The following is a 60,948-nucleotide window of genomic DNA, read 5'->3' as shown; positions in this document are numbered from 1 at the left end:
AAACTGAAGATCTCCGCAATTTAACATTGCACAGGCCTTTAGATTAGACTGACCACAAAAAAATACATTAATGTCAAAAGATTTCTAGGAGTAGTTTGTCGCAGCGTAAAACATGTCACTTCCTATTGCCAGCAGGTGGCACTATGACTATAACTGAATATGGGCATGTAGATCTGTTAAGGGCAGAAGTCTTATCTAACATGTGAAGTTTGGGGCAGATTGGACATTGTATGTCTGAGTTACAGCAACTTCCTTTTTCATGGCGAAACATCGAAATTTGCCAGGCCGCCATGGACACGCCCTTTAACGAAACCTCAAGATCTTTGCAATTTAACATCGCAAAGGCCTTTAGATTTAACTGACCAAGTTTGGTGTTGATCTGAATAAATCTCTAGGAGGAGTTTGTTAAAGTACAACCCCTGAAAATGGCAAAAACAACGCCAATTTTGCAGAGAAAATTCTAAATAACCGACTTCCTGTTGGGATTCGGATTTCATACCAAGAGACTTTTTTGTAGGTATTGGTGTCTTACATGTGTGTACCGATTTTTGTACATGTACGTGATACATAGCTTGAGGCGCACTCCGTTGAAAGTGTATATGCAATCAGTTGAAAGTGTATAGGTGGCGCTATCGAGCCATTTTGCCACACCCAATGGAATATTGGCCTTCAGATCTGTTCAGGCCAGGACCCTTATCACACATGTGAAGTTTGGGCAAGATCGGACATTTTATGCCTGAGTTATAACATCTTTTATTGCCATGGCGACACATCGAACTTCGTCACGGCGCCATGGACACGCCTTTTAACGAAAACTCAAGATCTTCACAACTAAACATCACACAGGTCTTTAGATTAGACTGACCACAAAAATAACATTGATGTCATAAAATTTCAAGGAGTAGTTTGTCGCAGCGTAAAACATGTCACTTCCTGTTGCCAGCAGGTGGCGCTATGACTATAACTGAATATGGGCATGTAGATCTGTTAAGGGCAGAAGTCTTATCTAACATATGAAGTTTGGGGCAAATTGGACATTATATGTCTGAGTTACAGCAACTTCCTTTTTCATGGCGAAACGTCAAAATTTGTCAGGCCGCCATGGACACACCCTTTAACGAAAACTCAAAATCTTCGCAATTTAACATCGCAAAGGCCTTTAGATTAGGCATACCAACTTTGGTGTTGATCTGAATGAATCTCTAGGAGGAGTTCGTTAAAATACAACGCATGGAAATGATAAAAATGACACAAAATTTGCTCATAAAATTAAAAATAACCGACTTCCTGTTGGGTTTCGGATTTTGCTCAAAGAGACTTTTTTGTAGGTATTGGAGAGATACATGTGTATACTGATTTTCATACATGTACATGAAACGTAGCTCGAGGCGCACGCCGTTGAACGTGTAAAGGTGGTGCTATCGAGCCATTTTGCCACACCCGATGGAATATTGGCCTACAGATGTGTTCAGGCCAGGACTCTTATCACACATATGAAGTTTGGGGAAGATCGGACATTATATGCCTGAGTTATAACATCTTTTATTCCCATGGCGAGACTTTGAATTTTGTCACGGCGCCATGGACACGCCCCTTAACGAAAACTCAAGATCTTCACAATTTAACATTGCACAGGCCTTTAGATTAGACTGACCATAAAAAATACATTGATGTCAAAAAATTTCTAGGAGTAGTGTGTCGAAGTTTAAAATATGTCACTTCCTGTTGCCTATAGGTGGCGCTATGACTATAACTGAATATGGGCATGTAAATATGTTCAGGTCAGGAGTCTTATTAAACATGTGAAGTTTTGGGCACATTGGACATTGTATGTCTGAGTTATAGCAACTTCATTTTTCATGGCGAATCATCGAAATTCGCCAGGCCGCCACGGACACACCCTTTAACGAAAACTCAAAATCTTCGCAATTTAACATCGCAAAGGCCTTTAGATTAGGCATACCAACTTTGGTGTTGATCTGAATGAATCTCTAGGAGGAGTTCGTTAAAATACAACGCATGGAAATGACAAAAAAGACACAAAATTTGCTCATAAAATTAAAAATAACCGACTTCCTGTTGGGTTTCGGATTTTGCTCCAAGAGACTTTTATTTAGGTATTGGAAAGATACATGTGTATACCGATTTTCATAAATGTACGTGAAACTTAGCTCGAGGCGCACACCGTTGAACGTGTATAGGTGGCGCTGTTGAGCCATTTTGGCACTCCCACTTCTGAAACCCATATCAGACGTAAATTTTCGCCAGTTCAGAGGTGTGTGCAAAGTTTCATGACTTTTTGAGCATATTTAGGCTCTCAAATATGCGATTCATCTTGGAGAAGAAGAATAATAATAATTAAAGCTGCAAGCAGCGATGAACGGGCCCTTGCACCCGGGCTCACCGCCAGCGAGAGGCTTTAGTAAATTGGCGAACGGCGAGATATATGCATTTAAAGTCGTAAATATAAGTGGAATATATAAAAATCATTTATATGTGCCAGTCTTCCTGTTGCCAGCAGGTGGCGATATCATTATAACGGAATATTGGCCTTCAGATGTGTTCAGGCCAGGACTCTTATCACAAATGGGAAGTTTGGGGAAGATCGGACATTTTATGCCTGAGTTACAACAACTTCTCTTCCTGTGGCGAGACATCAAATTTTGTCATGGTGCCATGGACACACCCTTTAACAAAAACTCAAGATCTCCATAATTTAACATTGCACAGGCCTTAAGATTAGACTGACCACAAAAAATACATTAATGTCAAAAGATTTCTAGGAGTACTTTATCACAGCGTAAAATATGCCACTTCCTGTTGCCAGCAGGTGGCGCTATGACTATAAGTGAATATGGGCATGTGGATCTGTTAAGGGCAGAAGTCTTATCTAACATGCGAAGTTTGGGGCAGACTGGACATTGTATGTTGAGTTACAGCAACTTCCTTTATCATGGCGAAACATCGAAATTTCTCAGGCTGCCATGGACACGCCCTTTAACGAAATCTCAAGATCTTCCCAATTTAACTTCACAAAGGCCTTTAGATTTAACTGACCAAGTTTGATGTTGATCTGAATAAATCTCTAGGAGGAGTTCGTTAAAGTACAACCCCTGAAAATGCCAAAAGCAACACCAATTTTGCAGAGAACATTCTAAATAACTGACTTCCTGTTTGGATTCGAATTTCGTACCAAGAGACTTTTTCGTAGATATTGGTATGTTACATGTGTGTACCGATTTTTGTACATGTACGTGAAACATAGCTTGAGGCGCACTCCGTTGAAATTGTATATGCACTCAGTTGATAATGTATAGGTGGCGCTTTTAGGACACGCCTTTTAACGAAAACTCAAGATCTTCACAACTAAACATCACACAGGTCTTTAGATTAGACTGACCACAAAAATAACATTGATGTCATAAAATTTCTAGGACAAGTTTGTCGCAGTGTAAAATATTTCACTTCCTGTTGCCTATAGGTGGCGCTATGACTATAACTGAATATGGGGATGTAAATCTGTTGAGGTCAGGAGTCTTATTAAACATGTGAAGTTTTGGGCACATAGTTATAGTTATAGCAACTTCATTTTTCATGGCGAATCATCGAAATTCGCCAGGCCGCCACGGACACGCCCTTTAACGAAAACTCAAAATCTTCCTGCAGTTATTATGACTTCCTGTTGGGTTTCGGATTTTGCTCCAAGAGACTTTTTTGTAGGTATTGGAGAGATACATGTGTATACCAATTTTCATACATGTACGTGAAACGTAGCTCGAGGCGCACACCGTTGAACGTGTATAGGTGGCACTGTCGAGCCATTTTGCCACACCCACTTCTGAAACCCATATCAGACGTAAATTTTCGCCAGTTCTGAGGTGTGTGCAAAGTTTCATGACTTTTCGAGCATGTTTAGGCTCTCAAAAATGCGATTCATCTTAGAGAATAATAATAATAATAATAATAATAATAATAATAATAATAATAATAATAATAATAATAATAATAATAATAAACGGAGCAATTCCAAGAGGGTCCTCACACCATCGGTGCTCGGGCCCTAATAATAATAATAATAATAATAAATGGAGCAATTCCAAGAGGGTCCTCACACCATCGGTGCTCGGGCCCTAATAATAATAATAATAATAATAATAATAATAATAATAATAATAATAATAAACAGAGCAATTCCAAGAGGGTCCTCACACCATCGGTGCTCGGGCCCTAATAATAATAATAATAAACGGAGCAATTCCAAGAGGGTCCTCACACCATCGGTGCTCGGGCCCTAAATATAGCTGCAAGCAGCGATGGCGGGCTCAAGCCATCAATGCGAACGCCACCTCGGTGGCATCAGGTAAACTGTGCACATGCACAGTTAATGCACATGCATTAACAATGTCCCTCTGGCAGTGAGGTTTTAAAGGATACGGCAGTTAAAGGGTTAATCCGAATCATCTAGACTTTAAAATCACATTCACAGAACAATATATATAACTTTAGTAACACTTTACAATAAGATTTCATTTATAAACATTGTAAAATGTTGGCGCTGGAGACTAAATGCTCCCTGATAGTTTCACACCTAATTCTTCACTTTAATTCTTAATTCTTTTCCAGTTAATGTGTTATGTAAATTAATTAAATTAACTGGTTTAGGATTACAAATTAACTTGTATTAGTTTTTTTTTGTCCCTAAAACTGACAGAAAATGATGAGGCCTAAGATATTTCTTAAGCTGTAATGATGAAAACAACAACAATAAAAACAACAACAACAACAACAACACAAAATTACAGATTTTTTTCCTGCTGGTGATTAAAGAGATGTTAACTCTGAGATGTTTCTCTCTGTCTCTCTCACTCTCTCTCTCTCACACACACACACATTACCCACAGTGACAGAGGGACAGAGTGACATCAGATGTATGATAGTTTTTTTAATTTTCTATCATCCATATAGTGTTGTATAGTCATGAAACTATGCATATTTCCTCAGAATGACTTGTCTTTTCTATGTGTACATTTTCTTGAAGTGTTTAGAAGCTGCACTTAAAAAAAATTAAAGACATTTACTGGTTCCTTTTTTACTGTTATTTCAAAAAATCACCACGACAAAACCATTCAAGCTATCCAAAATTCATTTGCACCTGTTCTGTAAGATAAATTCTTTAAACAGAGGCAAAAGAGGATGTGGTGCTGATCCTTCAAGAGTCACTCAAAACTTATCTGTCCATAAAGCCTATAAAGGACTATTCTTAATATACAGTATTTCACAATACTTCAGCATGTTATTCTAATTAAGTGAGGGTCATTTCATCAGTAAATACATATTATTTTTCTTTGAAAGATTTCTATAAATGATTTAAATCATACTAGTTTCTACAATAATTATTTAAAAGTAATCCTATAGCTCCATCTGGTGGCCATTATTGGTACTAAGAATTGCAAGCTTGATTTAAAAAAAAAAAAAGTGACGTGACATTCAGCCAAGTATGGTGACCCATACTCAGAATTTGTGCTCTGCATTTAACCCATCCGAAATGCACACACACAGAGCAGTGAACACACACACACACACTGTGAGCACACACCCAGAGCAGTGGGCAGCCATTTATGCTGCGGCGCCCAGGGAGCAGTTGGGGGTTCGATGCCTTGCTCAAGGGCACCTAAGTCATGGTATTGAGGGAGGAGAGAGAACTGTACATGCACTCCCCCCACCCACAATTCCTGCCGGCCCGGGACTCGAACTCACAACCTTTCGATTGGGAGTCCGACTCTCTAACCATTAGGCCACGACTTCCCTTTATAAGTTATGATAGTTTTAATTTTATGATTGCTCCTGTACATGATAAAGCTATGAAACTTACTGTGCTTCCTTCAAATGATGACTTCTACGGATATATAAAAAATATGAAGAGTTAGAATGAAAAATTTTAAAGATATAGTAAAATAACTATTGTATTGTTTTATGTTACTTTAATAAATCGCTAAGACCACACCATTTAAGGTATCCTAAACCCATTCGCAATTTAACATCTTCAGTATATTGGCATCATGTTGAAAAAGTTTGGTGTGAACTACTTGTGTCTTCTTGGAGGAGTATGAATTCATTTACAGGCTGATTTTATCATAAATCCACCATAAAATTTCCGAGTTCTGTATCAATCTGTGTTGTTGTTTGTTTATTTTTATTTTTTTATTTTTCATAGGAAGATAACAGACCCTTTACTCTCCCTTTTAATAAATGTGCTTATAAACCAAGAACAAGCTATTTATAGCTGTATTTATAAACTGCTTACTACTCACTATTAATATTGGGACAAGGCTTTATAAAGCATGAACTGACTATTTACTAATGAGTGCAGTTATTATGAAGTGTTATCAATGCATTTGCTAATGTTAACAAATTAGACATTATTTTACAGTGTTATAAAATCCTTTAATGACTTATAAGCATTTGTGAAAGTTCTGCTTGCATTACAGCTTAGTCTTGATCTGTGAGCTGAACAGATTTACTGTTACATCCATGAGATTATGAAAATTCAGATACATGTCATGTCACAGGGTGTCAGAGGTCAGTATCAAATGAGTTTGAAATTATTATTTGCATAAATTATAATGCATAAACTATGAAATTATACAAAATGTATAAAAAAGTACAACAGTTATTGTTTTCCAATGTTTTTTAATTATTTATTTATTTAATTAATTTTTTTGGATTTACATTTCAAAAAATTAGCCTACTTCAATCATTCTTAACAGCTTGAATAAAACCCGTTAATATTTATTATAGACCTCTGTAACTGTCTATAATCTAACAAACAAGTTTATTATGAAAATAAAAGTGTGTACACCAGATAAATTGGACGATAAAGAAATTGCTAACAATAGTATATACTAGATCCGGGTGACTGCAGTGACCCTCTGACCTGGATACAGACTGGATCTGGTGGCTACGGTGACCTCGAAATAAGAGAGAAAAAGACAAATATTAGCGTAGATGCCATTCTTCTAATGATGTAGCAAGTACATAGGGTGTTGTGTGAAGTGTTCCCGGTTCCGGTTTACCTAATTAATGCAGCCTACAAATCCTTTAACGGATTTGGATATTAAAAGCATATTAGTATGTTGGTAAGCCAGGTTAAAGAGAAGGGCCTTTGATCTAGATTTAAACTGCAAGAGTGTGTCTGCCTCCCGAACAATGTTAGGTAGGTTATTCCAGAGTTTAGGCGCCAAATAGGAAAAGGATCTGCCGCCCGCAGTTGATTTTGATATTCTAGGTATTATCAAATTGCCTGAGTTTTGAGAAGGTAGCGGACGTAGAGGATTATAATGTAAAAGGAGCTCATTCAAATACTGAGGTGCTAAACCATTCAGGGCTTTATAAGTAATAAGCAATATTTTAAAATCTATGCGATGCTTGATAGGGAGCCAGTGCAGTGTTGACAGGACCGGGCTAATATGGTCATACTTCCTGGTTCTAGTAAGAACTCTTGCTGCTGCATTTTGGACTAGCTGTAGTTTGTTTACTAAGCGTGCAGAACAACCACCCAATAAAGCATTACAATAATCTAACCTTGAGGTCATAAATGCATGGATTAACATTTTTGCATTTGACATTGAGAGCATAGTCCGTAATTTAGATATATTTTGGAGATACAAATGCTAGAAATGTGGCTTTCTAAGGAAAGATTGCAATCAAATAGCACACCTAGGTTCCTAACTGATGACGAAGAATTGACAGAGCAAACATCAAGTCTTAGACAGTGTTTTAGGTTATTACAAGCTGAGTTTTTAGGTCCTATAATTAACACCTCTGTTTTTTCTGAATTTAGCAGTAAGAAATTACTCATCATCCAGTTTTTTTTTATCGACTATGCATTCCATTAGTTTTTCAAATTGGTGCGTTTCAACGGGCAGTGAAGAAATATAGAGCTGAGTATCAACAGCATAACAGTGAAAGCTAACAACATGTTTCCTGATGATATCTCCCAAGGGTAACATATAAAGCGTGAAGAGTAGCGGCCCTAGTACTGAGCCTTGAGGGACTCCATACTGCACTTGTGATCGATATGATACATCTTCATTCACTGCTACGAACTGATGGCGGTCATATAAGTACGATTTAAACCATGCTAATGCACTTCCATTAATGCCAACAAAGTGTTCAAGTCTATGCAAAAGAATGTTGTGGTCATGCTGTGGTACCATGGTTAAATGATGCTGCACGTGCACTTAGACAGACTTGCAGAAGAGCTGAAAGATGGTGGAAGAAAGATAAGCTCCTTTATCTCAGTATCAGAAAGCTGTAAGATCGGCTAAGTCTATGTATTTATCTGAGCTCATTGATAAGAATGTTCATAAGCCAAGAATACTCTTCTACAAATGCTGTTGTAAATCCACCTGTAATTACCTTTTTGAAACAGTTGATATGTGTAAGTGTTTATTTTTTTATTTTATTTTTTTTGTAGAGAAGATAAGGAATAGTAGGCAGGATATCAGGCCTGCTACTTTTGAGCCTGTTGCTCATTCAAGTCCCAGTGCTACTTTTACCCAATTCATGGGTTTGAATTTTTGAAGATTCATGGGTTTGAAGATTTACATGTAGATTCTGGTGTTTTATCTTCTTCAGTTAAATCAGGTGTAAAAAATTTTTTTGATAGTGTACTTAAATTTGATAAATTTGATAAATCAACTTATTATCAATTAAGAACGTTGGCTAAAGTGAAGGCCTTCCTTTCTTTACTCCTGTGTTAATATCTTTACATTGGCTTCCAGTATGCTTTAGAATATATTTTAAAGTGCTTTTGCTTGTTTTTAAATGTTTAAATGGCCTGGATCCTCCTTACTTCTCAGACTGTTGTGTGATCATCCTGAAAGAACTCTCAGGTCTGCCAACCAGAGTTTGTTAACTGTTTCAAAGTCAAAATTAAAATCTAGGGGTGATCAAGCTTTTGCCATAGCCACACCTAAACTTTGAAACACGTTACCGACATATTTTTAAATCAAAGTTAAAAAAGTATCTCTTCACTGCAGCCTATGACTTGTGATGTTGTTTGTTGGTGATTATTTCTTCTAATAAGTGCAATATTTCTCTAATAAATTTAAAGGCCTGGAGTCTCAATCACACATCAATTGTTCATAGGATTTTTTAAGACATTTGACATGTTTCCATCCAGAAATCTCATGGGTTTTGAACTAACTAATTTTCATGCACCTCATCCCAAACCTTCCTTTGCAAATTCCAAAACGTAATTTTAGCGCTAATAACAGAGGCTTGAGCCATTGATAGCAAGGCAAACGCAGTTTACTCATCTGGTCAGATGAGTAAATGAACAGAATTATTTTTATTTTATTTGTTTCTGCATGCTAAAGACTGTCTATCTGCAGTGAGCTACTTTTTTCAGGCTTCGACACTGAGATTTATACATCACATGAAAGCTGAGTAAATATTTCGAAACTGAGATTTATATGTCACATGAAAGCTGAGTAAATAATATTTCCATTGATGTATGGTTTGTTAGGATTGGACAATATTTGGCCGAGATTGAAGAAAAATGGAAATACTGAGAAAATCGCCTTTGAAGTTGTCCAAATTAATTTTTCGCATATTACTAATCAAAAAATAAGTTTTAAAAATATTCACAGCAGGGAATTTACAAAATATCTTAATGGAACTTGATCTTTACTTAATATCCTAATGATTTTGGGCATTAAAGAAAAATCTATAATTTTGACGCATACAATGTTTTTTTGGCTACTGCTAACAATATACCCCAGTGACTTAAGACTGGTTTTGTGGTCCAGGATCACACATATTTTTTAACTTTATGCTGAGAAACTAACTTATATCACTTATATATGACAATATGCATTGAATGTTAAAATGAAAGTCAGCCACCATGTAGAAACTGTAGCTTGAATAGGAACTGATCTGTGTAACCATTTCTCTTATTTTAGTTTTAATAAAAATGATTTGAATTATGAAATTATTATTATTATTATTTTTTTTGTGAATTGTGTGATATTTCTTTTGTGTTCTGGTGTAGCACGATCTTGACATATGATCCTATGGATTTCAGAATATTGGTGTATTTATTTTTAGCTTTCAAACAAGTGTATTGGAAATGTGATGATGTAGTACATTCTAATTCTAATTCATTTTTATTGATAAGTGACATCTACTATAAGCTCCCTTTTACGAGTAGCATCTGCCTGCAAAACTGGAGGCTGCATTTTCAGGACCGCAATTCTAGGAACGCCTTTCTAGGACCCTAGGTTTTTAGTGACAACATCACCTACAGAGTTTGAGGACCAGCGAAGATGGATGACAATCAGAGTGTGAGTATCAAATGTGTATCAATTCTTATTTTTTCAACATTAAAAATAATTGTGATGCATTTCATTGGAAAGTAAAGTTAAGTGTTTGTGATTTACTAAATAGTCTTGAATGCATATAGCCATCACATATTAGCCTCTGATTTGTCTTACGAATCTGTTGCATGACTGGTAAGCTTGTGTTGACTTAGTGACAGCACAATACATTTTTTTTTTTTTTTTAAGTTTATTTGAATAGGGACAATTATGTTACATAAACTCATGTTACATACTACAACATTTTAGCCGAAGCTAATTCTCAATGTTCGTCCCTAATGGGCCTTTACATTAAATCAAACAATACATTAGTAAAATAAACATAATAATAATACTACAGTGTAACACACTAATGCAATGAACAGTCAGTGGTCACAATTCTGAACACCAATTAAAGAGTCTTTAAGTTTATATTTGAAGAGAACCCAGTTTGACTCTCCTTTCAGTTCAGTGGTTAAACAATTCCAGGCTCTAGTGCCTTGTACAGAGAAAGCTGATTGTCCAAATGAAGTTTTACATTTCGGGATCTGACAGTTCCCGTTCTGAGCTCCTCTAGTCCTTGAACCCACAGCGCTAAGAGAAACTATGCACTCACTCAAGACCTGTGGGGCTTGCTGATTTAAACATTTATGCATCAGCTTCAACAGAGAAAATTTAATGAAATTTGCAAAAGATAAAATATTTAAATTCCTCAGACTAACACAATGATGTGACCTAATGGGTTTCCTATCTAAGACTTTAACCGCTCTGTTATAAATCATTTGAAGTGGCTTAACTGTAGTTACAGTAGCCTGTGACCATGAGCAGATGCAGTAACTCATATGCGAGAAGATCATGGTGTGCATGAAAGTGTGAGCAGCATGGAACGGTAGGTAATCCCTGATCAATCTGAATGTATAAAGATTTACTTTGACTACTCGACAGATTTTTTTAATGTGACTGTCAAATTGAAGTTGAGAGTCTAGTACAAGGCCCAGGTATTTGACCTCTGATACCTGTTGGATCTTTTGCCCCATTATTCGTAAATTTAGTTCTTCCGATATGGACTTGAATCTTGAGGCAAAGCAAACAGACAAAGTCTTTTTAAAATTCAATGTTAGACCTGCATTTTGAAACCACACCGCCACAGTTTGCAGGTGTTTTGCCAGTTCATCAGAAACTGCATGCACATTTTTCCCACGCACATAAACCACTGCATCGTCTGCGTACATCTGAAATCCTGCTGTAGGACATGAGTCTGGCAGATCATTAATATACAGTGTAAAGAGTACTCCTGTATTAATTTTTAAGAATGTAGACATTTCATTATTGACCACCACACACTGATCTCTCTGTTCAAGATATGATTTAAACCACTGTAAAGTTAATGTTGTGAAGTTAAAGTTTGACAGTTTATTAATAAGGATGTCATGATTTAGTGTATCAAACGCCTTTTTGAGATCCAAAAAGATGGCGCCAACAATTTCTCCTCTATCTATTGCAAATTTGAGTTGTTCCATAAAAAAGCAGTTTGCGGTTTCGGTGGAGTATTGAGGACGGAAGCCAAATTGTAATGGGTGTAAAATGTTATTTGATTGTATAAACGCCATAAGCTGACCGTACACAATTTTTTCTAACACCTTTGAAAATACAGGTAAGATGCTTACAGGCCGATAATTGCATGCCTGGTCAGGTGTTCCTGACTTAAATAATGGCATAACTTTTGCCTGTTTCCAAGGTGTAGGAAATTGTCCGCTCTGAATAGACAAATTGATCAGGTGTGTCAGCGGCTTTACAAAAGTGTTTTTATTTCGTTTCAAAAAGACATTGTAGCACGTTCGGTGTGAAAGCTTGTAAATTACTCATTGTTTTACCATTTTATTTAAATTAAAATAATCTTAATGTTTGAAATTCCTAAATTATTAAAAATAATCTTAACTGTCACATGCTTACAGCCAGCCTGTTTAACATTAACCCACAATACATGTTATTAGTACGTCTCTTAATTTTGACATGGTTTTATAATGTCGATTGAGAGATATTTCTTTTTAATAGTCAAACATTACAGAGAGGCCATCATAATAATTGACTGTTAAAATACCACGTGTTAGATTGTGTCATGGTTTGGCTACATTCTTATAGCCTGTACAGCCAAATGTCTCACTGGTTGTCTATCTGTTTTAAATTATTTGTATTTTTTTATTATTATTATTATTGTGTACTGTAGAGATCTTGCTCAGAAAATTTATAGCTGGACTGAGAAGACTGGGCATGATATTGTGGTGAATAGTATATTGCATAATTAAATATTTCAATGAAATATAATTGCCCATAATCTGCATTTCATATACAAGACATGTGATAAAAACACTATTAAAAACATTATTTCTGTTAACCCAGCAGTGATTATGTTCTCTATTTACTATTTCAGTGAAGTTGAAGAATTTAATAGGGTGATAGAGAAAAAAATTGAGAAAAGAGGGCAGAATCTAGGTAGCAGGTAGTGCTGCTGCTTACATCACAATGTGTGCTTTAAAGACCAGCAGTTTTCCAAAAGAATGGCAACATTTGCTATCTGACCTAAAACATTAAACACTTTAAACCATATACATTAAATCACCTCAAAATAAAACAAAACACATTGTAGATTTCTAAAAATTAAAACTAGAACACTGACATGAACAAAACAAGTGAAAGTTATGCTGCACTTTGAATATTAACAAATGAAGACACCTCCAAGGCTGTCTCCGGTGAATCAGAAGTCAGCTGCAGTTTTTGGAGACTCTGAAATCAGATGAGCAGAATGTGTTAATGGGGAAGATATTACCAACTTAAGCACGCTAGCTAAACTAACATTAATTAATAAACATGTTAGATTTTAGCTAACTTTAAAAAAATAATGTTACGTAGTACGCAGTTGCCAACTAAGTTAGCAGTTAGCAGTTTATCAAGATATCTAGATCCATTACAACACTTAACATTAAGCTTTGGTAAATAGCTTATTTAAAATGTTTCTGTAAATTCTTCCTTACTTTTTTCTAATATAAATCTCTCTGGACACTGTGACCGCGCGCTGACTGAAGGCCGCAGGAGCGGGAACAAGCGGCTCGGGCTATAAATACAGTTAGAGAGAAATAATACAACATTGAACCAATTTTAATGTTATGTTCTGAAAAAAAAAGTAATCTAGTAGTGCCATTTTGGCAAATCTGAGCTGTATGCAGATAGTGTATGCGGTGCACTGCGCCGATGCATTATTTGCTTTCAAACCAAACTGAAATACACATACAAATGTTTCCTTGTAGCATAGCTGATACAGAAGAGTGTACGCCATTTGCGTACAGCTCAGATTTGCCAAAATGGCACTATGCTGATTTGGAGAGGCACAGTTGAATAATGGTGTTATTTTGTTTTCTTTGTGTACAAAAAGTATTGTCATCGCTTCATAACATTACGGTTGAACCACTGATGGCAGATGGACTATTCTGATTATGCTTTTCATCAGAGGTGGGTAGTAACGAGTTACATTTACTTCGTTACATTTACTTGAGTAATTTTTTGGGGTAACGAATACTTTTCGGAGTATATTTAAAGATGGGTACTTTATACTCTTACTTGAGTAAATTTTTGGGGAAAAATCTGTACTTTTACTTCGTTAATGTGGGCGACGCTCCTCTCGTTACTTTATCTTAATGCAATAAATGTTATAAATGCTTCAGTTTATTCCAAACGCGCCGTCTACTTTTCTCTGGACAATGAGCGATGCCCATTCGCGAATTATTCATTCTTTTGAGTCAATTCTGTTCAAAGGCTTGATCAAACCAATTGGCAAACGAGTGAATTGGTTCATGAATCCGTTTGAATGAGTCGTTCAGTTCCCTGCCGCACGCGCTGAGCGTCTGAAGTGGTTCACTCAGAGTTGTAACGTTTAAGAACAGCAGCGTTGAAAACGTGGCTGGAACTGCACTGAATTGAAAGCAAATCTGCAAAGGCTATTATTTGCTTGCGATGGAGATCCTTATTAGATGAACACCGCGTGTGCTGTCTACTGTTTAACAGGTTATAACTTGGGCTACATTCGATTACAGTACACGATACCACTGTGACATTAGTTTGTTGTACGTGTGTGGCTTATAACAGAGGGGAGTCAAGTTGAATGCAGCTTCTAAAAGACAAAAAATAGCCGATTAAGATTTTATTAATTTTAATACAATTACACCAGTGCGAGTACATTCAGCAAGTCATATCATCAGCTGCTAAATTCAGATCTGTGATTGCTTGCTGGCGCTGAGCCAGAGATAGATGCGTTTTTACAGCGTTGCGCATTATAACCAATCACACATGATTCTTTTGAGCTTATTAAAGCATTGGCCAATCAGAGGTGTTCCGATGAGTCATCGCTGAAATGCCGGTGCTTCCTTCACTCGCTCACTGACTGAATACCTCTTTCTGGCGAATTCTCTCGTCAGATACAACAAAGTGCAGATGTGTGTGTACGAATCTTTAATTAAGATATTGATTTCACAGTGGTAACAGTTTCAGTGATTTTAATGGGAGTTTCTGAGAGTGATTGAAATCTAAACTCTCAGTGAAAATGATCTTTAATAATGTAAATGTTATTTGCTCTCTTTCTGAACAATGAAAGATTAGTAGCAATATTTATATCACATTAACTTTCAATGTTAAATTCACATTTAATATAAAGTCAGTCGTATTAAAAATATGTTATGGCATGACACCTATATCTGTTACTTAAGTAAACAGACAGGGTTTTATAATAAATTACATAAATTGGAGTAAAGGCTGATGAAATATATACATTTATACACGCACACATACATTACATACATTTTATCTATATATCTAAATAAAAATAGGCTCAGTATATATGACCCAAAGTAACTAGTAACTAACTACTTGAATAGATTTTTTATCCGATACTCTTTTACTCTTACTCAAGTAACTATTCAAGACTAGTACTTTTACTTTTACTTGAGTAAATATTTCTAGAAGTACTTTTACTTTTACTTGAGTACAGTTTTTGGGTACTCTACCCACCTCTGCTTTTCATACTTTCCTGGACCTTGACTGCTTCACAATAACATAAAGCTGTATAAATATTGATCAACTTCAATATTTGTCAGATCTAGCATGTGACTGTAAGGCATACAGATAATACTAAACAAACAAAACACCTGAGCTGTAAATATAGTCCCTATAACTGTACTAAATGTTAGATACCAATCTGAGCTTTTAAAAATCGTTAAGAAAATTGTTTGTTTCAGTAAATGTATTGATATTACACAGGTGGTACAATAGAACGTAACATGATCATTATGTTTTTGGTCTGTCCATGTGTCCACAGAGTTACAAAACCACCATCAGAGTAAAACACGTGACAATAAATTAATTCTGTATATGTGACATAAACAACATGACATTTATAGAAAATATTCCAATATAGATATAGAAAAGAAAAAGAAAAAACGATGCTAATTGAAATATAGACAAATGTGGCAGTTCTCATCGGGAATCCTGGTGATACTAATAAAGGGAATAAATTAATGCTTTATAAATTATTATAGATTAATACTTAATAAGTGATCAGGATTTTAGTGTAGTGTATGTCATGTATTTACTAGCGAAACAAATACAATGACGTATAGTCTTGGATTGAAGTGTTTATTTGCTGAATAAAACAAATAAAAAATTGATCAGATAGGAACTAGTACAATTTAACTTTTACTTCTCTGGTATACTGCTCGCACACTGCGAGGCGCGCTGCTTTTTCCTGTTGCTCTCACAACCAATCACAAACACTGTTGCTCTCACAGCCAATTACAAAAAAGAACAAAAGACAACTCAAATTAAAAGTTAACAGTATGCAAATACAATTATTAAAGGTGCTCTAAGCAATGCCGGGAGTCGTAACTTCTTGTTGACGTTCAAATTGTTGTCAAACAAAACGGAGGCTAGCTAGACCCTCCCTCCTCCTCATCCGTGCACTAACCCCCCAAATCTTTTCTTGTCGGTTATTGGCTGGAACAGTTTGTTTTGTGGTGCTGGTGAGCCCAGTTTGTTTTTCTTGTTGTTTGTGGAGCCTGTGGTGTCTAGAGAGACCCTGCTTTTTTTACAGTGTGTTCAGGGGACAAGCAGCTAGCGGATAGTGAGGAGATGTTTGCTGGATGTGACAAAAAATGTTTTGGCCTAAAAAATGTGTGACATCACTTAGAACACCTTTAATACACAACAGTGTACATTAACTTTACATTTTCAAAATACAATAACTACATGTTCAGTATATGTATCATTAGTTTAATATTAACAATGCAATTTTCTGTAAATATTGTTAATATTTTCTACATAATTAGCCTAAACTAGACTATACTTACTTTTTTAATTTGAATGTGAAAATATTTGCACTAACTTAAGAAATTTTCCAGGCAGTTCTTATAAAAATAAGAAGTGTTTGCTCAGCATCACATTGTTAACAAGGATGTCTTTACTTTTAAATTATGTTTATGGAAACATTTGCATGCCGACTCTTATCTGATTAAATTATCAGAAAAAAGGCCGTATAAATATGGATCAGCTAGTCAAAAGCTACATGTACACTTTTGACAGCAGCAACAGAACCATGATCTCTCTCAGTGTCCTCCTGCTTACCTGTAAGTTTCTTTCATCTAATTAAATTGAAAAATCAGATGCACGTGAACACTAATGAATAGTTGCACTTTTAGACACTTTTTAGACACTTTTAGATTTGAACAGCTCTGTTAGTATATAGTTGAGAGTAGAGTGAATGGCTTTACGATAAGCATTGCACAGGGATTTTAATAATTTCTCTTCTGTTGTTTTCTTACAGTGATTCTTCTGAACTCCAGATTGCTGATATCTGCAGGTATTGATCAACAATCAGCAGTTAAACAAAGCTTACTTGACTAAAAAGTCCAGATTTAATGTGTGAGTCGGTTGTTTGTTAAATTTTTATTATTAGCATTATTAGGTTAGTTCAGGTTTTAAAATGTCATGTGGCACGATTCCCCAAAAACATAATATTTATAAATGAATATGTGAGAAAATACATGATGTTTGTAATATGAAATACACAAAACCAACATGAAAATACAAACATTTCTAAGAACTTTGCGTATGAGTTGTGAACTATAGTTTTTTTTTCTTCAATATTGGAGAGTCTTATATGAAATTGACTCATTTACTTTCATATGAGTTCAATGAAGCATTTGGAGAAAAACAATGGTGCTTTATAAAGCCTGTTTTACAGTATCCTAATTATCTAATTGAAAGATCAGACAACAGACTGTCGTCTGCGTGGGTACTGTACTGGAGCGAGGAGATGTACTAGATTAATCAACAGAACTTTATTAAACTGAACACCAGAAAAGCACACATAGCACTGGGGTTAGACAAATATTTAATACCAGACAGAGAAACTCAGAACAAGACTCACCATAAATACACAAGAACTTGATGAGGGGATGACGAGACACACCTGGAACTAATGAAACACAATAATCAACAGGAATGGAAAGAATCAAATAAGGACAAGGATGGCACATGGGAAGCAAAACACACAAAAAACAGGGAACATAGTCTGACAACTGTATATGTAAATATTGATTAACTTACACCAAAATCTGTTAGATCATGGAAAAACACATACATTGCAATAAAGAAATAAATAAATACAGGAAAAAAAAAATCCCGGAATCCAGTGGTTGCCAGAATGTTGTTATTATTATTATTATTTAGTATTTTTCTAATGTAGTATCTGGAGTTTATTGTTCTCTCCCCTATAGTTTATGAATCTTACCTTGTTAAAAATAACTCTTTAATTTTTCAGAGACTGTAGTTACATGTGATGGATTTGACCAGCGTCTCAGTTGTGGTAGGATGTGTCACAATAATCTAAAGTTATTTATTATGTATTCTATTGTTATTATTGTTGTTGTTGTTTTAACAGTAATTCATAATGTTATGATGTTTTTCTCCTGTTCAGATACTGGGGTGATCAGTGTACAATCAGCAACCTATGGCCGCACAAGCAGCCAAATTTGCAGTGTTGGACGACCACCATCTGAAACATCTAATACTCATTGTTCAATAGATGTCCCTGCTGTCTTCAAACGGTAAGATATTTTTCATTGTCTTTTTTGCTTGAAACACAGACTACAGACAAAAAAAATAATAGGTAGAATAAAAATAATAGGTAGAAGGTATGATTCTGTTGCTTACTCAGAGGCTAGCTTACTTAGTATATATGTCATCAGGGCTTGACATTAACACCCGCCAACCCACCAAATGGAGGTGGATTTTGCTCATGGTGGGTAACACAAACTCCAACTAGCCACTTTGGTGGGTTGAATAATTGTAGTGTTTTTAAAAGGCATCTGAAATAAGCCATATTGCAGTGTGACACTACGACACTACAACTCTAATGAGTATTACATGCATACTAGTGATGTGCGGGTCAGGGTTTTTTCCAACCCGCGGGTCCCACTTTTAAGAAATTATTTGGTCCGCCCCAGCCCACCCCAGTTATGAGACAACCCGCACATCACTAATGCACACAATGTTGCCTTGCGCTTGCACGCTAGTGACAGAAACGAAGAGACAGCTAGCTATCCTGCTGGAGTTATGTCGTTGGACGCCCGTGGAGCTATGTGGCGACATATACAGTAAAAGGTGTAACAAACCCCGGTGAGCAGACAACACACAAGACAAAACCTGACGATGAAACCAAAAAGGAAGAAGAGACAAAGAAAAACAAAAGACTTTTCAACGAAAAGTGGAAGTCAGGTCGAGAATGGCTGGTATATGATATGAGAGTGTATTCACAAGAACAAAAAGGTGGCTAGTAAAAATGCTGTGTGGCTAGTAACTTTGGAAAACCATTAGCCACATTGGCTAGTGAGCCAAAAAAGTCAATGTCAAGCCCTGTATGTCATTATATTATTCATGTCTTTATCCTTAAACAGGTGTAATGGACTGAGAGAGTGTGAGTTAAACACTGTTGGACTGGCACCAAAAGATCCATGTTTTGGCACCTACAAGTACTACACTACCAACTACATTTGCATCCCAGCAGGTTTGGACTTTTTCTCTCTCTTCCTCCAATTGCTGTTCTTTATAATTTCCTTTTCTGTGTAAATGTTTTCTGTCCTTGTTCCAGAAATAAGTGTGACTTGTCACAGCGGATACAGTTACTTGAAATGTGGTGAGCTATTTTTCCACATCTCTCACTTTGTTTCAAGAAATGGAATCACGTGGATTACTTTAAGGACTGCTATTTTTTATTTATTTTTCTATCTCCATATAGACAATGGTAAGATTCAGGTAAATACTGCAAACTATGGACGTACAGATAAAACCACCTGCTCTGAAGGACGTCCATCCGAACAGCTCCAAAACACCAACTGCTATTCTCCCAATGCACTGGCTCCTGTGTCCAAAAGGTAGGTATAAATAGATAGATAGATAGAGAGATAGATAGATAGATAGATGTTTTAAGAATATATTTTTGTTATCCAGGATAAAGATGCAATAAATAATGTAAGGCTTACTTTTTTGACATGTAAAGCTGCAATGGTCTGAAAAGCTGTGAGGTGTTTGTGACACATACAGTCTTTACTGATCCCTGTGTTGGCACATACAAGTACCTCACAATCTCTTATTATTGCCTCCCACCTGAAGTTCGTGAGTATTTATTATGCCCTTTGCAACTCAATTAATTAATTGTTTTTCCAGATCATGTGTTTAGAATATTGTGATTTAAGATACTTTTATAACAAGATCCTTATTTGGTACAGCATATTAATCCAAGTTTAAGTGAGGCGTTATTTCTTTCCTGCATGCCACAGTTCAGAATATTTTTTTAAAGAGTATTTCTTATGAATATAATATACTTATAATATAATAATAAGACTTGGAATTATTAATTAAGATTGGAATCAAATTCTGGAATCAGAATTTCTCAATTAATAGTATTTAAAACAATTCTTATCTGCTTTATTAAGCTGCTGTTTGTTGCAGAAGTAGAGGCTTTACACTATTTAAAGTTTGGAACATTGGGTCTTTATTTCTGTCATGCTTTAAGTTTTTGTAAAAAAAAAATTAAAATAAAAAAACATAAGAAAGAAAGAAAGATCCATTATTTTGGTATGGGGTATGCTTGTGTAAAAAGAAAATATTAGCATTTTTGTAAATGTGTTAACTGACTGAATATTGTGTGAAGACAACATAAATTGTATTAATGGTATGGTCACAACAGACCCATGTTGTGCTTATTGTGTTTAGAGTTTTGAAAATGTAACTACAGACTGGACAAAGGGTTAGCAATAGAAAAAAACTGTAAAGGAAAACAGTCTATTAATTTGACATTACAAAGTGCATTATTTAAAAGAGCTTGTTGTAGAGTGTTAAGTGGCCTTTTATTTCATTAATATTAAATTATCTGCAAATACATACACAAATACACTACAAGCGCACATTCATTACTAAGTGCACTTCTTTGTCTGAAGGCAAAGCACATAATTAAACCAGCCCCATCTTAATATTTAAAAGATATTCAAGATCACGGTACACACTGCACACACCATTACATGCTTAGCCTATTTTACATTTATATTTACATTTTTTATTTGCTTTACAACATCTCTCTGTTTACTGTAGGTTCAAGTTTGGTCTGTGAACATGAGACGAGTGCCATGACCTGTGGTGGGTATTCTGTTCTTACTTGAATGTTTCAATTAATTAGGCATTATAGAGTTAATGACAGAATGGTAAAATGTTTTCAGATGATGGGACTGTCATACGCATTCACAGCGCCAACTATGGCCGAACTGACAGCACCACGTGCTCTACTGGACGACCTGCTTCTCAGCTTGCCAAAACCGACTGCTACGCCCTGAATTCACAGACAGTGGTCACTAGTGGGTCAGTTTATGTACAAATTTTCACATGTAATTCAGTCTTTGCCCTACTGAAAAAACAATAACACAAACCAGCTAGGACCAGCTAAGATTTGTGTATTCTAAGTGTTTTCTTCCAGCAGGGTAAAAAATGACTTTAATAATTATAATAAAATAACTGTTTTCATTAATTAGTATTTTATCATTGTTCAGATGTGAAGGGAAAAACAGCTGCTCCATATTGGCCTCCAACAGTGTCTTCTCGGATCCATGTTTTGGCACATTCAAGTACCTGTACATCTCATACTTCTGCGAGCCTAAGTGTAAGTGTGACTGTACTGAGCAATGATACTGCATTTGTGTGCTAGTTTTTTATGTGTTGATTAGTTTTGGTTTGGTTTTACTCATGAACTCACTCATCAGGTTCGATTGATAATATCTCATTACTGCTGATTTTTGTGTTTGCAGAGAAAAACCGCTGATCTTATGGATTTGGCCTCCTAAATTCTCTATCAGCCTTTAATCTATTTTCTGTTTCCTAATTGTTATTGCATCTAATAGTTTATGATATTTGCCATATTTCCTCTTGTAAAGATATGGCAGAAGTAGTAATGGTAGAATAATAGTATGCTGATCTGAAAGTCTTTGTGTGCAGATGAAATCAGTGGCTGAGACTTTTGTGTGACGTTTTGGTTCTCATACGATTAATATTTTTATGGACCTTGCTTATGTTGTGGGATTTTATCTTTAAATAAATGCTTTGCAAATGAGAATGAGGCGTCTGCGTCTTCTTTTTAAAACATGTTGATTGTAAACACCAGCTTTACCTTATTATTTACTAAGTGGTAGGATCTAGAATATAGAAAGACTACACAAGCTGGTTATCCTTATCTTTTAACATTTGAAGTGCAAATCATTGCCCAAACCAACCTATTGACTAAGAAAAATGAAATGCTTATGTAGGGGGAATACAGTTAAACCCCATAGAGAGACCAACATGCTCAATCATTAGACAGAGAGTTTGCTGAAGACAGAGTTTTCCACACTTTCAAATGCCATAGAAAATGAATAAGAGAAGACTCTAACTAACTTACAGAATACAGAATGATAATGTTTTAATTTAATTGGTAACAGCCTATTGTCATAATTATTCCGATTGAAATTGTTGATTAAATGTAAGAACTTAACATAAAAGATAACAGATATTTAAAAAGGTTAGAAAAATTGTGTAACAATGTTCAAACTTCATAATCATCGGGAAGAAGGAGGCGGGAACCGGCAGAAAATCAAATGACATTTTAATGACAAAATAAACACAAAACAGCGCATCAGCCCCTCACGGACGACTGACGCGCACAAATAAAAACCAAACACAACTAAAAATCCAGGCCTGGTCCTCTCTCGTCCTTCACTGTCGTTGCTCCTCTTTTATATCCAGTGTTGGGCAAGTTACTTTTAAAAAGTAATTTGTTACAGTTACTAGTTACTTCTTCCAAAAAGTAACTAAATCAGTTACTCAGTTACAAATTTTAAAAGTAACTAGTTACTTAAGAAAGTAACTATTGCGTTACTTTCAAGTAAAATTAAATTTTAAATGCTCAAATGTGACCCCACCTCTACCCCTCTTTAACGGAACTTAAAATACATGTGCATGTTCAATTATTTATGATAAATCTGAATATTATAATGAAATGGAAACTTAATACAATACATTATTAACAGAAACATGAAACGTACACACATCTAAAAAAAAAATGTTGCTGTTGGACAAAGTGAGACTAGTCTCCAATCAAATGCCATGTATGTAGATATTATGTTTATATAGTGGATCAATGCAAATAACACAATAGATGTTTTGGAACTTTTGAAATGTATTGCCCCTCAGCAAGGCCACAACTGGCCAAAATTAAATTAAGCTTGTTAAGCAATATAACAAAAAGAAATAACAAATATATACACTCTTTGTAGTGCAAATAAAACAAAAAACATTTACTGAAAAAATACTGTACTTAAAGTAGAACAGTGTAACAATATTAGGTGCTTTCAATGTAACTAGAAAGTGCAATGTATAGCAAAAGGAAGGATATAAACAGGTAGGTAATACATAAAAAATAAAAAATACATCTCCATAAAAATAAATCTCGTACTCTGGCCATTGACAATCTTACTTCAAGAGGCTGCAGCCAGCCAACAAATAAATCTAAATTAAATTATGCTCTTTAAGCAATGTACCAAAAATGTATAAAACAAAAAAATACACTCTTTTTAGTGCAAAACTGCAAATGTAAAAAGATGCAACACAACTTTTGACATACTGTATCCAACTTTAGCTCCTGAACATTCATTCATTCATCTATACATTCATTCATTCATCTATACATCCATGCATTCATTATTCTATCCATTCATCTATCCATCCATCATTCTATTCTCTCCATCCATCCATCCATCCATGCATCCATCCATGCATCATTCTATTCTCCCCATTCATACAAGCTACGCTATCTACGTAGCTATCCATCCACCCATTCTTTATGGAAGCGTATGGGTAGCAATATTCAATTTGGGATGTAATATGCAAAATGACAATGCAATATGTAAAATGACAATGCATTTCTGTATTTACATTTACATTTTCCAATACATTTGTGCAACGTTTGGTGCAAAATGAAAATGAAAATTAAATTACATTATTTTCATTTGCCATTTCATATACCAGTTTTAATATGTAAAATGAAAACTAGTTTTAACGCTTTATAAGTTGCAAAATTAAAAGGAAAATGTATTACAGAAATGATTAGATATGTATAACATGTTCAAGCAAAAACTGTGGCAAAATTATCATTTAAATGCTATTTTTCGTAAATGCATTAACACTCACAGTCAAGACACTTAAGATTGCACTTTCATTGAGTGTCCCGCAATGAATGTAGCAAAATTCAATGTGCACATTGAAAATCCATTCCGAGCCGATCACGTGTCCGCCCCCTCCCGCTTGCAGAAGGTCAGAGACTCAAATCTCAAGAAGAAGATTCAAGTGAGAGAACATGGACAAGACAGTTGGTCTGTGTACGTTTTGATCATTTCAGTTTATGGCTTTAATATTTCATTCACACTGGTGGGCGGAGCTGAAACGCTGTTTTCATCTGATTGGTCGAATCGCCCCACCTTCAGCTCGGTCTTTTCATTCTTTCAGGCAGAATAAGAGTCAGTCGAGTGAAGCACTGTAATGTCTAAAACCACCGCTCACTGTTAATTAGCATAATATTTGAATCAGATGTAGCTGGGCACATAATTCGTGCTGCTGAGACCTGCAAATTATTTCCAAATTGAATATCGCTACCCATATGCTTCCATAATTCTTGTCATTGAACCAGTGGTTGTATCTCATAACCAAAAGCTTCTCAAACTTCTGGTCAGAGAGCCTGTTCCTCAGTGGAGTCAAGACTAGCTTCCCCAGGCTAAAAAGTCTCTCTACTGGGGCACTGGATGGAGTGGCTGCATTATAACGGAGTGCAATTTTCTTTATCAGTGCAAAACCATTAAGAGAGTCTTTCCCTTGTTGTCCTGATTTTAAATAGTCTGCAACTTGACTTTCAGCAGTAGCAGAGGTGTCATCCTCATCCTCAAAGGAAAAGAACTCATCCTCTATGGCAGAGTCTGTGCTGAGGTGGCGTGTTGGTGGGTTTTTACCTGCTTGCTGGTCTTCTTGGACAATTTTCCGACACTCTTCCAGCATCCTTCCTGTCCTGTGTCCGTAGCCAACGCAGTTTGAAGTCACATCACAGCAGCCAAGACAGCACACTCGCTCTCCAGCACCTCTGCAAATTTTGTCTTGATTGCCTGAAATGATACATAAAAATGCAATTATATTATATTATTATAATTATTATAATAATATTATATTATCTGAGAGAGAGAGAGAGAGAGAGAGAGAGAGAGCATTATAGACCATTATGAACATATTTATAGATGTTTAATTTTACATTAGCCTATATTTATTTCCCTATATGCCTATACATTCATTACTTTACAACAAGGCTTTAAAGGTCCATCATCTGTAGTCATAATGTATCATAACTGTAAAGGCTAGGCTAGAATAGAATAGAGTTTCTTTTCCAATTCATATAATAAAATTAATTTATTGGGTAATGTGTTGAATATCTAAAATAAATTAAAGTTCTTACTGTGACAATTGCCTCTGAAAGGTCAATTAGGATGTGCAGGCCACTCTTCAGTTGCAGGGTCTTGAATATCAATGTCTCCAGCGTGGGTAGGAGTGTGCCATGGAAACAATGATCTTCTCCCTGAAGAATGTCTAAAGCAACTGTAAGTGGCTTCATGACCGTACAGTATTCCCTAATGAACTGGTGTTCTCCTTCTGTGATGGCTGTCAATCCAAACTTGGATGAGATGGTGTTCAGCTCAACTATAGGAATCCCAGATATACGAGCCAGGGCATCATAAAATGAGTTCCATCTTGTGGTGCATGGGACTAACAGCTTCTTACAAATGACATCATGCACAGTCTCTGCAGCCAATGTTGACCTACTAGGCTTATTCCACAACCCTGTGCATTTTGTGGTGGCACTTCTGTAAACAGGTTTTGTTCCGGGTGTTGACAGTAACGAATGTCCTGATTTTGCTGAGTTAGATGTGTTCCAGGGTCACATATTTTGTTGACCCTGGAACAACATTTTACTCCAACAATATATTCTTGAACATATCCCTACACCTAAACCTAACCTTAACCATGAGTAATCCCTAAAATCAGAGGAAATGATAGATTAATGACACTGATGTACAAACACCAAACAGTGATTTTAAGCATAAACTTCACAAAATCTATAAACTGGTTCTTCAAATCTGATTGGTTAATCACAATGTTGTTCCAGGGTCAACAAAGATGTTGTCCCAGGAACATGTCTCACTTGGTAAAATCAGGTTCTGCGACAGTAACCACTTGTCAATATCAGTGCATGATACCAGGTTTAGGGTGTGTGACGCACATCTCTGATGTGGCGGCAATGTGATCACAGTATCATCTTCATCACCACCATCATCATCATCAAAAACAACACGGGTCTGCAAGGCCTCACTGATGTCAGTAAATGTCACCTCATCATCCACATCATCCCGCTCCATCTGATACATTTTGAAGGCCTTTACAAAATTTGAGCCATTATCTGTGACTGTTGTGGTGATTTTGAATGATATCCCATATGAGGAGTAGATATGATCAAGCTCCGTTGCAATTTTGTCGTATGTATGGCGTCCCTTGAACCTCCTGCATGCCAGGGCTGCCTTACCTCGCTCCATGCTTTGCAGATTTATCCAATGCGCCGTAACGGCTAGATAGCTCTTGTTACATGCAGTCCATATGTCTGCTGTGGTAGACACATATTCTAACTTCTCAAACGTTTGTTTGAGCTCCGCATTCATTTGAGAATATTGGGCGTCTATATAGTTTGAAAATGTCTTTCTACACGGTAGGGATACCCCTCCTCTGACCGGTATTTTGGCAACTAGTGCCCTGAATGAGTCCGACTCAACCGTAGATAATGGCAGCATATCCTCCACTACATACCTGGCTACCAGTTTGTTCAGTTCAATTTAAAAGTTTAAAATCAAGCTTCAGTTGCTTAGGTTTTGTGGCACTGTCTCCTTCTCCTTCAGTGGTCATGGCCACTAATTTCGTGGAAGCATGCAACGTTGAAAGATGTTGGAGTAAGTTTGAATTACTTGACACTGACGTGGATAGGCACTTTTGCCCAGGGCATAATGTGCATTTCACGATTCACGATTTCTCGCTCAGAGATCTAGTTGGTCTGATGAAAAAAAACAGCTTCAGTAACGGTAACGGGGTTATTAAGATGAGAAGAGTAATCAATTAGATTACTTGTTACTGGAAAAAGTAATGCCGTTAGTTCCCATCACCTTAATGCCTTCAGTGTGACTCTACAATTTTCATAGTCATGAAAATAAAGAAAACTCTTTGAATGAGAAGGTGTGTCCAAACTTTTGGTCTGTACTGTATATATATATATATATATATATATATATATATATATATATATATCATATTTCAACTTTATCCCTTGTCCAAAATAAAAAAAATAAAAAATGACTGATGTGTATTTTGGCTACTCAAACCGATATGGTCTGCGCTTTACTACAATGTAAATGCATCTCCCTGCTGTCCAGTGGCTCACGGTGCTTTGCCACGGAGAGTTTGCTAAATGTAACCAGCGATGTGGCATAGTAGACTGATGGCTAATGTGGTTGCAAATGCGAGGTACATTAATAGTTCTGAAATAATCAACTAATATTTCTCTGGTGGTTGCTGAATATTGCCTATACACAAGAAAGCCCTTTCAAGGCCCTGCCCAGTGCAGTGTGTGTCAAAGCAGTCCTTGGTCCAGTTGTGTGATGAAAGAGAAATTATTCATAATAAACACTTTAGGAATTCATCCAACTTGCAGAGGACTATTATTCTGTGGTTGCAAAGAACTGTGGAAGAACTGAGAGTGGGATTGGGTGTTCTTATGCTGATGTTGTGGCTGATGAAAAAAATGTTTGTGCTTGTTCTTGTATGATATTATTCATATCTCTATCAAAATAATTATATTCTGGTCTATAACTACTCCCTGAACTTCCCTATCCCCTGTATCTTGGTCTGTCATTGGCTGCAGGTCATTGCCGATGTAGTTTTCAGTCAGAAATCATTGCACACAGCGTGATTGTGAATCGTGTAGTGTTGTCTGTTGCTGATCTGAAGAATCACATTCAGTCTGGGGTTTCGTTTCCAGAAGAAAATACTTTATTTCAAGACGGAAAAAGCTGAGAGTTCCTTGCAAGGTACATTTCCTTATATACAGTTTTTCTTGTTTATACAGGGTAAAGCGTGTTCCATATATTTCAAATAGTTTTCCTTATTCTTACAATTTGTTTCCTCCCTAGAGAGAAGGGGTCCAGTAGACTTGTTATGGTAAAGAAAAAGGCCCGTTTGTATGTTTCTCATCTGAGGGTCTGTATATTTCTGCTAGGCAGGCACATTCTTTTTACATACAGGCTATATGATTATAATGGAATAATAACTGTGTATATTAATGGCTAGATTCACCTTGACTATACTTGATAAATAAAAATCTTATAAATAAAAATTTAAAAAAATTTCTTATAAATAAAACTTTCTACATTCCCCCCTTTGAGACTTAGTAAGTCTCATATTTGCTTATTTTTATTCAGAGTCCTACCACATAAATCAGTCTTATTAGTTAACCTAGTGACTAAGTCACACTGTATAATCACCAATGACTAGATTATGTAATTTCACCCTGGAGGAAGCAACAGGACCAAACAACTTCCTTGATACTTGACTAGGAGGGAGTAAAAGATCCAGCCTCCCTAAACCATTATTTAATAGAAAACAATGTTATAAGCATGAGTGTGCAATTGGTGCAGCACTTGCCTGTGGTTGTTACAGTTATGTATAAAAGACACAAAAATACATACAAAACATAACATTGAATATCACAAGATTATAACAGTTGATCTTCAGCTAAGATACCTTACATATCAAAGAGAGCCACCCAGGGGCAGAAGTTAGGCTAACACTTACACCCAGGGTGTGGTTCATCTTTAGACTTCTTCATCATCCTTGTTAGAATCACTAGAACTATCATCAACAATTTGCTCATTTAAGTTTAGTTTGTTTAGCCATCCTTCATAATGTTCCTTCAGGTTCCTTTCTGTGATCATTTGTTGATTATTTGGGACTTTTATCATTTCCATTTGCTTAACATTCAATCAATGTTTCTACGATATTTGATCATCATTGGTTCTGCTGAGTTGATTTCATTATCTCTTTTGTTAAAGGTTGAAAAGTCAATTGAAGGAAAGTCAGGTTGCTTTTTCTTGGTTGAGTTTGGGTTTGCATTATTAGATGCATTAGGCATAGGATGGTCTTCAGATATATTGTCAGACTTATTCTCTGTCCTCTCCTGTTCATCTGACAGGAGGAAAGGAGCTCCTTGTGGATCTTTTTTTGTGCTCTTGTCAGTTTGCACTTCATCATGTGTCTCTGGTTTTTCCTTGTTACGTTCTCCTGCATTGTCTGGTTGTCTGTTTTCTTTTCTTTTTGCCTTTCCTGTGGGAACTCTAGTACAGTGGTTTAGATGATATCAGGTTGTGCTTCCCTCTACTTGGACTGCTGTTGGTGTAGCTCTCACTACTTTGTAGGGTCCCTCTCTCCTGGGCTCATTCTATTTTCTCCAGAATACCCTCAGATATACTTGGTCACAGGGAACAACTGGACATGCAGTCTCCGATTCCTCTATGGGCTCATTTCTTTTTCCTGTAAATAGATAGCTTTATGTATGGCAGTTAATTTATTTAAATACGAGGGAAGTTCCATTTGCAATTGCTCTATAGGCGGTACTTTGTAGGGACCTCTACAATATGGCACAGGCATGGGACGACCCATAAGCATTTCATGTGGTGTTAAGTGCATATTTATTCCTGTTAGTTAGTGTGATAGCTCATTAGTGCAAGAGGTAATGCATCAATCCAATTAAGTTTAGTACTTTCACATATTTTGGCCTAGATAATTCCACTAATTTTTTCAACGCACCCTTGTGCCTGGGCATGATAGAGGCACTCTAGTCTCCTTTTTATTTCTAATTATTGCAATACCTGTTTCACAGTTTTTTTGTATGAATGCCAACCCATTGTCTGAACTTATTTCTGATGGAATTCCAAATCTAGGAATTACTTCACTTAGAAATGTAATTACCGTTCCTGCTCCCATATCTGCTGATGGTACTGCCTCTACCCATCTGCTAAATCTGTCTATGATAACAAGCATGTATCTTTTGCCTTGTACTTGCTTTATCATATCCACATAATCCATTAGCAAATGCTTAAAGGACCCTTCGGGTACTGGTATATGCAGGGTGAGATTTGTTAAAAAAACAGAGGGGGGATGTTTTGAAAAATTTTAATTCATAAAAATAAATCATGAGAACATGAACTTCATCACTGCATTTGCAGGAATTGTAAAATCTTTTTCCACTCGGCTAGACATGTCAAAACACTTTTATGAATGGTAAAACTAAATTGCACTAAAACTAAAGTAGTGTCAACTTAAATATAAATAGGCTATAGTGTAGGCCTATGCATCATACTAGGAAAACATCGTCTTTTTCTGCTTTCCTGTGGGAGCGTCATCTGTGGCATGCCGTCCCTCTTTTACCCACATTCTGCGAATCTCTGGGCAGGGAAGTAGGCAAACCCTGGCCCATTTATGTAAATGAACAGTAGGTTGTTCAGTGTGGAGACGTTTAGTCAGTTTCTTTCGTATGTGAGAATACGGTTCATGTCACTGAATCCCCTTTCACACTCAGCTGTTGACACTGGGAGTGTGGAGACAGTGATGAGGACTTTGCGCAGATTGTCTCCTGTGATGCCATGACACTTGAATTGGACACTTTTTTTGAATTGGACAAATTTTTCAATTCCTTGAGGAGTATGGTACTGTTTTCAGCCTCAACAGCGAGAGTCTTCTGAATGGTGAGAAGTTTGTTGTCTCCATATAGGATGCGCTCGTCTTCATCAAATGGCCAATTTGATGGATTTAGAGTGGCTGCATCAGAAATAATTCCATTGTCATCCAGCCTGCTCTCAATGTTGTCAGCCAGGGAAACGAACAGTCTTTCACGAAAGACCTCTGCCTTCCGATGATCACTGTCACTTGGCTGAGACACATTCACTCCCTTGAAAGAGTGGAAACTTTCAAATTCCTCATTCAGGTCTCTTGCGTTCACACCATCTGCTTGCCACATAGATCTCAGCAGGGCCGGCCCGCGGCATAGGCGGTATAGGCAAATGCTAAGGGCGCCACTCATCTATAGGGGCGCCAGAATGAGTGAACGAGTGAATTTCTTTTACATATTTTTTTTTATAATAGGCTACTATTTAAAAACCATTAATTCGAAATACTACCAAATAAAGCAAAAAAAAAAAAAGTCCGGCTCTTCAATCTTCCCCCGCCCATCGAGTGCTTGAAGTGCGTCAGAAACACAGCCCGCGCACGATCAGTTGTTGGTAATTTGTTGTGTAGCGTGCCCGACGCCGCATCCAATGTAGACAGCACTGCTTTTGTTAACACACAGCTTGTAGAAACGGGCCTGTCAGCTCGCGCCAGTTCTAGACATGGTGAAAGTTTCCTGATTGTGACGGAAGGCCGAATATACATGACACATTATAAATGAGCATTATAGTCTGTGATAGATACAGTGCCAAAAAGAAGAGAAGAGGATAAGGACAGAGGTAAAGAGATGTAGTGAAAGAACAATTTATTGCATAGGAGTAAGATACTATAATTTCATGGCAGTTATTTTTACCTTAAACTTAATGTTAGCAGTTGTTCTGAGTTCTGAGTCCCCAGACTGTGATTTTGTACAATCATGTCAGTTTTAAGACGCATTTTTTATTATCACTTTTTTATTAATGTTTTACTCTACAGTTGTGCAGTTCTGGGGGGATACAGTAGCCTACAGACCAAAAGTTTGGAAACATTACTATTTTTAATGTTTTTGAAAGAAGTTTCTTCTGCTCATAATATTAATTATTGTGTATCGTAATATTGTGATATATTATTACAATTTAAAATAATTTGTTTTCAATTTATTATACTTTAAATTATAATTTATTTCTGTGATGCAATGCTGAATTTTCAGCATCATTACTCCATTCTTCAGTGTCACATGTGACATCCGGTCTATCACATGATCCTTTAGAAATAATTCTAATATGATGATTTATTATGAGTGTTGGAAACAGTTCTGCTGTAATGTGTGTGTGTGTGTGTGTGTGTATATATATATATATATATATATATATATATATATATGCTAAATCATGAACACAATGACAGGGTGAAATGGGCTGTGATGCATGGGGCGCCAGGTAAAATCTTGCCTAGGGCAGCAAATTGGTCAGGGCCGGCCCTGGATCTCAGTGTTCTCAGTGCAACATCCACCTCAGCACTGGCACTGACAGCTGTGGCATCTCTCCTCTGCAGAAACAGGGACAAGGCATGCAGGGTTTCCAGTGCATCTTTTCCCAACACCATCTCCACCAAAAAAGGCCACAGAAGATCTGGATTTGTCTTCCATCAACACTCCAAAGAGTTTGACCAAAGCTGGATAGCTTTGCCAAAGAGCCGTCACAGACGTGCAGGATGAGGACAGCCAGCGCACATTAAATACTCTTCCTATTCTGCGAGTGTGCAAGACCAGATCGGAAGCTGCAGACTCAAACTCTCTCATATGTTTTGGGCTTTGAGAGAAAAATAAATATACAGAGTCAATGAACATCTGAAAATGGCTCGCCTCTGTAATGTGTTTCACAGCATCATGGACCTCAAGTTCTAACTTGTGGTTCATACAGTAAATGACAGTTAGGTTAGGGTTGATCTTCTCACGTAGGAGTTTGGCTATTCCCCTGTATCGGCCCATCATAGCAGCGGCCCCATCTGTTGCAAAGCCAATAACCCGGGTGTGCAACATGTCTTCAGAGATGCCCAGTGTATAAAGGCTTTGGAGAAGGATGTCACAGATGGCCGATCCAGTGCACAACTGCAGCTCAACAAGTTGAAGGAAGATGTTGCAGACCTCACCTTCATAGGGAATCCTAATGTAGATGCTTAGGCATGTTTTGTTTGACACCGTTTTAATCTCAATGAGAATACTGAATTTATCAGATGAGTTTTTGATCAAGTCCACTAGCTGAGTTCTCATTTTTTCTCCAATAAACATGAGCATATTACGACAAGCCTTGTCAGAATGCAGCATACATCCCAGGTTTACACCATTCAGTTGTTGCAGTTCCACCAGCTGTAGTTGGATTTTGAATGAGAGGTTGTTTTGGCAGATGATATAGGCTGTACGTATGCAATTCTCAGTTACTTTTAAAGTCTTCTCATTGTGTTTTCTCCACAAAGCTGCACTGTTATCTACTGCCTTTTCAATTGCTGTCTTGCGTCTTCTCTGTAAAAATTCTATGCATTTGATGTGGGACTGACACTTTCCATGTCTGCTTATTTTGTCATTTAATTTTTTTGCAGACATTTTTATTTATAAGTCAATGTAAAGCCTCTTGAGTATATGGGACTAAATCTCTAATATCTGAGCAAGCTGTACACTGAACTGATCCATCTGTGTGACAGCAAGCCACAACCCAATGTTGTTTCAAACATTATGCCTTTATTGCGTTTGAGGAAGATAATTTGGAGAATGATGATAACCAAACTGTTTTAGTCTGTAAATATATGACGATTCAGATGCAGCTTCTGAAAAAAAAAGTAGAGCATATGCAATTCTAAATTAAATATAAATTTTTAAACTACATTATTTTTTCTTTTATATTATTTATATATATATATATATATATATATATATATATATATATATATATATATATATATATATATATATATATATATATATATATATATATATAAAAACATACATATATTTATTTATTTGTAAATATGAACTGAAATGATAATCATAGCTGAATTAAGCAGAACTGCGAAGCCCCCCCCCCCCCCCCCTAAAATAGACTTATGGGAGTCCCCCCTGATATTTTGTATTAGCATCAACAACAAAGGCAAATCTGAAAAAAAAAATAATGCAGTTAGCATAGTAAATAAGATTAAAGAGATGGAGTATGGGGATTGAATGAAGGCAGTAAATGTTTATTGGTTCACCTCAGATCGTGAAAGCAGACTGCAGTATTGTCATTCATCATAACAAACAGTGTAGAGAGGGCTCCCTCGGAAGAAATCCTGCAGGCGCCCCTGAACATATGAGCTTAAATTTCAGGAACACTTAATTTGCTCTATTTCTTAAAAACTAATTCAAACAAAGTCACAGCTGATCGCGGTGCATCTCCAAACAAACACACAGCTGTTTCTGAACAACTTTTTTAAATGAATCTGTATTTTTGAACAAATCTAGCGAGTCAATGATTTATCCATCACCAATTTATAAAGAGAGTCATTTGCTTTGTTCTTAAATGAATGAACGAATCGATTACAGTTTTTCTGAATTGCTAAAACACTAAATCCCATTGTAAAAACTAAACTGGCAACTGCCAAAACTCTTTTATCAAATCAATCACACTGTTGTCAAAATCTTAAACACTATTCATCTGTTTAGGCACAATTTGCGAATCTGAATCGCCCATTTACTCTAAACACATTCTCAAACACAGAACACAACTTTGCAGTGTCATACACTTGTACCCAGAATTGTGCACAAAGGCTACAGAAGTTAAACACAACTAACACACTGTTCTCATCCTTTACACACTACCCGTCAAAATTGAAAACACATGTGTCCAATCAGTGCACACAATTAGAAAACAGTATTTAAGCCTAGTCAAATGCAAATGGCATGAGTTTTAACGGTTTTCATAGGAGAAAGCGTGTGGAGACGCTACGCTGGAGAGCGTTAGCATTTTGAACACGAGCAGAGACATTGCTGAAGAGGAAAGTTTTTGTTTTGTTTTCTCTTAATTGCTTCAAAGTTTATTTTGGTTGTTTGTTTGTGGGTTCATGGCATAATCTGATTTGTGACTGGATCAGAATGGCAAATTATAGTGGATTTTCAGAGGATGAAGATATGCAGATGGGTTGGGAAAAGAGTACGAGTAGGAAAGGAGGAGGGAAAAAAAGAGTATAGAAATAGTCAGATGACAAATAAGAGAACATTAGAAGAGGATGAAGAAATTCAAGAAGTAAGGAAAAAGGTAATGATGGAAGAGTTTAAGATCATTATTAAATTTAAAGAGGGGAATGAAATTACATCAGTTGGCCTGATCACTCTTACAAATGGATTGAAGAAAGCGATTGGGGAAATAGAAATGGCGAAAGTGTTGCGTGATGGAAGTCTATTGGTGAAATGCAAAAATGCTGAGCAGAAAAATAAAACTATGAAACTGCAATCAGTATGTAAAAAAGAAATAGTGGAGAAAAAAATAATTGGTGAGAAGAGAGGAACTAAGGGAGTGATAACAGGAATTCCCATTGAAGAGAATCTGGAAGAACTAAGGAAAGTGATTAAAGGAGGAGTGATCACAGAAATCACTCGAATGCAGGCTTTCAGGAATGGAGGAAAAACTGATAGCGAGTCCGTACTGCTACAGTTTAAAGATGAGGTGCTTCCTATGAAAGTGATGGTAGGATACATGAGCTTTAACGTCAGAGAATATGTACCTCCTCCGTTAAGATGTTACAAATGTCAGCGGTATGGGCATACTGCAAATGTATGTAAAGGGAAACAGAGATGTGGTAGATGTGGAGGAGAACATGCATATGGAGAATGTGGGAGTAATGTTACAATAAAGTGTTGTAACTGTGGAGGGAACCACACAGCAGCATATGGGGGCTGTGAAGTCCGGAAAAAGGCAGTAGAGGTTCAAAAAGTGAAATCAAATCAGAAAGTAACATATGCAGAGGATGTGAAAATATGTAATAATGGAAGAGGAAAAGAAGACATTGGTACGAATAAGGAAGGAATGGGGTCAGAACAGGAAAATACAGGAATGTCAATGGATAGGATAGTGCTTTTTGTAGCATATGTCATAAATTGTTCAGAACAAGCAAAAACAAAAACAGAGAAGATTAAAATCATAGTTAAGGCAGCAGCTAAGTTCTTAAACATGAAAGATTTGTCATGGGAAAAGAGACATGCTGACCTTAATCATGGAGAAGGGAATGCAGATACAGCTTCTCAAAACATTACTTAATGTTGGTAATTCAATGGAATGCTAGAAGTTTGTTAGCAAATGGATATGAGTTTAAGGGATTTATTGATAAACTAGGAAAGAAACCAGATATCATTTGCATTAAGGAAACATGGCTCAAACCTAATCTGGATTTCATTATTAAAGGATATAATATCATACGTGAAGATAGAAGAAATGGAATTGGAGGGGGGTGTGCCATATTTATTAAAGAGGGTATAGTATATAGGAGGTTAAAAACAATACAAGAATTAGAGATAATAGTTATTGAAATATGGAACAAGAAAGAAAAGATTAAAGTGATTAACTTCTATAACCCATGTAAAAAGCTAGAGAGAGTACAACTAGATTCAATACTGGAGGAGTGGAGAGGGAAAATTATTTGGTGCGGGGATTTTAATGCACATAGTAAGGTGTGGGGTGAAAGAGAAGATTTAAATGGAGAAATTTTAGAAGAAATATTGGATGAAAAGGAATTAGTATGTCTAAATGATGGGTCTGGTACAAGGATAAATTTAAGTAAGGGTACAGAAACCGCAATAGATCTTACGTTGGTGTCCCATTCTTTGGTAGGGATAAGTAGTTGGGAAGTAAATAAGGAAAGTACTATAGGGAGTGATCATTATCCTGTATATACAGAAATTGGAATAGAAAGGGATATGCAAAAGAAAGAGAGAGTAAGTAGGTGGAAATTTGAGGAAGCAGATTGGAAAATTAAAGGAGGTTTGTTTATATCAGGGAGTTGAAGATCTGAATGAGGAAATAAGTAGTATTATTTTAGATGCAGCAAAAGAGTCAATACCAAGAAGAGGAGGCAGTAGTAGAAAGAACCATGGTGGACGCAAGAGTGCACAAAGGTAATAAAAGAGAGAAATAAAGCATTTAAAGTTTTGAAAAGAACACATAACTTTCAGGATTTAATTGAATATAAAAGGAAGCAGGCTGTGGTAAGGAAGACAATAAAGAGAGTTAAGAAAAACTTTTGGGGGAAGTATTGTGAATCTCTAGGAAGAAGTACACCATTAGATAGAGTATGGGGTATGATAAAGAGAATGTCAGGAAATAAAAGAGAGTATGGATATCCTATAATGAAAGAAGGAGATAAAGTAATAGTAGAGAACAAAGGTAAAGCAGAGTTGCTGGCAAGGACATTTGTTAAAGTACATAGTAATGGTAATTTGAGTAATGAGGAAAAGATACAGAGGGAGAAAACAGTGAGAGATAGTGTCGAAGTAATACAAGTTGATGGGGATAATGAAAGTACTATAAATGTGATGTTTACAATGGGTGAGTTGAATAATGTATTAAGAAAGTCAGGAAAAACAACGCCAGGGAATGATCAAATAAGTTATTGTATGATAAAAAATTTAAATGATGAGAGTAAAGAAACGTTATTAAAGTTATATAATAAGGTATGGGAAGTGGGATGTTTGCCAAAACAGTGGAAAGAATCAATTATTGTCCCCATATGTAAGCCAGGTAAGGATCCGACTTTGGCAGAAAGTTATAGACCGATTGCTTTAACTTCACATGTAGGAAAAATTATGGAAAAAATGATAAATGAAAGATTAAAGTATTATTTGGAGACAAAGAAATTGATAAAGGATTACCAGAGCGGGTTTAGAAAGGGACGAAGCACAATAGATCCGGCTATATGTTTAGAGAATGAAATTAGGAAAGCTCAAATTAATAAAGAAAGTATAGTATCTGTATTTTTTGATGTTGAGAAGGCGTACGATATGTTGTGGAAACAAGGACTAATGATTAAGATTTATCAAATGGGAATAAGAGGGAGAATGTATAGTTGGATCAAGAACTTTTTAACTGATAGGTGGATCGCAATAAGAGTAGGTAAAGAAGTAGGTACAAAGTATTTAGTGGAAAATGGAACTCCTCAAGGGAGTATAGTTAGTCCAGTTTTGTTTTCAATTATGATAAATGAAGTGTTTAGTAGAGTTGATAGATCTATAAGTGTTGCTTTATTTGCAGATGACGGTGTTATGTGGAAAAAGGGAAGAAATATAGAATATTTAGTGAGGAAGATGCAAGAGGCAATTGGGGAAGTAGAGAGATGGGGAATGGAATGGGGTTTTAGGTTTTCAGTGGGAAAGACCAAAGTAGTCTGTTTTTCGCAAAGGAAAAATCAAGAACCGATTCAACTTAAACTTTATGACAAAAATCTAGAGAGAGTGGAATGTTTTAAATATCTCGGGATATGCTTTGACAAAAAACTTAACTGGAAAATACATATTGAGAGTGTTGTTGAAAAATGTAAAAGAATATTGAATGTGGTAAGGTGTCTGAGAGGTAGAGAGTGGGGAGCAAGTAGGACCTCGTTGAAAGCAGTATATATTGGCTTAATTAGGGCAGTTATTGATTATGGATGTGCAGTTTACCAGTCTGCTTCAAGAACATTATTAAAAAAGTTGGATGTTATTCAAAGTCAGGCGCTGAGACTATGTTGTGGTGCTTTTAAAACAACTCCAGTAGCAGCATTACAAGTAGAAATGAATGAAATGCCATTGGAGATTAGAAGAAATCCGATATCGTCAACGTATTGGGCAAATTTAAAAGGGCATAATGGAAGTCACCCGACTCAGAGGGTGTTACAACCTTGTCAAGAAAGGGAAAGACGACAGATTAAGAGCTTTGGTTGGATAATAAGCAATGCAGTCAATGGAATAGGGATGGGAGATATTACGGTAAGCCCAACTGTGCCATTATCTAATGTTCCACCTTGGTTATTAGGGGAGTTTGGGGTAGATTTGCATTTTTTAGAGTGGAAGAAAGAGAATAATATTGATAGGAGTCAGGTTAGTAGATACCTAGAGGAGAAGTATTCTATGTTTACTAAAATGTATACAGATGCATCAAAAACAGAAGATGATCGAGTAGGAGCTGCGTTCATTATACCAGAAAAGAATGTTATGTTTAATAAGAGAGTAAATGATAAATTGTCAGTGTATACAGGAGAAATGCTGGCCATTCTCTTAGCCCTTGAGTGGGTTGAAAATAGTAGGTCAAGGGAAGTGTTAATAGGGTCAGATTCAAGCAGTGCGTTAACCAGTATTAAGAACATGCATTCAGAAGCAAGACAGGATATTTTGTTGGAAATAGCCCAAGCTGTTTATAGAATTAATGGAGTAGGAGTGGTAATAAAATTCATCTGGATTCCAGCCCATATAGGAGTAGAGGGAAATGAATTGGCTGATAAATATGCCAAAAATGCTACAAAAAAAACAGAGATAGATATGGTAATAAGGTATAGTAAGGCGGAAGTTAAAAGCATAATTAAAGCAGAAATGAGAAAGAAGTGGCAAGAGGAGTGGAATATAGAAACAAAAGCGAGAATGTACTACAGTATCCAAAAGAGGGTAGGAGGTATGAGAGAAAATAATAGGAATAAAAAAGAAGAGGACATTATTTCGAGAATGAGATTTGGGCATACTGGATTAAATAGTACGCTTAAAATAATAGGGAAACATGAGACTGGGATGTGTGAGGTCTGTAATATTAACGAAACAGTAGAACATGTAATTATTAATTGTCATAGGTATAAGGAGGAAAGGATGAGGCTGAAAGACTGGTTTAGGAAAGAAAAAATTAGATTTGAAATGAAGGAAATATTACAAATGAATTCAGGGCATGTTGGTATAGAGCGATATTTGTGTTTTTGAATAAAACAGGGCTGAGTAGAAGGATATGAGTTTAGTTGTCTTAGGAAGTTGTATTTAATAGTAATAATAATGTATGAATATTAATAATGTTATTAGATATTTATGAAGTTATTTATTGGCTTATGTATGTATTTATTTATTTATTTAGTTAAGGGTAGTAGTGACAGTGAGAAAAGGCTATTGTGATCCACACTCCATATCAGAAGGTGGCGGTAATGCACACTTAAAAGTTGTTTGCCAACCGCCATTAAAAGGAAGAAGAAGAATGGCATGAGTTGATCTAACAATGGAGCAGAACAGAGGAAGAGGAAGAGAAAGAGGAAGAGGAAGAGGAAGAGGAAGAGGAGTCTGTGTCAGAGGTGGTGGGCGAGGACAAAGACCAAGCAGATCAATAATTTCAAGTGACATTCGAGCAACTGTCATAGATCATGTTCTGGTGCATGGCATGACTATGAGGGAGGCAGGGCAACGTGTGCAACCAAACCTAAGCAGGTTCTCAGTGGCTTCTATAATCCGGACCTTCAGAGAAGAAAACAGGTAAAGTATACTTGTCTCAGAAAGGGGACAATGACACATAACTTTTCCATGGTACTGTGTTTTGAAAACATTTACTGAATAAAATGTGTGTGTATGTGTATACTTCTAACTAAATGGGGTTCTTTTTACAGAATTGAAAGACGGCCTCATGAGGGTGGAAGGACACGCATGTTCTCACAACACCAGGAGACACTTATTGTGGATATGGTCCATCAGAACAATGCAATTCGACTGCATGAAATACAGCAGCGGATTGTAGAAGACAACGTACATTTCGAGGGAATAGTGTGATTCTGTCAACAATTGATCGTGTCCTGCAATGCAACAAGATAAGGATGAAACAAGTTTATCGGGTACCATTTGAGCGAAACAGTGAGAGAGTGAAAGAGCTACGATGTCAATATGTGCAAGTAAGTAAACTCCGTACTAGAAAGTACTGTGTAGTTTGGGAAGCAGCACATGTATACATCTTACTGTGTCATTTATAGAACTAAATGTAGTTTTCACTGTGTACAGAGAATCTTTGAGCTTGACTCAATGGCTATGCCTCATGAATACATTTTCATGGATGAAGCTGGATTCAATCTAGCCAAAAGGAGAAGAGGTCGCAACGTGATAGGTCAACGTGCCATTATTGAACTGCCTGGCCAGCGTGGTGGAAATGTAACCATCTGTGCTGCCATCAGCAGCTATGGGGTTCTCAACAGTCATGTTACTGTTGGGTTATACAACACCGAACTGCTGCTAACATTCCTGGATGGTCTACGGGGTGCTCTGCTCGAGCAGAGGGAGCACGAACAGGCGGAGCGTCCCATGTATGTGGTCATTTGGGACAATGTGAGCTTTCACGGTGGTCCGAGAATACGCGACTGGTTTCAAAATGAGCAGCATTTTATTAATGTCTTTCTTCCACCATACTCTCCCTTCTTAACTCCTCGATAGGGTTTTTTCTCAGCATGGAGATGGAAAGTGTATGACCATAACCCTTACACACAGGAGAACCTAATTCAAGCAATGACTGGAGCATGTGGCGACATCAGCTTGGAATCTTGCCAGGGCTGGATTCGGCATGCTAAAGCATTCTTTCCCCGTTGCCTTGCAAGGGAGAACATAGCATGTGACGTGGATGAAGTCCTGTGGCCTCACCCAGCAGAGAGGCGTGAACCTGAGGCAGAATGAATGCTGTAAACATGTCTTATTTTTTATTTTTTTATTTTTACATAACTTTTGTTTCTCTTTTTTGCTGCAGTTTTTTTTAAAGCTTTATTTTATTTCTTTGTTTAAATCTGAGTACAAGAATAAAATTATTCCCGCTATCCCACAGTGTTTTGCATTTATTTATGTAGTGTGTAATGGTTGCTAATTTGTGTTTGCACATTAGCTGGTTTTGTGTGGTTTTTGATGGTAGTGAGTGATTTTGATTAAAGTTAAAATGGTTTTGGGTCAAATGTTTGGTTTTGTAAGAGGAGTCAGAGGTTTTGTGAATGTAGCTTGAAAATTGGGTTTTGTGTTCACAGTTTAGAGAAAAGGAGAGCAGGTTTCAAGAAATGTGTCTTATCAATGAATCATTCACAGTTTTTCTGAATTGCTAAGGCAGTGACAACCACCTACTGTCGGTTTCAGTTTCATTTGAAAGTATAAATGAGTCATTTAAATAGTTTAATGTTTCCATTTTCAAAACTTTATATTTTAAACATTAATTTCATTACATCGTTCTTATGAAATACATTAACGCCACCTCTAAGTCTTAAAAAGTCTGTATAATCCTTAATGCAACAGCAGAGTTCTGTGCCTTGCAAAGCTGAAATGTTGATGCTGATTTCATTTGACTGGTATCTTATTCTTCTGGATTGTATTTTACTAATTTAATAAAAATGAGATGGAAAATAGGATCAAAAAGGTAAAAAAAAAAATCAAATATTGCCCTATTAATTTATGTTCCTAAAAAAAAAATTATCAAAAAAGAAATGTAAGCATAGAGGCCTTGATACTGTAACGCTACCTTTTAAAAACTAATCGCAAACGTTTATGCAAAGTTTATTATCTACAAATCATGCAATACTGTACCACTAAATAAGAAAGGTTTTGAGGGCAAAGCTAATCAGGCCAATGAGAGACAATTAATAATCAATCTCATTTTTTATTAAATCATTCTTTCATTTCACTAATCAATCTTTTTTTATTTTATTTTTATTTTTTAATTAAACACAAAGGGGTCATTAATGATGCTTACATTATAGCATGTGCAAATTCAGTATATATAATTTGGCCAAAATTACAGGTACCTATATTAATATTCAAGAATGAATAAATGTACTGTTATTATAGATTACAAAGGTATTTATAATTAAATACATTCAAAAGGTCAGGACTTGCCATACATTTTCTTATTTATTTAACCGTTGTAATAATTTCCAAATTTGGACTAATTTGTGTCATTCGATAACTATATTCCCTATATCTATATTTGTAATTGCTTTATTGTAAAATAAATCAGGTATCTACTTTTGAGTATGATTTCAGTTTATCATATGTTATTATGTTTTTAAAAAGGAAGAAAAAGTACCCTCAGAAGATATTTTAGAGCCTAATTGTGTTAAATGTGAAAAAGCAAACAAAATGTAGCTTTAAATATTAATATTTAAATTTAGAATTACACATGCTATACTTTTGTTACAGAAGCTGCATCTGAATCATTGGATTGAGTAAATGTAAATAAACAAAATTTATATTTTTGTGAAACTATCGCCAACTATTTATTAAATTGAAATTATAGCCTACTCAAAATATAATATAATTAAAAAAATATATATTACTTTCTTATTAATTTAACTGTTGAATAAAATCATTTCCAAATTTGCACTCATTCGTGCCTGGGGTGATAACTTTATGAGACAAAAGCTATATGTATAATTGTAAGGGCTATCATTGCCATCTTCGCGCTGTTGCAAACTGGATGCTCTGACTTGCCGTAGAGTTCTTGTAGCCATGAGAGGTGTGTCCATGTAGATGAGTAAATAAATCTGCATCTTAAGTGGCGTGTCGCGTTAACTTAACGTCTGTCGGCGTGTGGCGTTATTTTAACGCGTGGCGGCGTCTGGCGTTAACTTAACGCGTAACGGTATGGCAAGGGTCAGAATTACGCTATAGATGAATCGCGTTTACAGCCAAACGCCGTAAAATACGGCGTTTTAAACCGTTTTTGCGCCGCGAAATACGCCGTTGTGATTACAAACGCCGTAAAAAACGTGCGAAAATGTGTCAATGACGCCGTATTTGACGCCGTTTTTTACGCCGTTAATGTTGCCATAGGATGGCGTAAAAAACGCCGTTTTGGTTGCACAGAGCGCGCGTAATTCACGGCGTTTTGCTAATAGTATAATGAGCCACGCCCACTGATGAGTATGTTTGAATGGTTTTCACCCAATCAATGGTAACTTAAAACAGACCAGACTAATTGATCACAGATCATTCTAGCCAAATGAATTAATAGGATATTTAAGTACAATACCCCTTTCCTTTTTGGATATTTAATCTCTACTAACATTAAACATAAAAAATTGCACCTCTTCATCATAGTGTAATGTAGGCTTATTGCTAAGATTATGTTCAACAACTATCCTACCTTCCCCATTTTATGTATTCAACTTACCACAGAGATACCTTTTACTACTGCGTTAGAAAATAAATGGACACAGCTTTGAGTAATGTTTCCAAATGAGAAAAAGCCCCTATTAAAGTGAGATAGTGTTTAATAGTTGCACATCATATTATGGAGCCTGTTGATCACCTGCTTGTTAAAGTGCCAGACTCCCACGTCACCGAGCGCTGGTTCATGATCGGCTCTTAGCAGGTCTAGCCAGCATTTTAGCGTTGATTAAACAGTGAATAGACGTCGGGTTCCATCATGTCCATAAGCCAGTCAACATTGAATTATGTTTAGATTTTGCAAATTGGATCAAGGTTAATATTTTGAAATAGTTTCACCATCGTATACCTTTTCAACATGGGTGAATACACAACTGTACGTTCAATTAGACCTAGTTCGCATTTAGATCAACCCTGTACATTCATAAAGGTTTAAAAATATATATATAAAATGAAATAACTGGCAGCAATGGCTTTAAAATCAACCTCAAACTACCACATGCTAATTTTTTTTTAAACAAGTTTTATTTTGGTAATATTCTGTATAAAACTGATGAATATGATCCCAAACTTTAGCTTGCAGTGTTTGTGCATGGATGGCTTGTTAAAAACCTGTAGAACAACCATCCAAATACAAAAAAAAATTAAAATCCTGCACGTTTTGCACTTGTAAGACAATCCCACGTACTTAGAAACCCCTGTACTTTTTTGACTGAAACAAGTTGCTTTTATTTTGGTGAAAAAATATGGTTTATGTGAAAACATGTTATACTTATGGGTCTCATTACAAGAGATGCGTACATTTGTGCAGTGAAAATACTGAACTGTTTGAGAATGGAACCTGCAACAGAATCCGTGGTCCAAGACCAGTCTTGATATTTGTCGACAGCCAGAGGTGGCCCTAAATTTGACAGTCACCTTAATTCTGTACGGAAGAACCCTACCTTTATTGAAATGCATTTAATATTTTAATTAGAACGTTTTTTTCAAATTGTGATAAAGTGTTACAACCAACAGCCTCGTTTTTTGTGGTTATGCTTTGGGTGATCCTTGAAAGAGTCCCAGCTCTAGGTCCTTTCTGATGCAGTCCTCTCTCCCATGTGTGCGCTTTCTGTATGGTCCTTTACTAAATACTCAATATCAGCTTGTTAAATATCTTTAACTGAAAGCAAAACAAAATCACATACAATATTTTCACTTTACAGTTCAGTAACAGTGGGGTTGGAAAAAGTGCACAAGGCTATTCATTAAACACTTAATGTATTCAGATGAAAGTTTGCAATATTAAATTATTCACAAGCAGTGTTTTAGAGCCCCCAGTTACACGGTTTTAATTAGAATCCTAACTATATAGTGTATTTTGTAAATCAAGTAAAATCAAATTTTTATTAAACCAAGTGAAATCAAAACCTATAACAATTGGTCGATGCATCTCTACCAGAAGTGACAGTGCAATGTAGCAGATGAACAACTCCTTACCAATTTGCCAAGAATAAGCTAGATCTTTGATGACTCTACAAGGGGAATGAAATGGTTTACTGAAAAAGTTCTTAAAAAGTAGGATTTCATTTTATACCATTTCTTTAAACCAGTGGTTCTCAAACCTTTTATACCAACTTTAGAAAATATTTGGCTCTCCAAGTACTACCATAACGACCAACATTAAAATTTCAGCAGCATAGTTGGCCTAACTATTCAGCTACAGCTCTGCACAGTTTTATACGAGCCAGATTTATTCCTCATAAGAATATTTATTGTTGTCAGCCACTTCAACATTGTAAATACTCAGTTTTAACATTAACACTGTACTGTTTACATACTGTTAAATAATTAATTATAAATTCAAATGTGTTGTACCAAAAGTGAAACAAAAACTACTATTTAAAATGGAAACACCAAAAAACAACTTTACTCAAAAGACCAAATTAAAATGTATTAACATTAATTTGTTTAGTGATTCCTCTGCGTACCACTAGAAGGCGCTAACTAACTAATGTTAGTGCTACTCGTACCACACTTTGAGAACCACTGCTTTAAACAATCTTGGTGGTATGGGGAATTTTGTCAAGGCTTATTTTCTAATGTAACCTATCGCTGGGCTAACTAGGATTAGCAATGTGTATTATTTTAAGGTGAGACACTGCAGGCAAAAACACTGCTTTTTCAAGCACCTGTCAATTTTGAGATTTTGGGCTTTTTGGTTTTTCATAAAATGCTTTTTCAAACTAGTGGAAGGAAAACATCCAAAAGACACTGTTAAGTATTTCCTTTATAGCACTTTATCTGTGTCAATAGATTTCAATTACAATACATATTTTTAAAGGCCGTTTTCTCAAAATATGTTTTTTCTTCAACACGGAGCCATAAATCTCCCCTTCAGTAGCACTTACACACACCAAACTTGACATTTTTATTCCTGTCTATATTCTGAAGATTTTTACAGAGGGATTTGTTCATATATATTTTCCTTGATTATATACAACATTTTATTCCCCCCAAAATTGTGAAAATATATTGTTTTCTGGCTGTTCAAAGTATTTTCTGAATTATGGAGTGACAAAAAAAGATAACCAGAATTCCCTCTGTAAAAACATTTGACTCTAATATATCAAAAATTAAACAAAATTTGAAACTGACTTCATTTAGTGTTCAGATTTTTGTACTAGACATTTATGCAAATTAGCACATATTTAATTAAATAATGCCTCATTTGCATATTTAAACATAACATTTTTGAAAACTTGTAATACAAAAAATGTTTGCAATAATCAATGTATTCAATCAACTCTGTACATAAGGTGATAACTATTAGTTATTTTTTTTGCCCTATTCACCTGCAGTGTCTCGCCTTAAGAGACCATTCAAAGGATGGCGCACACATCTAATCGCTGTATGTTTGTTTAACATTTAAACTTGCTGACGTTAGTGTACTGAAGGTTGGCGACTTTCACCTATAAAACAGAAACTTGCTGATTTACTAGATAAAACCAACACACCATTTCATATGCATAGATTATTTTACCTGATATGAAGTGTGCACTGCAAACACGAGCATTATTTATGATCATCTCCGTCAAGTCTGTACGTCGTATTGCATTCAACCACAACGGTCTTCTTGATTTCTGTGAAGGAATGTCTGCCGGGATCCAGTAAAATTTTAGTTTTGAAACAAAAGTTCTGTTCCTTCTATTCTGGCAGCCAAAAACCCAACAAGAAGACATTTTAAAGTCAAAACCTCAAACTTTTATGAGCTCTGCCTTATGTTTTGCCTCCAGCTAGAGCGGTGACGTCACAGTGACGTAGAAGATTAAGGGGTTTATTCATTTAAGTGACATTTGCGATTACTAAGAAAAACACAGAGTATGTTATCTTTGAGACTATTGAACGATAAACAATTTAATGGGCCTAATGCATGGCATTCACATCAGAAAAATATGCAAAGTCTCTAAAGGACAGACATTAACAAATTAGCAGCATCACACATCAGATGAGCTTCTAACTTTAGCTTCTGTGATACGATATAAATATACACACGGACATATTTATCTTCTGCAGGTTACATGTCCTTTAGCCATTTACAAATTAACTATTTTTGAAAGGTATAGCGATTTTCTTACCTGATTTTGCCCATTTGTTTGCAGGACCTCGCAGATCACATCTGACCCATGTGCTTACATTCCATTCTAAAAATAAAACATTAACAGCTAAATATAAAATAATTCGGCACCAGCCCAGCAGTTTTAATGAGCAGCATTGCAATTGCCCGATTGGGTGAAAACCGTAGCTGTGGGAATCAGTGGGCGTGGCTCATTATATTATTAGCAAAATGCCGTGAATGACACGTGCTCTGTACAACCAAAACGGCGTTTTTACGCCGTCATATGGCAACAAGAACGGCGTAAAAAACGGCGTTTTTCATGGACACCAAAACGCCGTCAAATACGGTGTCATTGACGCATTTTCGCACGTTTTTTACTGAGTTTGTAATCACAACAGCGTATTTTACGTCGCAAATACTGCAAATGCTCTCTTTTTTCTTTCTTTTTTTTTGTTTAGAACTTATTTAATTTAGTTATTTAAATAATGTATATTAAATTTTATTTTAGCCTTTAAAAAGTTTTAGCTAACAATACCAGCACTGCCATGCAATTGTATTATGTCACCCACATGCACTTCTCTCTGCTGTTTAAAAAAAATCTTTTTTTAATATTTTATTTATTTAAGTGACTACAAAAAAGTAGTAAAGAGAAATGATAAACGGTTTGATTTTATAATTATTTGTCTGTTGTTGTTGTTATTTCGTTTTGTTTGAGAAACGGAAAAATGAAATTAAGCTAGGTTTTTTTCGTGGGTAAAAACAAATAAACTTAGACTATGCATTAATAATTATTTTACATGCGTGGGCAGCTTCAGGTCCATTTTAGTCTGATTATGATATATTATTGACTATAGATTGGTATCTTTACCTGAATCGTGTCCCACTTTACCATAATGTGAGCAAGCTAATGCTGCTGTCGCCGCGGTCCTGACATAAAAGAGCATGCACTCTGCTGAAATTATAAGAATACACTATTTTAAATGTATTGTAATATTTTTCACAATACCGACTCTGGGCTAGAAATGTTTCTTTATTTGAGTGACTCAAGTTTGATTTAACGACAAATCTAAATACAAACAAAAAGAAATAAAGATAAATGATCATTTGATTGTAGTATTATCATTATTATTATTATTATTATTATTATTATTATTATTTCATTCTGTCTGAAGAATGGAAAAACGAACATTAAGCTATATATCAGACTAAAATGGGACTAATGCTGCACACGCATGTGAAAGAAATAAAGCATAGGCCTAGTCTAAATACTATTCACAAATGTGAAGTGGGCTAATTATTTAGTATTTGTGACATTCCATTCAAGTCCGAAGTTAAATAGGCCTATTTTAGACAAGATCAGGAAATACGATTAAAACTTAACTTTGAACCTCTTATGCTGTCCAACGTAAATTGAGCTCTTGGTTACATCGTAATTTGGTAGCAGATGGGTTGGGTTATATCGGGTTATTTGTCCCGCAGTGGATCTGGGCTGGATTTCCCGAATACTGAATACCCATTGGGCTTGCCCACAAAAAGAAAAAAAAGCCTTGTATGTATGTATGTATATGTGTATTTATATTTATATATTTACACACCCAGCCCACACTGTATACACGCTGTCCCCACCGTCCCCACACTTGTATGCACAATCTCCCCACTGTGCCCACACCCAGCCCACACTGAACCTACGCCCTCCCCACCGTCCCCACACCCTCCCCACCGTCCCCACACCCAGCCCACACTGAACCTACGCCCTCCCCACCGTCCCCAGAACCCAGCCCACACTTGTATGCACAAACTCTCTGCCGTCCCCACACCCAGCCCACACCGAATGCTTCCCAACTGCATTCCTCAAGTCCAACGCTGCTGCTGGGAAGTTGGTTATCACAGCATCTGCCAAATAATAATAATAAAATGTTTTTATATTTTTTACTTTAATTACACTAAGGAATTTTCATTTTAGTACAAACTATATATAAAAGTAAAATATTATGGTTCATATTTTTGTGTTTAACAGATGAAATGGAGGTGTTTAAATACACCTACCCAGCCCCTGCACCAAGGAACACAAGATCTACAGATGTTGAGGAATGTTGGCTTTATTCGCTTATGTATACCTTTAGTATTTTATATAAAATGGATGTTCTTATGGAACATTAAAAAAAAAAAAAGGGACAGTTCCAGTAAAGATTTTCTGGTGATGCACAACAATAATCACAATGTGGGAACTTTAAACTTATTTTCAAGTTCGAAATGTGACCTTGCTATTTGTGATGCTACTTTAAAATGCCACACCATCTTAAAGGGTTAGTTCACCCAAAAATCTAGACCTCAAAACAAATTAAAATATTTTAGATTCAATTCGGGAGTAATTCGAAACAAATATCATTAAGAATCGAAGCTTCTTGAATCACGGTTCTGAGATGGTCCTTCACTAGATTGAAAAAGTCTGTTTTTGTGCACAATAAGTATTTGTTGCTTTATGAAAGTCATTACATTTGCGAAGTATGGTAACCCATACTCCGAATTGGTGGTCTGCATTTGTCCTATCCAAGTGCACAGACACTTACATTGTATTCATTAATTTAGCAGATGCTTTTATTTTACACACAGCAGTGAGAAGTGAAAACACCATGAACACACACACACACACACACACACACACACACAGAGCAGCTATATATATCCAGCGCCTGAGAAGCAACTGGGGGTTCAGTGCCTAGCTTGCAGTCACTTCAGCCATGGATCTTGAAGGTGACTCCTGCGAGCTTGATTCTGCTGCCGGTACCTGAAGAATGGTTTCATTTGCTGGCCCAGCTGTTCTGCCAAAGATCTCTTCTATTGCAGTGATCCACTGTCCTTTTTGTTCCAGGCAGCCCAGATCAAAAATCTGCATGGGTGTCTGGTGTTGTTCCGTTCTCAGCCCATGGTTATTCCACTGTCGAGTAAAGGCTGAGAAACGCCTGTTGATCCTCAGCACATAGACAAGGTGAAGAGCCCAGAGATGCATTTCATTATCTAGGTCCAAGATACCTTCAGCCTCCAGGAAGTGGAAGAGATTATAATAAACAGTCAATCCCCGCCACGTCACCCCAGAGCCTCTCAATTTTTGGTTGTGAACGCTCCTGCCTCTTATTACGCTGCCTCTCTGTGAGCCCCTGAAAAGGTTCATCATCACACAGACATCACGGTTTACTCCTCCATGATCTGTTCGGACCCCAGAAGGCACTCAAAGTCAAGTCACCTTTATTTATATAGTGCTTTAAACAACAAAACAAAAAAAAGATTGTGTCAAAGCAACTGAACAACATTCATTAGGAAAACAGTGTCAATAATGCAAAAATGATAGTTAAAGGCAGTTCATCATTGGATTCAGTTATGTCATCTCTGTTCAGTTAAATAGTGTCTGTGCATTTATTTGCAATCAAGTCAACGATATCGCTGTAGATGAAGTGTCCCCAACTAAGCAAGCCAGAGGCGACAGCGGCAAGGAACCGAAACTCCATCGGTGACAGAATGGAGAAAAAAACCTTGGGAGAAACCAGGCTCAGTTGGGGGGCCAGTTCTCCTCTGACCAGACGAAACCAGTAGTTCAATTCCAGGCTGCAGCAAAGTCAGATTGTGCAGAAGAATCATCTGTTTCCTGTGGTCTTGTCCTGGTGCTCCTCTGAGACAAGGTCTTTACAGGGGATCTGTATCTGGGGCTCTAGTTGTCCTGGTCTCCACTGACTCCATACCTGGCCACAGCATTCAAAAAGCTATTCATTACTGTGCTGCTGCGGTTGTTGTTGTTCGAGGCACAAAGAAAAACTGTAAGACGACTGTAGCCATCTATACCACCGTGAATGACAATTCTCCATCTAAAACATGAGAAAAATAAATAAATGACATTATAAGACAAGCGGCAAGTTATTGAATTGCCTTACTTTCAAAAAGTTCCGTATTTTTTTTTTTTTGGATACCATGAAAGCTACCTGCATTTTTTAATTCATTCTTGTGTTCAAAGAAAAACTCATACAGATGTTAAATAAGTTAAGAATGAGTACATGTGACGAATTTCATTTCAGTCAACCATCCCTTTAACATCTGATTGTCTTTTGCTGCAAAACCAGCCAAAATCAAAGCATGAGTTTTTCCAGAAACTCTTTAGTTTACACCATACTCACAAAACACTGCCACTACAATACTTTTCTTTAGCCTTAGAAAGGGCAGAATTATGAAGTTGATGTTTCTTTTTGCCAGGGACAAACTATGACAGGTTCATCATACACAAATCTTGTTTAGTTAATCTCTTTGAATGGATAAAAACTATGGGTGTGCAATATTACATAAATATTTTCTGGGGTTTTATCTTTAATGATAATTAGATGAAATCTTACGGAGAGTGTTATTGTGCTGGTACCTTGATTTTTTTCCATATTTGTCTTTTTTTGTCTAGTTTGCAATGCAGAGGAAACGGATATCTACCTTATCAATTTGTGGTTGCCATCTAGGTGCCACAGGGAGTTTGGACCAGTAACACTGTACAGCCTTCTGTGTGGTCTTTGTGACATGGCCCGTTGTGGCGCTACCCTTGGGTTAATTCGAACCAAGCTCCTCCGTACTCTTGTCTTTGTACACGAATTCCATCTGCCCGTAACTGCACCCTGACAGCCTCCGAACCCAGCTTGTCATTTCCATCCACAACGTCGGTAATCACATCGAGGTCAACATCAGTTATTTCAGAATACATCAGAGAGTGATTTAAATTGAACCTCCTGGAACAAACACGCATACAAAAGTATTATTGCTTCTCAAAAATAATTTTAAACCATTAACTAAGTGCACTTTCATGCATTACAAGTAATAAAAAGCTAATTTTAAAACCAAATCTTACTTCACATCGTTTGAAGTTTAAAGTGATGAGACTATCTCATCAGAATGGCTAATATAATAAATTGCACTCACTATCTTTTTTTAATCTTCTCTAAAAGTTAAGATAAATTAATATGGGCTCATTAATACTTAGAACTTGCTAGACAGACAGTTTGAAAGCTATAGCTAGAGGCTTTAGACAGAAAAGACATTTCAGAAGAGTTTAGAAATGATAGATGGATAGTTTAGAAAATAGTTTTCTACAATAACTATTTGGATAGTTTAATAATAGATAGAAGTGATAGATGGATATTTTAGAAAAGTGGCCAATTAAGAAATACAGATGATGGTTTAGAAAAGATAGACTATAATTTAGAAATGATAAAAGGAATAATTTAGAAACAACAGATAAACAGACAGTTTAGCAAATAGATAAATTTACATTAGAAATTATAGATGGATAGTTAGAATGTAGTATAGAAGACAGAGAGAGATTTTAAAAAAAGACAAAAAAGGTAGACACTAGAAAGCCAGAATTTTAAAGTTCAAGATATTACAGATACAGTTTAGAAATGACTTACCTTGTTGTCCATGCTGCCTATGGTCTTGTACCTCTGCTATAGATTCATTGAGATCATCAAGTAACTTGTCTGCTTCTGGTGAAGTGATCAGCCTCCTTCTCACCCATGCAATGCTTCTTTGCATTGTTTCTAGCCTTTAAAAAAAGAAGCCACTTTTATGTACTGAATTTTCAGGATGCAAAAAAGTTAATCAATATAATAATTTAGAATAGAATAAGAACATTCAACTTAATGGGCTAAAGAAAGCACACAAATCTAAGGTTCAGAAACAAGGGTGTGTAAACTCGGTCCTAGAAAGTCACTATCCAGCAGAGTTTAGCTCAACTTGCAATAAACCTTCCTGGAAGTTTCCCGGATGCTGTTGAGGGCTTGATTATCTGAATCAGGTGTGTTTAATTGGGGTTAGAGCAAAAAGGTCGCAGGACAGCGCCCATGTTTTACATAACCTGAAACAAAGCAATCTTACCTCACTAAAGTTGACTGTAATACACCAGAATCTTCTGTCAGCTGTCGAGTACAATTGTTCAGCTTCTGTTAACAACGCAAAATAAAAATTCTCCAGGTCACCTTGATGTCAATCAACCGAATGCTTCGAACTCGGAGATAAACTAGTCTGGTCTTAGTCATGTCATCATTGATTGGACGAGAACAGTTCAAACTTATTGGTTACAGAAATCAGTGGGCGCGGCTCATTATACTATTAGCAAAACGCCGTAAATAACGCGCGCTTTTGTGCAATCAGAACGGCGTCCTGTGGCAGGCCAAACGGCGCAAAAAGCAGCGCTTTTTACAAACACTAAAACGCCGTTAAATACGGCGTTTTTTACGGTTAACGCGCGTTTTTAACGGCGTTTGCCATCAGGACGGCGTATTTGACGGCGCTGATACCGTTTTAAACGGCGTTTTGAATGTAAACGCGATTCATCTATAGCGTAATTCTGACCCTTTTGGCTTGCCATATAACGGCGGTTATTTAACGCCTGGTGGCGTTATGAAAACGGCGTTTTAAAATTAATACGGCGTTGAAAAGCACGCGTATTCTGAGCCATTTGGCTTTCCATATATGGTAAGCCAAAAGGGTCAGAATTATATGGCAAGCCAAAAGGGTCTGAATTACGCTATAGATGAAACGCGTTTACATTCAAAACGCCGTTTTTTACGCCGTTTAAAACGGTATCAGCGCCGTCAAATACGCCGTCCTGACGGCAAACGCCGTTAAAAACGCGCGTTAACCGTAAAAAACGCCGTATTTAACGGCGTTTTAGTGTTTGTAAAAAGCGCTGCTTTTTGCGCCGTTTGGCCTGCCACAGGACGCCGTAAAAAAAACGCCGTTCTGATTGCACAAAAGCGCGCGTTATTTACGGAGTTTTGCTAATAGTATAATGAGCCGCGCCCACTGATTTCTGTAACCAATAAGTTTGAACTGTTCTCGTCCAATCAATGATGACATGACTAAGACCAGACTAGTTTATCTCCGAGTTCGAAGCATTGGTTGATTGACATCAAGGTGACCAGGAGAAATTTTATTTTGCGTTGTTAACAGAAGCTGAACAATTGTACTCGACAGCTGACAGAAGATTCTGGTGTATTACAGTCAACTTTAGTGAGGTAAGATTGCTTTGTTTCAGGTTATGTAAAACATGGGCGCTGTCCTGCGACCTTTTTGCTCTAACCCCAATTAAACACACCTGATTCAGATGATCAAGCCCTCAACAGCATCCGGGAAACTTCCAGTAAGGTTTATTGCAAGTTGAGCTAAACTCTGCTGGATAGTGACTTTCTAGGACCGAGTTTACACCCTTGTTTCTGAACCTTAGATTTGTGTGCTTTCTTTAGCCCATTAAGTTGAATGTTCTTATTCTATTCTAAATTATTATATTGATGAACCTTTTTGCATCCTGAAAATTCAGTACATAAAAGTGGCTTCTTCTTTTTTTTAAAGGCTAGAAACAATGCAAAGAAGCATTGCATGGGTGAGAAGGAGGCTGATCACTTCACCAGAAGCAGACAAGTTACTTGATGATCTCAATGAATCTATAGCAGAGGTACAAGACCATAGGCAGCATGGACAACAAGGTAAGTCATTTCTAAACTGTATCTGTAATATCTTGAACTTTAAAATTCTGGCTTTCTAGTGTCTACCTTTTTTGTCTTTTCTAAAATCTCTCTCTGTCTTCTATACTACATTCTAACTATCCATCTATAATTTCTAATGTCAATTTATCTATTTGCTAAACTGTCTGTTTATCTGTTGTTTCTAAATTATTCCTTTTATCATTTCTAAATTATCGTCTATCTTTTCTAAACCATCATCTGTATTTCTTAATTGGCCACTTTTCTAAAATATCCATCTATCACTTCTATCTATTATTAAACTATCCAAATAGTTATTGTAGAAAACTATTTTCTAAACTATCCATCTATCATTTCTAAACTCTTCTGAAATGTCTTTTCTGTCAAAACCCTCTAGCTATAGCTTTCAAACTGTCTGTCTAGCAAGTTCTAAGTATTAATGAGCCCATATTAATTTATCTTAACTTTTAGAAAAGATTAAAAAAAGATAGTGAGTGCAATTTATTACATTAGCCATTCTGATGAGATAGTCTCATCACTTTAAACTTCAAACGATGCGAAGTAAGATTTGGTTTTAAAATTAGCTTTTTATTACTTGTAATGCATGAAAAGTGCACTTAGTTAATGGTTTAAAAGCAATAATATTTGAGAAGCAATAATACTTTTGTATGCGTGTTTGTTTCAGGAGGTTCAATTTAAATCACTCTCTGATGTATTCTGAAATAACTGATGTTGACCTCGATGTGATTACCGACGTTGTGGATGGAAATGACAAGCTGGGATCGGAGGCTGTCAGGGTGCAGTTACGGGCAGATGGAATTCGTGTACAAAGACAAGAGTACGGAGGAGCTTGGTTCGAATTAACCCAAGGGTAGCGCCACAACGGGCCATGTCACAAAGACCACACAGAAGGCTGTACAGTGTTACTGGTCCAAACTCCCTGTGGCACCTAGATGGCAACCACAAATTGATAAGGTAGATATCCGTTTCCTCTGCATTGCAAACTAGACAAAAAAAGACAAATATGGAAAAAAAATCAAGGTACCAGCACAATAACACTCTCCGTAAGATTTCATCTAATTATCATTAAAGATAAAACCCCAGAAAATATTTATGTAATATTGCACACCCATAGTTTTTATCCATTCAAAGAGATTAACTAAACAAGATTTGTGTATGATGAACCTGTCATAGTTTGTCCCTGGCAAAAAGAAACATCAACTTCATAATTCTGCCCTTTCTAAGGCTAAAGAAAAGTATTGTAGTGGCAGTGTTTTGTGAGTATGGTGTAAACTAAAGAGTTTCTGGAAAAACTCATGCTTTGATTTTGGCTGGTTTTGCAGCAAAAGACAATCAGATGTTAAAGGGATGGTTGACTGAAATGAAATTAGTCACATGTACTCATTCTTAACTTATTTAACATCTGTATGAGTTTTTCTTTGAACACAATGAATTAAAAAATGCAGGTAGCTTTCATGGTATCCAAAAAAAAAAAAATACTGTGAACGTTTTGAAAGTAAGGCAATTCAATAACTTGCCGCTTGTCTTTTAATGTCATTTATTCATTTTTTCTCATGTTTTAGATGGAGAATTGTCATTCACGGTGGTATAGATGGCTACAGTCGTCTTACAGTTTTTCTTTGTGCCTCGAACAACAACAACCGCAGCAGCACAGTAATGAATAGCTTTTTGAATGCTGTGGCCAGGTATGGAGTCAGTGGAGACCAGGACAACTAGAGCCCCAGATACAGATCCCCTGTAAAGACCTTGTCTCAGAGGAGCACCAGGACAAGACCACAGGAAACAGATGATTCTTCTGCACAATCTGACTTTGCTGCAGCCTGGAATTGAACTACTGGTTTCGTCTGGTCAGAGGAGAACTGGCCCCCCAACTGAGCCTGGTTTCTCCCAAGGTTTTTTTCTCCATTCTGTCACCGATGGAGTTTCGGTTCCTTGCCGCTGTCGCCTCTGGCTTGCTTAGTTGGGGTCACTTCATCTACAGCGATATCGTTGACTTGATTGCAAATAAATGCACAGACACTATTTAAACTGAACAGAGATGACATCACTGAATTCAATGAAGAACTGCTTTTAGCTATCATTTTGCATTATTGACACACTGCTTTCCTAATGAATGTTGTTCAGTTGCTTTGACACAATCTTTTTTTGTTTAAAGCACTATATAAATAAAGGTGACTTGACTTTGAGTGCCTTCTAGGGTCCGAACAGATCATGGAGGAGTAAACCGTGATGTCTGTGTGATTAATGAACCTTTTCAGGGGCTCACAGAGAGGCAGGTAATAAGAGGCAGGAGCATTCAGAACCAAAAATTGAGAGGCTCTGGGGTGACGTGGCGGGGATTGACTGTTTATTATAATCTCTTCCACTTCCTGGAGGCTGAAGGTATCTTGGACCTAGATAATGAAATGCATCTCTGGGCTCTTCACCTTGTCTATGTGCTGAGGATCAACAGGCGTTTCTCAGCCTTTACTCGACAGTGGAATAACCATGGGCTGAGAACGGAACAACACCAGACACCCATGCAGATTTTTGATCGGGGCTGCCTGGAACAAAAAGGACAGTGGATCACTGCAATAGAAGAGATCTTTGGCAGAACAGCTGGGCCAGCAAATGAAACCATTCTTCAGGTACCGGCAGCAGAATCAAGCTCGCAGGAGTCACCTTCAAGATCCATGGCTGAAGTGACTGCAAGCTAGGCACTGAACTCTCAGGCGCTGGATCTATATAGCTGCTCTGTGTGTGTGTGTGTGTTAATGGTGTTTTCACTTCTCACTGCTGTGTGTAAAATAAAAGCATCTGCTAAATTAATGAATACAATGTAAGTGTCTGTGCACTTGGATAGGACAAATGCAGACCACCAATTCGGAGTATGGGTTACCATACTTCGCAAATGTAATGACTTTCATAAAGCAACAAATACTTTTTGTGCACAAAAACAGACTTTCAATCTAGTGAAGGACCATCTCAGAACCGTGATTCAAGAAGCTTCGATTCTTATGATATTTGTTTCGAATTACTCCTGAATTGAATCTAAAATATTTTAATTTTTGTTTTTGAGGTCTAACTAAGATCTTAAAGGTTTTGGAAATCATGAGGGTGAGTAATGACAAATTAGATTTTTGGGTGAACTAACCCTTTAAGATGGTGTGGCATTTTAAAGTAACATCACAAATAGCAAGGTCACATTTCGAACTTGAAAATAAGTTTAAAGTTCCCACATTGTGATATTGTTGTGCATCACCAGAAAATCTTTACTGGAACTGTCCCTTTTTTTTTTTAATGTTCCATAAGAACATCCATTTTATATAAAATACTTAAGGTGTACATAAGAGAATAAAGCCAACATTCCTCAACATCTGTAGTTCTTGTGTTCCTTGGTGCAGGGGCTGGGTAGGTGTATTTAAACACTTCCATTTCATCTGTTAAACACAAAAATATGAACCGTAATATTTTACTTTTATATATAGTTTGTACTAAAATGAAAATTCCTTAGTGTAATTAAAGTAAAAAATATAAAAAAAGCTTTTTTTTATTATTATTATTTGGCAGATGCTGTGATAACCAACTTCCCAGCAGCAGCGTTGGACTTGAGGAATGCAGTTGGGAAGCATTCGGTGTGGGCTGGGTGTGGGGACGGCAGAGAGTTTGTGCATACAAGTGTGGGCTGGGTGTGGGGACGGTGGGGAGGGCGTAGGTTCAGTGTGGGCTGGGTGTGGGGACGGTGGGGAGGGCGTAGGTTCAGTGTGGGCTGGGTGTGGGCACAGTGGGGAGATTGTGCATACAAGTGTGGGCTGGGTGTGGGGACGGTGGGGACAGCGTGTATACAGTGTGGGCTGGGTGTGTAAATATATAAATATAAATACACATATACATAAATACATACAAGGCTTTTTTTTCTTTTTGTGGGCAAGCCCAATGGGTATTCAGTATTCGGGAAATCCAGCCCAGATCCACTGCGGGACAAATAACATGATATAACCCAACCCATCTGCTACCAAATTACGATGTAACCAAGAGCTCAATTTACGTTGGACAGCATAAGAGGTTCAAAGTTAAGTTTTAATCGTATTTCCTGATCTTGTCTAAAATAGGCCTATTTAACTTCGGACTTGAATGGAATGTCACAAATACTAAATAATTAGCCCACTTCACATTTGTGAATAGTATTTAGACTAGGCCTATGCTTTATTTCTTTCACATGCGTGTGCAGCATTAGTACCATTTTAGTCTGATATATAGCTTAATTTTCGTTTTTCCATTCTTCAGACAGAACGAAATAATAATAATAATAATGATAATACTACAATCAAATTATCATTTATCTTTATTTCTTTTTGTTTGTATTTAGATTTGTCGTTAAATCAAACTTGAGTCACTCAAATAAAGAAACATTTCTAGCCCAGAGTCGGTATTGTGAAAAATATTACAATACATTTAAAATAGTGTATTCTTATAATTTCAGCAGAGTGCAGATTCTCTTTTATGTCAGGACCGCGGCGACAGCAGCATTAGCTTGCTCACATTATGGTAAAGTGGGACACGATTCAGGTAAAGATACCAATCTATAGTCAATAATATATCATAATCAGACTAAAATGGACCTGAAGCTGCCCACGCATGTAAAATAATTATTAATGCATAGTCTAAGTTTATTTGTTTTTACCCACGAAAAAAACCTAGCTTAATTTATTTTTTCCGTTTCTCAAACAAAACGAAATAACAACAACAACATACAAATAATTATAAAATCAAACCGTTTATCATTTCTCTTTACTACTTTTTTGTAGTCACTTAAATAAATAAAATATTAAAAAAAGATTTTTTTTTAAACAGCAGAGAGAAGTGCATGTGGGTGACATAATACAATTGCATGGCAGTGCTGGTATTGTTAGCTAAAACTTTTTAAAGGCTAAAATAAAATAAAATGTAATATACATTATTTAAATAACTAAATTAAATAAGTTCTAAAAAAAAAGAAAGAAAAAAGAGAGCATTTGCAGTATTTGCGACGCAAAATACGCTGTTGTGATTACAAACTCAGTAAAAAACGTGCGAAAATGCGTCAATGACACCGTATTTGACGGCGTTTTGGTGTCCATGAAAAACGCCGTTTTTTACGCCGTTCTTGTTGCCATATGACGGCGTAAAAAACGCCGTTTTGGTTGAACAGAGCGCGTGTCATTCACGGCATTTTGCTAATAATATAATGAGCCACGCCCACTGATTCCCACAGCTACGGTTTTCACCCAATCGGGCAATTGCAATGCTGCTCATTAAAACTGCTGGGCTGGTGCCGAATTATTTTATATTTAGCTGTTAATGTTTTATTTTTAGAATGGAATGTAAGCACATGGGTCAGATGTGATCTGCGAGGTCCTGCAAACAAATGGGCAAAATCAGGTAAGAAAATCGCTATACCTTTCAAAAATAGTTAATTTGTAAATGGCTAAAGGACATGTAACCTGCAGAAGATAAATATGTCCGTGTGTATATTTATATCGTATCACAGAAGCTAAAGTTAGAAGCTCATCTGATGTGTGATGCTGCTAATTTGTTAATGTCTGTCCTTTAGAGACTTTGCATATTTTTCTGATGTGAATGCCATGCATTAGGCCCATTATATTGTTTATCGTTCAATAGTCTCAAAGATAACATACTCTGTTTGTGTTTTTCTTAGTAATCGCAAATGTCACTTAAATGTATAAACCCCTTAATCTTCTACGTCACTGTGACGTCACCGCTCTAGCTGGAGGCAAAACATAAGGCAGAGCTCATAAAAGTTTGAGGTTTTGACTTTAAAATGTCTTCTTGTTGGGTTTTTGGCTGCCAGAATAGAAGGAACAGAACTTTTGTTTCAAA

General features: G+C 36.4%; 1 protein-coding gene and 1 long non-coding RNA gene across 2 annotated transcripts; one reads left to right on the top strand and one right to left on the bottom strand.

Annotated features, from left to right (window-relative positions):
• The first annotated feature begins 16,940 nt into the window (after positions 1 to 16,940).
• On the top strand, positions 16,941 to 22,062 carry LOC132115423 (L-rhamnose-binding lectin CSL2-like). Its single transcript, XM_059523896.1, has 12 exons — positions 16,941 to 17,026; positions 17,224 to 17,259; positions 18,223 to 18,267; positions 18,379 to 18,508; positions 19,358 to 19,467; positions 19,552 to 19,596; positions 19,699 to 19,834; positions 19,960 to 20,075; positions 21,051 to 21,095; positions 21,176 to 21,314; positions 21,503 to 21,612; positions 21,758 to 22,062. Coding segments are annotated over exons 1-12 (999 nt in total). The 5' UTR covers position 16,941; the 3' UTR covers positions 21,760 to 22,062.
• Positions 22,063 to 50,649: 28,587 nt separating this feature from the next.
• Positions 50,650 to 52,147, bottom strand: LOC132115424 (uncharacterized). The gene is made up of 3 exons (XR_009425487.1): positions 52,028 to 52,147; positions 51,306 to 51,420; positions 50,650 to 50,804 (listed from the first exon to the last, which is right to left on the bottom strand). It is a non-coding gene; the product is annotated as an uncharacterized LOC132115424 (long non-coding RNA).
• Positions 52,148 to 60,948: the final 8,801 nt, after the last annotated feature.

The sequence above is a fragment of the Carassius carassius genome, chromosome 34, assembly GCF_963082965.1.
Source record: "Carassius carassius chromosome 34, fCarCar2.1, whole genome shotgun sequence".
In the NCBI taxonomy this organism is placed as follows: domain Eukaryota; kingdom Metazoa; phylum Chordata; class Actinopteri; order Cypriniformes; family Cyprinidae; genus Carassius; species Carassius carassius.
The sequence above is the reverse complement of the archived record's forward strand: the minus strand, read 5'-3'. Positions and strand labels throughout refer to the sequence as shown.

What these genes read in the sequence shown, in the direction of transcription:
- LOC132115423 (XM_059523896.1), top strand. Translation starts at nt 16,942, where the DNA reads ATGGATCAGCTAGTCAAAAGCTACATGTACACTTTTGACAGCAGCAAC. An exon ending in CAGATTGCTGATATCTGCAG is followed by an intron (nt 17,260 to 18,222) that starts GTATTGATCAAC and finishes TTAATTTTTCAG; the next exon opens with AGACTGTAGTTACATGTGAT. An exon ending in CTACATTTGCATCCCAGCAG is followed by an intron (nt 19,468 to 19,551) that starts GTTTGGACTTTT and finishes TCCTTGTTCCAG; the next exon opens with AAATAAGTGTGACTTGTCAC.